This window comes from Glossina fuscipes, unplaced genomic scaffold (genome assembly GCF_014805625.2).
Source record: "Glossina fuscipes isolate IAEA_lab_2018 unplaced genomic scaffold, Yale_Gfus_2 1, whole genome shotgun sequence".
NCBI lineage: Eukaryota > Metazoa > Arthropoda > Insecta > Diptera > Glossinidae > Glossina > Glossina fuscipes.
In genome coordinates this window covers 37,537,461-37,609,549 of record NW_023998415.1, presented here as the reverse complement: position 1 = coordinate 37,609,549, position 72,089 = coordinate 37,537,461, and the positions used below count along the sequence as shown (strand labels likewise).

Sequence of the window (72,089 nt, the reverse complement as noted above, 5' to 3'; positions counted from 1 at the left end):
TAACAGCAAAAACTGAGTCAAGCATGGCAAACGTCATCCATAAAGAGATAGAAGGAGCCAAGTTGTAAAAGAAGCAACGACAGTAGCCGCTACCACAGCCTCATAGAATTGTTTTTTGGACGACCACTAGAAGCATATGAACAAAGTTAATATTTAACAAATAATGTAATAACAGCAACAGTCATGTTGTTGTTAAGAAATTTAAACAAGAGAATATTAAAACGCTAACCACTTCAGTGTGTAGACTTTGTATCTATAACGGTTAATGTGTGTTTAAGTAAAAGCTGAGCAAATGTGTCACTGATGCAGCGCTTATCTATTTCTTATTTATTCATACTCTCCGACTCTCATCGATCCTCTGGCGAAAACGTTCCCGATTTCTTTTTATGCGGCAAATGTACTACAATCGTTATAAAAGAAACGAAAACAAAAGGTGAATCGAATCTCATGTCTCGTCTTTTTAATAAAACAATCTAAACAGATTGAAGAATTTAACAAAATATTATTCATCGTATTTCGGGGACAAACTTAGTTGGACATAGGGATGGGATATGCAAAGCGCTCTTTACGTAGGAAAGTATTATACTTTAGCTGATTATAGTTGCTTGAGTATTATATGCGGCCATAGAATATATATGTATATATATACATAAACATATATATACATACGTAGATATATATATATATATATATATATATATATAGTTTGTACGGACTGCATCAGCGCTGCAAGCATCCACTTTCTATTCAAATTTGATCGCATACTAGAAACAGGAACAAGAAGAGTTTGTACCACGATCTTGACATTTTGCACACAGTACACGTATTTAATGCAAAGGTCATATAATATTCAAATTTAACATTTCAAATTAGGTTAATGAGTAAGCGTTAAGTTACGACACCTATTAATGCTAAACACAGTCATAAGTTTAAGAAAGTGGAAGCTTTCGTAAGACATAAATCAAAGTTTATTGGGGCAACAGGAAAAGTTTAGATAGGAAAGTCAGTAACGTTTGTAACTAAGGCACGGAGGCACATCCCTCAACTTTTTCTCCTGAAAAAAAAAAAAAAAAAAATACGCAGACGTTAACCAAACGAAAAAGCTAAGGACTCGAACGAAATAGTACGAATTGGCAAACACAAGCTTAGATACGAAATGTATCTTTTCTTCTTGAACTTTCTTTTAACTTCAAAGTCCCACGATAAAGATTGTGAGCGTAAAGTGATGTGATTGCCCACTTTGCCAAGAAAACAACTGAAACGGATCGGATTACTTCCGACAAACAACATCTTGGACTCCTGTCACCTTATGGCTGAACTTCACATCCGATCTATTCCTTCTTAGTGTAATCGATGTGATTGCGATTTTGGGCATAAAAACGTGGATTTGACTTTGTCGTGCTATTGTCATCTTTCATATCTCATTTAGGCGAATCCTTGAACTATCGCTGAATTTCGAAACCCGAAAGCCCCTTGCAGTAGGACTATCTATCTACATTATCGAACATAATATTCATTTAAGATTTCTGCTGGATTTTAAACCCAATATTAGAACATCCGTAAACACGCGATGTAAGGAAAAATAATTCACTTACACCATGTAATGTATGATGAGTTGATTGAGTTTCGCTTCGAGTAATATTTTTAGTTTGTCGTCTAAATTCAGACCAGATATCTTTTCAAATACATATATAAAATAAATAGTTTTTTTTATTATTGCAGGCGTGTGTATCCACGAATATGTTATAAACCGAATGAGAACACTGCTTACTATACACCCAGCCTTTAGTAGCAAGTATATAAAAAAATAAATGAAAAAAGCAAGTTTAGGGTTAAGTTTCCCGAGTAAGTGTAAGAAGAGCAGCAAGAGTACAAAAGATGATCTTTGTTGTTAACACACAACATTTCGCAACAATAATAGAAAGTCAGCAGAAAATCCACCACCTTTGCATCAGAAGATTACGCAAGAAAACTTATTTATCGGCTCAGAGTTACGTTGTTTCAAATTTTTTGCCACCAAAAGAGGGCAGAGTTTCAAAACAAGGACCAGTTTCTCTTTCGAATATTGTTCGAAAAATCTAAAATACCCGCATTACGAAATATTTTACTATTGTGAATTTGCTTTTTTTTTCGTGTGTGCCACTTGCCTAGTTTGAAATACCATAACAGTATTGTAGCACGTCCAAGATTTTCTTATTGTATTTATCGACATGGGCACAGCACAAACAAGTGAGATGCTCGGCGTATTACGCTCCGGGACAGACTTAGGTGCATTAGAAATCAGCAAGATATAGTTCAAGGCACTGGCTCGCTATACCCGGGCCCTTTCTATCCGCGTAAAGAAATGTATATATATGTAATATAGATTAAACCGGAACCTGCTGATCTACGTTTGCAATCTGCAACATGTATCGGAGCAAGAAGTTATTGAAAAGCGCAAAAAAAAAAAGGCTTAAATGGATAATCACTGTTTCTATGAAATCGATCGACCGAGTCCTGTTCTTACAACAGCGAAAAGATCTCAAGCAAATACATATATTCAGTAGTTGCGGCCATTATTCTATTGGAAATAATTTCCAAATAATTCCTGTTTTTTAGTATGAGACAAAAATAAGATGCCTCTAGTTTTCTAGAGAGTTTACGATTTTATTTAGATAAAATTTGGATTATCATCAGGTGGATTAAGCGGACATTTTGAGAAAGGGAAACAAACTGAGCTAAGAGAGCAATTTTTAGTTTGCCCTTTTTATTTTCCCTATAGGTTAGGGGAGCTCGAAATGAGCTCGAAGATTACTAAGCTTTAGTAAGACTTGTATAAGAGTATGTTGTACTCACCATTTTCGGCAGCAGTTATACATTTTATGACTGCCTCTTCAGTAACTTCTTCTGCTTGTGATATAATGCCGCCGCTTGAATTCCAATCGGTTTTTAAGTCATCCATGGAATTGCAGAAAATCTCGGTGTGATTTTCGATGGAGCCGTGAAAGGCATCCACGTTTGCCGATAAGTTCGCCCATTTTAGATCTAGGGATGACGTCAGAGAACCTGCTCCGCCACCTAAAGAACTCGAATATGATGGGCAAGAAGAATCAAAACTACGATTGCAATCTCGTCTTTTTTCGGGCGTAGCATAAATGGGTTCTTGCTTTTTAGGTGTGGATTGCTTAAAAATGGTCGTACTTTGTTCCGAATGCGGTTCAGATATTTCGCTACCATACGAATTATTCAACGTTCCATAGCAGGATGTCGTCATAATATCGGGCATAACATTCGTGGTATGGCATCCGTCGTTCGAATGCTGCGAATTCATGCTTTGCCACAACGTTTCGCTTTCATATGCATGCATGACGATGCCTTGCTCACTTTCCATCGCATTGTAAGCGCCACGCATTTCAGCTTTGCTCAATTCATTTAAATAATTCAAATCATATAAGCGTGATTCATCGATCAGGACCATGCTATCAACATCAACATTATCAACGTCATCGTCAACAGTTGCGTCGTCGACGTTATCGTTTGCTAATCTTTTAAATTTCTCATCAACATCTTTCATGACGTCGAAAGCAGGTCTCGGCATTGACGTGGAATGCAATGAATCCGAATCGTTTTCTTCTATGCACGAAAGATGGCGTGTGCGAAAGCCATAAATTATACCAGTTGTTGGATTATTATTCTGTTGATTTTGTATAGTAATGGCTGAACTATTCATTGCAAATTGTCGTAGCGGCAATTGTTGTTGCTGCTGCTGCTGCTGTTGTTGTTGTTGTTGTTGCACCGTATATTGTACTTCATTGTAAATATGAAGTGCGGGATCTGGTCCATACGAAGAGTCGCCACTGTCTTCGCCACTCAAGGATGTATTAAGGTCATTATAAACATGGGATGAGTAAGGCATGCTGTTGGAAAACATCTTTGTTCAAAGTCGAAATATTGAGAACTGAAACTGAAATTAATGAACATGTAACATTATATACATATGGATATGTATTTATAAATATCGTATAAGAGATGAGTGGAGAAAATATAAAGATTGTTTAAAATATTTTTATTTCCCCAGACAAAAAACAACGACGTATTTCGAAGTATAATGTGAAATTCTTCTTAAAGCGCATATATATGCATACGTTGTCGGTTACAGTAGTAGCAGCTGCTAACAAAAGCTTAAAGCGGACGGGCGTTTAATCATAACACATTAGATCGTAACATCGTAACGTTACACAAATTAACATATTTAAGTAATATAATAATAAAGCGTCTCTTCAAATGGTTCTTGTTGCTGCCCTAGCTACGTGTACAAGGCATGGGTAAAATGTAAAGATTAACTATATTATGGCAAATGGAAATTGAGCGTTGAATAGTAAAAGCGAGGGGATATCCTAACAATTATAGGGATGGACTACGAAGATCACAAACTATTTGACAGTAAAAAAGTTGCAAATATGACAAAGGCTTATAAAGAAATGCAGACAGACGCACGTACATGCAATTTATGAATCAAGAGTGGGCAGCAGATATTAAGTTAGATAATGAGAACTGCAAACAAATGTTATGTTTGTGTACAGGCATTGTGTGAATGGCCCACAATATCATATATGATAAGCATAGACGGTGCCAGATCGTATATATATATATATATATATATATATATATATATATTTATTTATATCAAGGAGAAAGAGAGACAGAAAAAGAAATAGAACGAAATAAATGATAACAAGAAGAGCGTAAATAACAAACATCACACACTTTTGAAACACGAAGCCAGACAACCACCTCCTCAACTGCAGACATATGTACGATGGAAGGAAAGCAAACAACCTATCAGAAGTTCAACAACAGAACAGAAAAACAGAAGTCAGTCGCTACTGTCAGTTTGCATACGTATCTAATGCGTTCAAACATTAAATGCATATACGTATTAAGGTATACTAACACACACACACACACAAGCAAGCATTCACCGTTGCCGTACGTCGGCGTACGATTGACTGTGCAACTCTGCCAGGAAGTTCCCCTATAAAATTTATCAACTTCCTTGAATACATTTGCCCCTCAAGAAATATGAAGAAAATGCATTTTAACCCCCTGCAACGACGTCTTGTGCACGCGCACTTAATCTGTTCAGACAAATGTTCTTCATTTACCCGTCCAAAGTACGCGGGCAGATCACTACCCTTTAAAAAAAAAAAAAAAAAAAAAAAGATGAAAACAACTGACTAATAACAAACCATTACAGTCACTGCTAGCATTATCGTTGTCATCGTCATGATCATGATCATTATTATCTTCATTTTACACATACAATGATTGGCTTTTGCATTCATTATAGTCCTTTAGTTTGGAGCGAGCGACCGACCGATCGACCGACCGACCGACCGTGTTGTTGGACGCATGCCACTATACAGTTATTACTTGTTTGAAAAGTGTTGATGAACTCAACTTGGAATGTTTCTGTTTCTCAAGATGATGATGTTTATCCTTCTTTATACATATATATAAGTGTATATACATCTATATGTGATATGATTGTTTTGCTATTTACTTCTTGATATGTGCACACATTTCCGACTCGCATACCCCTCTCACAATCTTTTCATAGTCATAGTGCACGTATGCATGGGTGGCGTAAAGTGTTAAGAATGCATGTTTTTTACTTTTGTTGTAATATTCAACGTCATCGCACTTCAAATGTCATGTATAAATATGTATTTTTCATTTTGATCGGGGCTTCGGAGCCTACATCGAAAATCTGAAAGCATCTCGTTTAAGGAATGCTTCGATGCTTCAGTTAATAATTTAAAATATTAAGAACTTTTCATCTGCACCGTGTTGCGTCAATTGCTCGATTGTATTTCGCGTACTTAACGAATCTAAGATTATCGTTGTAAACGTTGTATATTGCATTGCATTGTCTATTGGTATTAAAATGCTACCGATAAATGACATTTTTTGCGTCCAAGTCCGAATTGAATTTTGACATCAGCACTCGGATATGAGTACTTTGACCATCTTCTCCTTTACTACGATTCCGATTGCGCCGAAGTACACGCTGCTCGTTGTTCTCCCTGCTTTTCTTTTCTTTTTTTTTTTTTTTTTTTGGTTTCTATTGCCATATTTTCCTAACATATCTTTTCTCTTACACATGTGGCGTTTGCCACATGAGTGAGGTGTCGCTCACAATAATAAAAACTGATGTTGGCTGGGGGCTCATTCACTTTTAACATAATATTTCAATTTGATTTTATTTTCTTGCTCATCTTTTTATTTTTATTTTATTTATTTATATTTATTTATTTTTTTTTTTTTGTCTCTTATTGTAAATTGTTTCTAAATTCTAGTCGAAGTTTTTATTCTTGGGCGCAATATGCACTGCTGTTGAGATTGGTTTTCATATCGAAATAAAAGGGGAGAAATTTTAAAAATAAAATTTCTAACGTTGCATATGAAAACTTAGAAAACGTTTTGCCATCCGAATGTTTTTGCGAACAAGAAGTTATGTTAAAGTCAAATAAGATGCAAAAGTTCTGTTCTAGTCATAGGTCTTATATTTTCATTTATTTATTTATTTATTTATTTATTTATTTATTTTTTTTATTAAACGAAACAATTAATTAATAAATAAATGAATTTGGCAAAAAATTATTAGAATGTATTTCGTAGACACTAGCAGATGAACGTTTGGTCCAAACTTCGAATATCGATATGCCCTAAGTTTCTGCAGCTACTCGCTTTTTGGACATTTTTTTAACTAACTAACTAAGGGATGGATTGTCAATCTGTTTTCAAATTTACGCCGATAAGCCTAAGAACATAGGTGTTAAATGGGAAAATTCACACTGTCCTTTCGAAATAGTTCTAAACCAAATTATTAGACGATTGGAATGCTCAATAACTTCTCATTGTTGTGCCAAAGAAAGCACGACTAGTACAATAGTGTGTTAACCAAAACTTTGACTATCCGATAGGGAAATATACTCCTTAAGCCCGGCATGAGAAAGCTCGTCCGAGGTGCTTTAGCAGCACTCAACAAGACTGAGCTCTCCTTCTCTTCTTCTGTCTCTGCCTCCCTTGGCCTTCATCTCTGCATCTATTCATTGCGCGCACATTGAGTACACATTAAGTCCTTCTGAGTCGATACATAAAATGTGGAAGAGGCGGCTGCTAACGGTAAACGATATTCGTGCCGACAATTATGAGAGCGGTCATAAGTCATAGATTTCTTGTTTCGAAATACTTAATGAATTGGATTTGAATAAATCAAAAAATGTTCTTATTTTATGTAACATTTTCATTTAGAATTTTATTGGTCTTGATTAATGCATTCATACAAAAAATTGTTGTTTTTATACCCACCACTGTAAGACGGGGGTATTTTCATTTTAAGTTTTTTTCATAAAAGGAATCTTCAGATACCCTACAAAGTATATATATTCTTGATCAGCGCGAAGTTCTGATTTCATTTAGCTATGTCTGTCCGTCTGTGTTGTGTGTGTTGTTGGTGCTCTCCTGATCGCAAATGAAGATATTGACTTCAAATTTGATAAAAACATTGGAAATTTCTATACGCAGGTTGAGATTGAAAATAGGCCAAATCAGTCAGAGCAGAAGCGCACAGTGGAGGGTAAATTGAACGCAACTCCGTTCTTTTAAACAAATATTTTTGGATTTTTGCTCGTTACTCCGAAATTATGAAAGTTGGAAGGCTGAAACTTTCCACGTTTGCTTTACGAGGCACTTTATTCTCGAAGTCCAAAAATGGAACTAATCGGCGACGCCCACATAAAAGTAAAAGTGATTAAATATTCTTCTTTTCACTTTTTTACGGTTTTATGCTTATTTAGCATAAGGCAAACAAGACGGAATGTTTAAAATTATTTTGAAGACATATTATCTGCTTAAAAATGGGTTAATTCTTAAAGGAATAAAGTAGAAACCGCGACCTGGTGAATTAATTTTTCTTATTAATACCAGTGATATGGGTATCAAATGAAAGAACTTGGAGAGTGAAATGCGAAAGAGATAGTGATGGGGGCGCGAGAGTGTACCTTGTTTACTTTTTCTTTTTTTTTTTGGACGGAAATTCTATATTATTAGAGGCAGTTCAGTATCTAGTGTTCGAAGTAATAAGTTTGAATTGACTTCGTCCATTTTCAAAACTAACTGATTGTCCTCTAAATGACTTAAAGCAGCGAAAAAAGTATGCATTTTATTAGAAACAATAATTTTATTGAAATAATTTATGCAGATTTATTCATTATTTTTAAAAAATCACTTTTATCATTTTAGGGCTTTATCATTACGATTTATAATGATTCTTGAAATGTTCTTGAAAAACTGGAGGATGTATGGCAGCAAACATATAATATTTTTGTTATTCTTGCGGTAGTGATCTAGTGGTAGTGTACAATAGGAGAAGTTTAACATTTATACGTATACGCGTCAATGTGGACCTCGCACCATTTCAAAGTTATGTTCTTATAATTTCTTTAAATTTCTGACTTAGATCACTTTCATAATTACCACTAAATGAATTCCATATAATATTGAAATCACAACCGCTGTCTAATGGTATTATTTGGGATTAATTTAGTTTAATATAATAATGTATTTAAAATTTTGACTTAGACCACTTTCAAAATTATGGGCACATTTAAAAAAAAAGCAAGGTCATTGCCATTGTCACTGGCGGTTTTTTTTTTACAATTTTCACTAAAAATTATGCAGATAATTTTTCGTGTATGTACGTCGTAATGTGTTACACATATATATTTATTTCCGATAGTAGACTTACAAATTTGCATTGATTTCTTTTATAGTTAACGTGCTTCCGTTTAAAGATGACGTTTCTCAACTTATACTACGTCTGAGAACGTAAGAAAAATCCAACTCTAAGAGTAAATTTCAGTTCTTTTTTATACCTTATACCGCTTACGATGACGGTATATTAAGTTTGCCCAAATGTACGCAACATCCCGATAAATTTCAAGTAAGCTCTTCCTCCCTTATATCAATTGACTTGTAATCATCTCAATTGACTGTCCGTCCGCCTATTTGATGTGTGTGGTCTACTTATAGGTTACTATTTAATGACACCTTGTACTTTGTTATGTTTTGAACCAAAAAGGAACTCTGTTGAATATGAATTGTATTGGATCATTTTCACGACCGCTCACCACTTAAGAGATTTAAGAGAACATTTCAAAACAGTCGTTGTATGAAAAAGGTTTTTCAATTTTGATCTATCTTGAAGAAAGCCGCTTGAAAACAATACTTTGGCCTATTAGATGAATAGGAAAAAGCGGGCATTTTGAATTTCTCCCCTGTGAACCCTGTTGTAAAAAAGATGAGATTATTATATCAAATTTAGTTGAGCGTCATCTCGTCAAAATTTATGTTCACTATTAGGAGAAAAGACAAGCAACCAAACTGAAAATGAACGCGTAATAAAAAAATAAATAAATAAATAAATAAATAAGAAAATCTATTTACGCGCGCACGTATGTAATACATTAATAAACGAGGGTTTAACATAACCATAGATGTTAAATGAAAAACAAATGAAAAAAAAAAAAAAAGGAAAAAAGTAGAATAGACAGGGAACACTCCAAAGGACACAAATAAATATAAAGTCAGCGAATTGAAGAGATGCGAACAGTAAATACAATGTAAATATTGATCCGATGCACAGAAACGAAACCAAGATTCGTTTACCGATTTTATGATAATACTACGAGATTTTTTCTTTTTAATATCTTTTGATGTCTTGATGTACTTGAGTCAAGTTTCTATCGTTCGTAATTCGTTGTTACAGAACTTGAGTACTCAAGTCTATTATATCAATTTTTATATAAAATCACGATGAAAACTTACGATCGTTTTAATAATCCCAATAGAGGTATGATAAAAAGTTTTATATAAACATTCGAGTCAGCGTCCTTACGATAAGATGCAAAAATGTTCAGAAAGTGAAAGGAATGTGGAGGATGTCAACGCGACAGTGTTGCAATCGAACTTTAACGATTTCGAGCCGTGATCTATTTTTGAAGTAAACGTGAACAATTGAATATCTCCGCCAAGCGGTTCCGGCATATGTAAAGCGGCCAAAGAGTAAACTTATGGAAAGCAATTGTTTAGTGAGAGATGAGATAAGAAATAACAAATGTATCAATGAACTTAATTTGTGTTCCGGCTGAGTGATGTGAACGAATATGTAAAAAATTGATCGTGAGGGTTGGTTACACATCGCTTTAACATCATTATTGGAAATTTTTTTATTTATTTTATAACAGGGATTTTTTCATTCGATGACTCACAAGAAAAAGAAAATTTAAAAAAAAAAAAAAACAAAACAAAAGGAAAAAGTGAAAAAATGAAAGCATGAAAGACTGGAAAAAAAGGCTGTCTCTTGCTTCGGCACGTAATTCAATCAAATTAAATGTATTTATAAAAACGAAGTTTTAACGCGTTCGAAGTTAATTAAACAAAAAGTGAATAGAGAATATAAAAATAAAAAGAAGCAGAAGAAGAAGTGTTGGCCAAAAATACGAAATTTATATTTAGTATGGTCCTGATCGCCAGACAAATATTGATTCAACGAAATATAAAAAAAAAAAATATAAAAAAAAAACGCAACCAAAACGAAGCGAACAGACAATCGAAGCCACGACATGAATATTTGCATTTTCCCTTTCAATATCAATGCGAATGAACGAACGGAATCGAGAACGAGAAGAAGAACGTGAACGTGAACGTGGTACGAGAGGGGAGGGAAACGTTACGGAATGAACGCATAAGTTTAAGATTCATGTTGAGTGCATAAACGCAAACGCAAGCAGACCTTTATTTGGCTACGTTTACGCATACACATGAACACCTAAACTAAAGTGCATGCCAGTAAACAAAAATTTACATTTACACATAAACATAGTCACATAAACAAATCCTGCATATCCATATATATGTGTATATATATATATATATATATATATATAATATTTGAAATTGTAAAAGAAACGATGAAACACTCCAGCTCATGCACGCACATGAACATGCATGAATGCACATATTCTATAAACATCTTCGACACTATATAGCAACTGAAGAAAATGGCATAAAATTGGAAGTAAAAGGCATAGTAAACGAAAACTAGTTCAATGCAGTCTGCTGGGGATCCTTGTTCGGGCAGTGACGCGTTTGTTGCTCTCTCTCGTTGTTTCCATTTTCGCTGCCGCTGGCATTGTAAATAATACCAATCTAAGCGCATCTATACGTATATACACTATATATGGATGTGTAGATGTTTTTACTTTCGTTCTTATATGTTAATTGCTCGCTACATTCATTCGAATGCTTATTGCTTGAAGTTCTATTTTTAATGGAGTTCCCTCCCTCCCCCTTTCCCATACCCGATACAGTTTCTATGTGTTTTTTGTAAAGACATTAGAACATTTTTGCTAACTAGCCATCGTCAATGTCTGCGATGTGTCGCCTGTTCTCTCTCTCTCTCTCTCTGTCTCTTTCTCCTATAGGATTATTTTTACAGACGCATACCGGCGAATCAAACCCATTACACTTATAGTTTATCATTAATCTCCCGATTTGGATTTATTGATTAAATTCTTAATTAACATCTGATTGATTATTTTAGCAATAAAATGTATTTCGCCTAGTGCTAGAAATACATTGCAATTGATCCTCGCTTCACTTTCTGAAAACATATCCGAGATCGGAGATCAGACACTGCTTTATACTACATAACAAAAACAATTCCTTTGTTCAAATTGCAGTAGAGCAGCGAGAGAAGGAGGAGAAGTTCTAACGCGGGCACGGCTCAAGGGTGCGAATCGCTTACACTTGTTTTCGAATGGCTTTTATTTTTTTTTAATTACAGGCATATATGAATGTAAAATTGTTCGAGTTTAAGTCGCAATTTAACGATAATAGCATGCGCTAGAAAATTTGCGCAATATTGCTGCAAACAACATGGTTGTGGTTAAGAACGATTATGGGTGAAGGGAGAAGAAAAAATTCAGCACTATTTCCATATAAATGGACTTGTATGAAGTTCATAAATAACAATAAATATTGACCAATCGAAAATGTATTTTTCAACGCAACAGAACCTGACAACGTGAAGTTCGGCGGGATCCCTTGCAGATCAAACAAGAATCTCTCCCTTGGCTTCTACGTATGATACGAAATTTGGATCGTGTTTTACATTTTTTCTGTAGATTCTTTTTATGAATGGATTTATTTTCTTCGCCAAACGCAAGTTTAAGATCGCCCTATGAACGCCCTTTGACGAAACTGTTCTGATACAATTATTATTTTACAGAGGCTTATATGAAAAAATATATACATGCAAATATCATTTTTGTGTTAGCGACAAGGACAAGTTTCCGTCAATTTTTATAAAACGTATTAAACGATTCTTTTGAAGAAAGAGAAAACAATGCCAATAGTGGATAGTAATTCCTTCGGTCCATTTTTTTTTTTTTTTTTTTGTGCAAAATATGAATTCCGTGCGGAACGAAAACTAACGCTACCTAAATACAATGGGGACAAACGGGGGGCACATTCTTGTTCGATGCTTCTAGGACCGCACGTTATTATGCGGAAAAGTTATGATAGCAGTGCTTCGACTCAACTACATCAGCAGTGATGACGGTTCCATCTATTTATAGCCTTTTGTAGCACACGTTTAAGCCCTGCTCGTCGAAGCATGCAGGGCTTAAGACTCAGTCTTCAAAAAACTTTATTTTACATGCAGTTCAGTAGGTTTACAAAATGTTTTAAAAGAACAGTGAAAATCTACGCATCGCGTCAATGTTAAACATGAAAAAAAAAAAAAAAAAATGGGGGAACCGTTGCAAACATTTCATTCAGTTAAATAAAGTTTTGAAATGTGATTAAGAAAACGCCTCAGTATTATGGAGATATTCAGGTATGTATCCGGTCTATTGTTAAACTGGTAAACTAATAGTATCCGTCACCAAAAGACAGTGTAAAAAAGATTTTAATCCTTAAAAAATCCGCGAAATGTGTTTTTTTTCTTTTCTTAGTCTCTGTCCGAAGAGGAGGCATATTGTCAAAGGTTTCCTTGCAAGAGCATTTTCATGAGAACTATTATGCTAAGCTGCTACGCTGGCAAACTCTCATCTTTCGTTTTAAAATTCGCGATGTTCGCATTCGTTACACAAACGGTTCCTTTCCTTTACTGCATTAGCTATCGTTTGAGTGTCCAATTGTTGTTGCAGGACCTACTCCTTGGCTGTGGTCGATGAAAAAGTAATCCACAAATTGTTTTTCAATCGAATCCTTATCGATTCATAGAGGCGTACAAGCCAACTAAATGGACGCAATTGAAGTCGTACGTTTCCGCTCTCCAGGCGATTGATGGGCTATCGGTCACTTTCGATGTTCAATGGTATTACGTTTTTCTTATTTGCATTTAATTCAGCATTATTGCTCCTAAATTAGAACAACGAACGATAGTTTCGGTTTGTATAAGATTGGATTGACTGGGCTCTCGTTGAGATTTATAAGTCGATCCATTTTAGAATAAAACTTTTACTTACTTTATTGGGTAAAGATATTAGCATTGCACACAATTTCACTTGCCGTTACATTTGCATATAAATGGGTTTAGAAACAATAATACATACACTTACATGAAGGCTATTTGGATGCAGCTTGGATAGTAAAAACTTTTTGCTTAAAATTCTCGAACATAGAACATAGAATTTCCGATCAAAGTAAATAATAATTTGGTTGTATGTCGATGTAGTGCAGTTGGGAACACTTTTTCATTAAAATAAGTTTTTAAATTAAATCACTTTGTCTTTGGTTATCGGGTTAGGAATCATTCAATCGTGTAATTGCCCTCGAACGCTGATCTAGCTTTAATCGATCGATGGGTAGGAGCACGTGTTATTTAACTTGAAGATATTTTAATTTTTATTTTTATCTTTTTTGAATTTCAGTCAATTTTTTTTTTTATATTTTATTTTTTTATTTATTTATTTTTTTTCTTTTTTATTTGTATGTGTTGTAATTCTTAAAAATATTAACTTGTCACTTATTGAATTTATTATTCATTTCGAATGTGGTGAAGCGAGAAAGTACGTCGTACGGCGCGAACTCCCCAAATTGGAATGCAATTGAAAATTTGTTGCGATCACTTTAGAACCGAACTAACAACTTTGCAACTTTGAAATTCAAAAACCGTATTGAACGCACATTTGAAAAACTGAAATGCACGGATTCGTGCACGTACAGAAGCGCACACATAGACGCACATATAGGCAACTAACTACACAAACACAAATAAACAAATGAATAAAAAGATAGACAACCGAAGCAATGTAAGTTCAGCATCTTCGATAGTCTGACGACTAACGGACGCTGCTCGTTACTGTAAGGAAAACACAATCATTGACTTGTACTCTATAAACATTTCCTATTTTACTATTTCTCATATTCATACAGACACATACGCATAATTATTTCCATGTGTCTGTAAAGGATTTTATGATAAGTAATGTGCCACCTATGTGCAGAAGGGAGATAGACAAGCAGGCGACCGGATAGGCACGCATAGGTGTGCATAGGCGTATATTATTCGGCCGTTGGCAACCCTAGCGACGATAGTATCGTTTTTCTAATTTCATTGTCAGTGCATTTGCAGTGTCAATGTGTTTAAAAATAGAAATGAAATCTTCATATCCTAACCGTTAGATGCGAGCACAACTAACACAATTAATATAATGAAATAGCGGGCTGAGCATTTCTCTCCCTTTGCCTGTTTGTTTTCCGTTCCTTGCCTTTTCTCCCGCTCCCGCTCCCGTTACCGTTCGCTTGCGCCACTTTACAACTGCCCTCCCTAAGCGAAACGAAAACTATTTTCGTCTTCTAACCTCTTTTCGTTTATTTTCCGTACATTTTCTTCTTTTATTGTTATTATTATTATTATTATTATTATTATTATTATTATTTATTTTCGTGCATTCCACCCACTGAATTCACTACAGAAATTCTTTAAGATCCCCTTCCGCTACGCATAACAATTTTCTTGAAAAATAATTTTTTCAAGTATTTTTGTTCCGTTTCCATTCAATTGGGCGCACACTCATCGGCCGTCGTCTTACAAGCGAACGATATATTACTTTGCACTGCATTTTCGTTAATTTGTTGCAAAATTAATTGCAGTTGTTAGGCTACTTTTCATGTTTATAATATCAATTATGAGACTTTGAAGTGTTTTGAGGATTCCGTGAAAACTATTAACAAGCCAATGAAGTATTTATTGAATGGTGAATAACTTTGCCTTTTTTTTTTTTTTTTATCCAAATCTCTAAAAAATGAAAGCATCTTACATTTTTTATACCGTTGATAACTGTAGTACGAAAATTGTTCCAACGATTTGCGCGTCCTTTGCTGGCATTCCTACGATTACGAATAAGAAAATCGAAATCTGAACTTTGAAGTTTCAAAGATATGGTCTTAGTATCTTAGTATTAAAGACGAAATTTATTCCCATAAAACTTTATTTTGCTTTGATTCTTTCGTAAAACTAGAAACGAGGTAAAGATCGATCATTTTCTTTACTTCGAAAAGTTGGACTCTTGTCGGATTTAGTCCAAAAGCATTCGAAAGCAAAAAACTTACTTATCACTTGATAGGTGTAAAAGATTCGCCGCGAAAACAATGCAATTTTTTCACTTGTTCCATTGAAAATTTTTATTGCATGAATCACTTATACCATAAGTAAAAGTAAAAAAAAAAAAAAAAATCATTTTATTAGAAAATTAGATAAAAGGAAAACGTTGAAGCAGCGCCTATTCAGTCGGATACTGAATGATAAAGGGAAGTTTTCGCGCTAGAAAAGTGTGACTCTTCGTGTTTTTTTTTTCTTTATCCGCAATTTCGCAAGATTGTAATGGACACACCGTAGAGTTTTATGATAAATTTACTTGAAGTTTTTATCTTTCTGAAATCTTTTTCAATCGATAGAAAAATAATCTAAACAAAAAGTAATAAAGTTATAATCGCCTGAGGACGTACTTTTAATATCAATCATTTTAAAACTATGTCTAACATTGATTTTGTAATTTGTGTGTGTGTGTGTGAATATGAGGAGTTATGCCTTGGATTCATCGACACTCCTCAACTAAACTTTCTTAATTTTTGTAAGGTTATTAAGCTTATGTGTGGCATGATGAGGCGTTATTCCAACTGCTTGCCTTAATCGCATCAACTGTTAACAGCAGAGAGTAAAATCTATTGTGTATCTATCGGCTTTGCCGATTTGTATGCAGCTTTATGCAGTTTGAGCAATATCCGTCTATGTGACACAATTTTCACGACTCGTTATCCTTATTTTCAAATCTATTGAAAAACGACTCAAATTTCGCTTCGAGTCAGGGATGATGCACAGGCAGAAATTCAGTTCATTGATTTATCATCGAAGCTCAACTATGGAGCCTACTATGTGAAATGCATCAGTATACGTTAATTTTTTGACAAGTTTCGGTGAACGGAATATAAGATAATATAAGATAAAAAAAAGGAGACGGCCCATCTATACTGTGCGTTATAATTGACATTCGCGTCATCTAGTCATCATGATTTTCGCTTTCTTAGCTAACTATTATAATAGACAGTTTAGATTTCCACGCAATTAATTTTATCGATGGAATCATTCGTTCATAGTTAGCGCTTTTGCTTTCGTTGCATGAATCTTTAATAGAACTGATTGATTCTCACATAAGACATGTCACTTGTGAACATTTCCTTGTAGTGGATTTTGCTTCAGGCACCAAAACTAATATATTTGTTGACACTCTTTTTTAGGGCCTCTAAGCATCAAGCATCATTGTTCTGCAAAATACGAATCGTGCTTTTCACTCTTAATCCACTTAGCAGAAATACTTCAATGTACGCTCGCACGAATCGTTATGCTTTCATTATTTGCAACAAAAAACGTTAATCCCTTCGCTTTTATTCGGTGAGTTGCTTAATTTGAACAAAGTATTGAATTGAAAAATTATTTATTAAATTTTGGATAGCGTCAAAGTTCTAAATGCAAAAGCCATTAACTTTAACGTATCGATCTTTTGAAAACAAACAACCTACGACTTATTTGCATATGCAACTGTGGAATGTTAGCAAGGACTTTTCACAGGTTTTAACAGATTCTAAGATACACTGAAAATCTGGAGTGGTCCTTGACATTTTTTTATAGTGCTCATTCAATATCCATACACACCTACACACGGATAGTTAGTTTTTGTTTTTTTATTACAATATTTTATTATAATACTTGGTATTTTTTCGTACGTATGTTTTTTGTAAATTATATAATCTTTGCAATTGTTTGAGCGGTCGTACCTTACATTCGCAATTGAGCATAATTTAGAAAAAGCGCAAAGTTTTCATTTCTCTCTAGTATACAAGCCTACAAAAAATGTAGGTTTTGGTGTATTATCTTCACGTGTTCCTAACCTTACGAGGTGTGGATACAACTACAATAAGAATTATTCATTTATTTATTTATTTATTTATTTATTCTACTTATACAAGAAACTCAACTAAAACAAATTGACAGTCGAGTTCAATTGACTCTTAAAGTAAATCATAAATTAATTAATATTAAAACTTAGTATAAGTATAATAAAGCAAATAAGAAGGAAAAAAAAAGAATAAAAACATGTACACAACTAGCATAGAGGCACACCCACAACCGGTAAAGGACCCAATTGCAAATGAACCGCTAAGACATCGCAAACATGCATAAGCATGGCAACCGATAATAGTTAACCACAATTAATTTTCGACACATCGTGACTTTTTAAGGTTAAGAGCTAGTTAAGAGTAAGACATAGGTAAATTACGCGCATCAAGCAATGTTGCTTTAATGGACTTTAAAGAGTCCGATAATGAGAATAAGTGATAGACATCATTTAAGTTCTTGCAAACAACTCTGAGCGGGTTAAACAGCTCATAATTATATTTACATTGACTAAGCTTAACTAAGATAAAGTGCCTAGAGAAGCGGTTAGGGACATTAAAGCTTATTTCACCAAGTAATGCAGGCGAGTCAATAGCACCATTTATTACTTTGATTACGAAGGAAACGCCAAGAACAAATCTACGTTTCTCGAGAGATGGTAAGGACAACAGAAGCAACCTATTTTCATAGGGGGGAAGAGAGGCAATCGGATCCCAACCCAAATTCCTAAAGGCAAACAGGAAGAATTGCTCTTGAACAGATTCAATTGAATCTACATAGCAACTATATGATGGAGAGCACACAAAAGAGGCATACTCGAGTATAGTATAATATATATTATGTTCCATATGCTGAAAGCCAAGCACTCTTGAAAGCTCACAAGCCTTGAATGAGCTGGGCAAGTATAGCGACATGCATGTAGAATGTTTACCTGGCCTGGGTATTGGAAGGAATGAAAGAACTGACTGTCCATGTTATGTAGAGGAGCCCAAGAGACCATGGTAGGTCCTAGGAAACTAAGCTGATATCGTTAAAGTCACGGAAAAAATCAAATACTCATTTCAAGCAGAACACAGAATAACGTCCAACGAAGAAGATTTCAAAAATCTCCCGATGTAGCACTTAAACTAGCGGAATTACGGAGACGCTACCTACATTTCGTCATTGGCTTCTGCACGTGTTCTAACACGCGCAGGATATCACTAATACCGATCCGAGCAGTTTCTGTAAGGAGACAAGTCAAACAATGTGATGCATCTACCGAATTATACACCAGGTGGACGGCGATCAATCCCTAACGGTAGACACAGTATGATGCTCCGAACCAAAGAAGATGATTCGGAAAAATTCTAAAGCTGGAGGACTAGGATCATGATCGAGTATAAACAGCCTTTCAGTTCTACGGAACTTGTGGTAAGGTTTCGTTGGCATCAAATCGTTTCGGAAGCAAAGCGTATTTGAATGCGTGTAACACTGCACTGCATTATTAATACAGTGAGTATAACCGACTTGAGGAGCGATGTCCAAAAGGTTTCATTGTTTTCTACGTGCTCATAGAATCAATGTGTTGTTCATAACCATTCTTAACCACCTAAAATTTCAAATTTCCTTCCGTTAAATAGATATAATTCCCAAAAAAAAAAAAAAAATCGAATATTAATTTTCTCGCGCAATGCATAGAATACTGACTTATCAAATTCATTCAAAATGCTTATATAAATGAAATGTTGTTCGTATATTGTAATCGTTAGGTGCAAAAAGGAAAACAGCTTTTCTTGAGCTCGGCTGGGGTTCGAACGATAAGTCAGTTTTTTTTTTGATTAGATAGCAGATGGATACTTGATTATTTCCGTTTTTTCTTTCCCTAGTTGCTTAAATACTTTTGGTTCCTCATTGACTGAGAAATTTCGTAACATATTTGATATACTTTTCTTTTACAAGCCGAATGGAACAATCGTGTCTACGAGCTATCTTTTAGGAATCCTACGCGTATTACGTGTCGATTAGAAATATCGGTATTTTTGTATCCCGCAAAGCATGACTGGCAAAAAGTTGAGAAAGACATTTTGCATTTGAAAGTAAGGAAGAGAAGCCGAATAAATTATTTTTTATGGGTATCAAGCATTGCCTAAATAATGCAACAAATCTCGCCTAACAACTGATAAAGCACAACTATGATACTTTAAAATAACACAAGAAACTTAATTTATTATTTACTAATAAAAAAGTTAAAAATAGAATAAAACGGATTTGTTCGCTAATAAAAAGAAATCTATTTTCCATCTCGCGGCAACAATATGTCCTCAGCTATGTGTTTGGTTGCATATTTTGACTTAAAAATTGTTGGGGAATTTATTCCGTGTAATTGTATCAATTTTCTAAACGTGCGGACGGGCGCAGACGCGAAGCGAAGCATGTACCGCGAACGAAAGTAAACACAAACAATACCACTCTTGTAGCTCTTCTTGGTTGCAGTGTGTGTAACTGAAACCATGTGTTAAATCTGTAATAAAAGTCCCGCTTACGCGGCGGCACTAAATTAGATATTTTAAAAGTGTGTATGTATGTACATAGGCCTGTGAATGTATCATATACATACCCTGAGTACGTTCACATTGACAGGCAACACCTCTTTTAAAGAGGTGAAACGTGTTTTGTGTGTGTGGGTGTGTTTGTGTGTGTGGGTGTGTGTGTGTTTCATTGCAACCGAAGGTGAATAAACTTTGAAAATATTGAGATTATCCTGACTTGAACTACAGCGTGATGGAGGGAAAGCTAGAGAAAAAGAACAAGAATATTAGGTAAATTTTCTCGCCATTGGAAAATTTATAATCATTTCGTGGTTGAGTCGTGTTCTTCGAAAAAAATGTCATTGAGCGTATGAAATGAAAAAATTTTATCATAAGTTCGTTGAACTTAACAAAAACTTTCCTTCGGCTCCTTATATGATAAAGTTTATAAAAAGTAAACCGCCTTTCAAAAATTTCTGCTTTTGGATTCAAATTTAAAGCGTGACAGAGTTTACTTTGATCGCAGCTACAGTTGAGTGCTCACTGGATGAAGGCATAACACTTACCGATTGGTCATACACACACCAGACTGCAACCAACACCTCTCTATCTCCCTTCCTTTGATCATTTCTTTTCCCGCTAACGGCGAATCACAAATTTCTGGACTTCATCAAGAGAAAAAGCTTGAAATTTAACATTTGGGTTGATTCTGAATCTGATTTTTCCATTACGTGGAAAAAGTAAGTCGCATCTGAAACCACTTTCCCCGTCGAAATCAAGCATTAATTGTCTCGATGGTAGTTATATCTCTTACAAGAGAACAATAAATTAATTAACTAATAAGAATCAATGCTTTGCTGCTTTCCTATTCTGATAATAATATTTATTTTAACATAACGGGAAAAAACATTATTTCAATTGCAATTTTTTACCATATTTGTAACAATTTATGGATTCTGTTTCTATAGTCGCGATAATAAAGAACAGAGGCTAAAGGATGACTAAAAAATTCCTTACGTGATTTCAAGATTTTTTGGTCTTTTTCAAGCAATGTTTTGAATATATGACCTTGGGAAGCGCGTTGATTACTGCTGTTGCTATATTCATTAGCTTGTTGTTCAATCGATGTAAATCGATCGAGGTCACTTTGAACCGATCATTTTGATAGTCCTGATGAACATCTGCGTTCTAGGTTTTCCGAAAATGTATTTTTTCGGGATCGGAAGTATATAGACAAAAGTAAGAAGGAATTGAAATTGTTCGCCTCCTCTTCGAGACAAAAATTTTCAGTGTCGGTTTGAGGAACAATCATCGTCCCCAACCAGCAGACAGACACTTTGGAGCAGGCAGTGCGAAATAAATTTCACTCTCCAATATCGTAGAAGCAATTGTGGCGAAAGCTTGGGACAATACTTGGTTGGAAACTGTTCAGACACTTTACGCATCTACTCTGCGAAGAATTGCAGCTATTCTACGAACAAATGATGGCCCAGTAATCTATTAACAGATAAATATTGTATACATGTCACGTGTTCATATTATGTTGTCGATCTCTCCGCAGACACGCCAACAATTCGATTAATTTTGCTAAATATAGAGCGTGTAGTTTTAGGTCTTCTTCTATATAAAGCTTCCCAATAAAATAATGTGGAGTAGTTGATTGTAAAGCTTGCCCGATTATCGTGTTTTCACAATAAAGCTTGCAAATTTTTAAGAACGTTCTAGCTACTGTCCTACAGACAGGCCTGTAGATCAAATGATTCCTTTTATTTATTTTTTTTTTTTTTTTTTGGATTACACTACAAGCCGGACTTAAACTAAAGATGCCTAGATTGCTCCCATTTTTCAATGCTTTTCGTTCACTTTTTAGAAACTGTTTTTTTTTTTTTTTTTTTTTGATCGCTATTTAGATATACTTGTGTGAATATTAATCTTCAAATGCCTTTTCTTCTATCCAAAAATGCAAGAAAGAAAAAAGTATATTTAAACCATGGCTTTTCTAATCTGTTACAATGACTTTCGCGACTTTTCAATCTCGTTTCGCGCCTTTACAAGCTTTTATATAAGTTTGGCGCAAAAGCCATGATGACAACTTTATTATGCATTTTGCAGGCGATTCAGTTCCATATTTATTTCATTATAAAACAACAATTGAGTGAAGTAATTGAATATGAAATTGTTAAATATTTTATTGAAAAAACAATAATTTATTGATAATCGTTGCTATTGAAAGACTTTCGCAGTTTTATCAAACACCACAGATAGTAAAACAATTTTTGATATAATTGATCATATTTATGCACTTATAAGCCCTTTTTAGGCGGAGTTCGTTGTTAGATTTTATCATTTTATGATTTTAATGGCGTCGATAAAATTCATTTTCAATTACTTTCAGTCTTGAAATTTGTCTTCCTTTCTCATTGATAATTGATTTTCTTTTTTACTTTTTACATATTATAGTCGAACGTTTTTCTAAAACTATTATTGTTTAATATACATCTTTAAAAGTACTTAATATATATAAGATAGTTTTACACTAATCTACTTAAGTAAACTCAATATGAGTCAGTTACTTAAAATCGCATTCCGCTTTAAAAAACAAAAAAAAAAAAATAATAATAATAATAATTATCTTAAGCAATTTATTTAGAATTTTAGGATCAGGGCTATAGAAGCCGCACACATTTTCGTTGGCTTAAAAAATTAATGGCACAGTAAAATAAAATACCTTTTTTTTTTTTTCTAATACATAAATGCATATAGAAATTGCTATGTATTATATATAAGGTTAAAAGTAGCTTAAGCAAAACTATTTAAGAAAAGTTTCTCAAAATTTCTCGCAAAAAAAGAATGAATTTTCAAGCATTTCCGTGTTATATACCGCTTGTATTATATTTCACTGTCTCACACTGCTGTTACGACCAATTATGATATTGGGCATGACGAATGAAATATTGTTCTGCGTTTAATCGTATATCTGTATTCCAGTCGTATCTGTATTTCAGGCTTCGCACACTAAGCTCAAATGAGCTGCACTCGTGTATTGATTTTAGTCGTGATTTCTATTTTCTCAATCTGGCTAGACTTAAGAAGATTATAGACTTTTTCCTCTCTTTCTCTCTCTCTCTCTCTCTCTCTCTCTCTCTCTCTCTTAAAATGTTTAGCTTATATTCTTCGAAAACCTCTTATTGCTTGTTTAAGTATTTTGAACTGATTCTGGGTTTAAAAGCAGTTTTCAAGTACCTCAAAATATCCCGACTTGTTTATAAGCTTATAAGATCAATTGAATTTGTTCACCTTTGTTCACCTAACACTAAAATTTCTCGTCATCCAAATTTGAACGATAATTATTTAAAGCATGCGAATTCCGTTTCAGTGTTCCCGACTCGCAGTCGTTATATGTTTTAGCCAAAACTTTTGGTGTATGGTTATGGCTTATATTGTTGCGATTTAATGTGGTGGCATTAAAATTTTTCGATGTAGGTGAAGAGCACATATTAAAACTAGATTGTCGTTTCACTTTCGGCCGTACATCATAGATCTTTAACGGGAATAGAAAAATAAATTAAGATTAATAGGTTATGTTCAAATTTTTGAAAGTTTATAAAAATGTTTTTTACATCTTTTGTCGGCAGACTTGAATACTGATTTGAGTAACTGTCGTAGTTAACCGGGGAGGGCGTGTTATTTTTAAGCAATGCTACAGGCGGCATAAAGTGTCTCCGTGTCAACCAGAAGGTCATGAAAATTGTCAACGCATATAATAATATAACTACAGCGATTACTGATCCCAATGTAGCGGTCGAGGCCACTTGTGTACCTGTTCATATCATATAAATTAGATATAACTAACTTCAATCTTATTGCATAACGTGTACACACACCTTCACATAATCCTGGCACACAGGCTGTTTTCTCAAATTCCTCACCACGGCATTCGTTGACATTGGGATTATCAATCAAACATTTACGGTGACGGAAACGTATACCATCACTAGTACAATCCGACCATTCTGACCAAATACTCCAGCCTATAAAGTCTAAAATCAATTTCAAAAATATATTTTAAAATGCAAAGACTACATGCGTCAAGAAGAGACGCACCTTCACAAGGTTTCTTTTCACATTTCTCTTCCTCCAGTGAACGTCCATGACAAAGTTTGTCGTGGCCACCTAAGCATTTGCGCGTACGTCTGCGTAAACCTACCCCACAAGTGACGGAACATGACGACCAATCGCTCCAGCAGCTCCATTCATGTATCGAAATAACTTCATTGAAGCTGCTTAATTCCGGACAAGGATGCATATTGCAGGCTCGACTTTGCACATGACGTCCACGATGTTTATTTTCGCCAAAGTGACGATATTGTACACCACCGCCACATGAAACGTTGCATGCGCCCCATTCGGCATGTTCGATTTCCTCCAGAGCGTTTATATCATTATGTCGTTGACATACACCTTCCCGACATATTCGATTTTCGGTTTTAGCTAAGCTAATATGTATTGAGCTGGGATCTGGACTAATGGCACGGCAAACAAAACGAAAACGCTTTTCCGTGTAAATTGTATCAGTAGCTTCAAGATCTTGACTTTTGTTGTAATGAACTAACCAAGGTGTCCAACTGCTCAGCTTTCTAATTTCCGGGCAAGAATGCATATTGCAATCTTCGTAATCTATATTACATCCGGGACATTCCATGCCGCCGTTTTGTGGCCGGGGGTCGTTGCATTCACGTCTGCGTATACGAAAACCTCCGCCACACAAAGCACTGCATTCACTCCATTCACCCCACGGACCCCAGCCGCCATCAACAGCAACGGGTTTCGGGGCGGGGCACGGTGGCAAATGGCTGCAATACATTTCTGCCCTTTCGGGACCCACGCAAGTTCGTCCGCCAAACGCAGGTTTAGGGTTGCCACATGAACGTCTTCTAGTTTTTACTGCTATACCACAGGTGTGCGAGCAAGCCGACCAAGCTGACCATTCTGTCCAGCCACCATGCACAGTACAATTTGTAACCTCCGTAGTTATGCCTTCGCAATCGACGCCTCCGTTTTGTGGTTTGGGATTATTGCATTGCCTTGTACGACACCTGCATTCCCCGTCGTCCTCTCCATGTTTTTTGCATTCATACCAGTCAGACCAGGTAGACCAAGCTCCGTCAATAGGAGCTGTTAGCACTGGGCATTTTAAGAGATCTGGCTGAATCCAGTATTTAGTTAAATCTATCGACAACTCTTGCGGTGTGCAACGTTCCAATAACACATTCCAACCGCAGTATGGATCCATGGCATTCAAGCATGATATCTGTGATACATGTCTGCTGCAATGCTGTGCGGGTATCCTAATCAAGCTCTCTTCTGCTCCCACATATAAAGAGTCTGTGACTTTCAAATACTCCATATTTAATATCTTATGATTTTCCGTATTCCAAACCTCCACTAAGCAAGCTTGTGCCTCACTACCTCGTGCCGAATCAACTTTGATTGATAATTTCTTAATGACATTCGGATCGGTGACTAAATATAAGATATTGACTTTCTCGGTTTTTGTATGAACCGTATCTACTGCAATGTGTGAGAATCTTTCCATTTTCGAGTAATATAATGGTTTGTTGGTTATCGGCTGGACGGCGCGATCGACAAGTTGATATTTTGATGATTCTAATAAATGCTTTTGCGTCAGTCGGCCTTCGCAACGAAATTGAGTGTTATCGTGGCTGCGAACCGTTTTCCAGGGTGACTCAATATTTTCTTGATACTTGAAGAGGCCTGCAAAGGCATCATTGATGGCTGTTACATTGTATGCGCAAACGGCCGAGCCATGAATGCTATTACTGCAGGCAAAACTTCGTTCTAGTTACTAGGTTCGCTACAAAACAAAGAAGGAACTTACTCTGGTGTCGTAAACGTCGCGTACAAAATATTGTCGTCTTGCGAATAGATCATATCCTGAATCTCATTAAAGTAAAAAGGGTATTCACCCGGCAAGGAACAATTCAAGCGAGCCTTCAGAAACGATGTCCAGTTATCGCGCAAAATGTGTTCACCGCCAGCATCATTTTTACAAACCCGAGCAATTCGAGAATAAATCACCTAAGATTCGTGACAGGAAAAGATGAACAAAGTATTGGGTGGTGAATATGGCCTCTCTCACTCACCTTGCCGCAGTTCATATACTCGACAGCTGTCTCGCGAAAAAGAAAATAAACAAACTCTCCGGCCTCGAAGCTCCCAACAAATTGAGGATTATTCAGCCAATTGTTATTAGATTGTTTCGTTCGTATTATAGAATTCTATTTAAAAAAAAATGAAATAAAATTTTTTTAAAACGTCAGATTTTATGCGATTCCTTAAGCTAGAACTATACGTTGTATTGCTGCACTGCGGATCTGAGGATGGCAGCATCACTACCTGAGAAGTCGGTCGCTGTCCCCACAAATATTTTGCCATTTTGTGTCATTAAACTGGTTATGTTCGATTGCGGATTAAATGGACATTTTCCCACGCCGCTCTCGTAGCCAGTGATTTGCAAATTTTCCATCTAAATTAAAAAAGCAATCCAATTATTACACTATCTAGCTACAAAATGTGTGGATTGTAATGTTAAAAGGAATCTTTGCACACAGCTGTTCATTTCATTTTTATTTACCTGCAATAAAGTGCAATTGGGATTGAAAGCATTCGTCCCACACGCATACAATTTATTCTCACTGTATGTTTGTAAAACGCGAATATAATTACGACATAAATGCTCTGATTGGCCTTTTGCCTGGCACATAGATATTTGCGATGGCTCAGCCTCCCAAACAGCACGTTCGAGCACTTCTAAATCGAAGGACATGCGATACAAGGTATCTCTGTAACGATAAATACATAAAAATAATTTCATTCTTAGAAACCACAACAAAAAAATTTTAAGAAACGACATTATAGAGAATTGTACTATTACAGCAAGCTTTGCTTTGCTTTGCTTTCTTTATATCGTAAATATGAACACAGCCCGTAACGTTTCTGGCTTTCTCCTCCAATAATTTCTCGTCAAACCTTAGCGTTGTTACCGGCAACTTGTGGAAGATTTTGCTAAGAATATGCATGTAGTCTAAGGGAACTGGGTATCTTAAAGTAAAGTAACTGTCAGTAACCACTTCTCTAGTTAGTCTCGTCAATTTAAGTAGTCTATCCGTTTCTAGTGTGCTAACAAACCCTGCCATTTTCTCATTTTTTTCAGCTAAACGGACGATTGATTATTCTCGCAATTGCAAGCCTTCCTTGAGAAGCTTTTATAGTGACCTTAATGCATTGCTGACTTTTCCTTTTTAATTTATTTTGCGTTAATTATATCTTTTTTAAGCAGCTTGATCCACTTCTATCCACTGAAGGTCCTCGTTGAGAATTACAAGTCGAAGTCTATTTGAGATACCCTAAATTTAATTTTTTGTCAGCTATCTCCGACCCAATCCTTTAAAGGCAATCCAGCCCTGAACTATGATGAGGAGGACATAGTAGCAAATGGCTCGTCGTAAACTATAATTTAAATAAATAACGTTCAGCAGTATACTTGTGTTCTGTAAATGATATCAATAACTCAAAAAATACCTTTTGATAGACCATATAGCTTTAAAGGCTTATATCATAGACTATAAAAGAGAATCTAACAATTTGAGGGCGGTGATCTAAGAGGCTAATTGAATTTTACGGATCAGACTGAGAGAAAGTAGATTTATGGAGGAAAACACTACAAGTAACTTGATTATATTTGCGGCCCTTTAAAATTTGTATTCGATTTTTCTTTCTTGATCGATTTGAGAATGCAAGCCTTTAAGTAACGCTTTAATTGCTTCGATTCGCAAATGAATATAAAAAAATGACGCTCTATAAGCTTTCCCGTTCCAAATCAAAGCATTCTTAACCTCATATGCATTCATATCTTGGCATAGTGTAGGCATAGCTTCATACTACCTACAAAACCGAAACATAACGGCTACAATATTATTAAAAAGTTTAGTTTTGTTTATGTAAATATTGCACGTGGTTGTGTATAAGGTTGTTGTAATATCCACATATCTATGTAAACATTCATTGAACCACAAGGCAAACAGGTACATTAAACGCCCATCAGAGAAGCTAACAAACATAAACACACTTTTACGTATTTACAGATAATTTGTGCTTCGCAATAAGCGTTCACTCGAATACGAATGTATGTAAACTTTTATGCTTGCGGCAAATGCCACAAATAAGACAAAATAATCATAAGCCTACGTTTGGTATGATTATTACATGCGAAACATACGAGTGCAGTCGCATTTAGCCAACACCGACCCGCCATCACCGTCGTATAGCGACGTCTATTCTCGCTCAGTACCACTGATCGTGTCAAGATAAGCTTTTTTTTCCGTTTTATTCCTCTCTTAATAGATTTAAGTTTTCGTGAAAACACAATTTCGTTGTCTGTTATTTTACTAAAACTAAATACACAGATACGATATATGCTGGCAAACAAGAGTCGCCACTCTGACACTATGCGAAAAGTAGCGAACGCCCAATTGTCCACATTTTAACGCCCAATAGAAGCTGCTGAATATATTTTGATTTGTATTTATGATCATTTTTTGTTTTTGTTTTTTTTTTAATTTTTCCGAATTGAAAAATATGCAAACATTTTGAAATTTTTCAACCGAAAGATTGATTACTTTTTGCTGCCAAGTCGGCTAAATTTACTTGCGATCCTGCAACTTTGGTTTGTCGCTTATATTTTTTTGTCTTTTTATACCTTACACCAGTTATGGTACAGGGTATATTAAGTTTATGCGGACGTATGCAACACCCAGAGAGGCTGAAAACCCATATAGATCTGGCTTTTATTATATAGATCAATTCAAAATCATTTTTTCAATCAATCTAAGGCTGTCTGTCTACGATGTCTGACGTCTGCCCATGTAAATATTGTGTTCAAACTACAATTCGCAATTTTTCAATGAAATTCGGCACACTGATGTGCTGTGACCCCAATGCGAATGCTATTGAAAATGGTTCAGATCGGGCCAATTTTTCAACCACTCCTCAATAATATTACAATTTTTAAAATTTTGTTCGGCTTGGGCAATTTTTTGGACCCCGTTCCTATGAAAATTGAATTTTTATATGGTAAAAAGGTCTAATTTTTAACATCTCATGGTGAAAATTAGCTTATAATAATAAATTGACATAATAATCAACCTTATCGAATTTGGATCACGTTGGCCTATTTTTTCGCTACAAGCGCATATAAGGATGTTCAGAAAATTGAAACCTTCCAAGTCCAAAAAAGTTCTAAGTGTTAATGTTCTATGACGAAGACTTGTTCATTGTAGTAATTTGATATAAAAATTAAGTGGGCCAAATTTAAACCATTTGGTGTATTTCTTGGCCCTTGCTCCATACAAGATTTCTCATGAATAGTAACCGCTTCAGAAGAATTATTAATTTAATTTTTAATGCTTCATGATCAAAATAAGTTCATAGTAACGAGTTAGGATAAAATTAACAGCAAGGAATTTAGATGACATAGGTATTTTTTTTAGACCCTAATCTATACAGGGATTATTATGATATGCAAGCCTTTATATGGAGTGAAAGTCCATTTTCTGGTTTTTTACGGCGGGACCTGAAAAATAATCAAATTTTTGGTAAGCAAATTAAGTTTGCTAAGTTTGGATCACGCCACGCGATAATTTGGGAATATTCCAACATGTGGTCTTTGATGAAAAGTATGTCTTTGCATGAGAATTATTCGTAATTTTTGGCGTATTACTACCAAAACTAGCGAATAACTGCACTAGGCGAATTGATGTAGGGTATCTAAAGATGGGCTTTGCCCAACTATAATGTTTTTATTTTTTTATTTTTTTCTCATGCTCTGATTTTGGCTTATCTTTCAAGTGCTTCAGGTTGGGAATATTTATTGTTATCAAGGTCTATTTGATCTCCAAACCTACCAAAAAAATTTTAGTTGAAATTGAAGTTTCGGTCATGTTTTATTTGTTACGGTGCTTTTTCATTATTTCCTTATTTCTTGTTTTCTCTTGAGCTTGATTTGTTGTTGTTTTCCAAATATCTCCGTTGTACGTTTATTTATTGTTAATTGTTTACTATACCTAGCGCTGCTCTCGCTGTTGCAAGGGCTTAATAGGGCAAATTTTATATGCATTTTAAATAATATAATAAATTGTTTTTCCTTTTCTTTCTCTTCAGAAAATTCTACTCTGCCCGCCTTTCTTTAACATGGAGTGTTTATTTATACTATGTTGTGCTAAAGCTTCGCCTGAATATGATCACTTCATTAGGTTCTGGCTTTGTGAGCACCCCAAATGTGCTAGTATTAGTGGCCGAGTTGAGAGAGAGAAAGAGTGGCCGCAAGAGATTACGCTGGCCTTATCCTATTATTATACTATGTGGTGTTACCACAAGGATTTTCAAACACTTTCTTGAAACTGGTGTCTTCTCTTTATGGTGGAATAGCAGCTTTCTTATTTCACTTCACAAATATGAAGACAGACACCTTGCCAAAAAATTGCTAACCAACAATTAGTTTTCCATATGAGCATGGCTTTCCAAAAGAAAGAAGACCGATTTCGATAAACCTTTTTGTCTGATTACCCATAAATTATTCATCTTCAAATTTCAGGCCTCCGATTTACCTTTATACTTATTGAAAAGCTCTCATCCTCATAACAGACTATTCAGGCTTCTGTTTAAATCCATCATCTGCGATGAATTGGTCCTGACGTCAGATGTCCTTCAAGCCAGCCACTTAAGATCAATTTTATTCATCGTACATATCAATGACTTCCATCCCGCAATTAAATCCAAACTATGTCTTAATGTACGCTGAGGATGTTAAATTGTTTCCCTCCTTTTCCATGAAATCGCACTCGTATCGCTTTCTTCCTCAAGCAAGAATTCATTCACTCACTACTACACACACACTACATTTCATTGCAATAAATTGGAAAATGTGCATTCGTTCATGGATATAGGGATTTCATTTGATCAAAGAGTACGTTTTAAGCTGCGGGTTCAAAGAGTTTGCACTATGCACGTAATGTAAAGACACATTTGATGTACAGATAAATGAGTTTGGCCAAACTAATACTTAAGCAATTCGTGCTCTTTGCCCTTAGAAATTTCGGTTTAGGACTAGCGTTTGTTAGCCCTACGGTCATTTGAGAAACGTAGATTCATCCTTAGTGTTTCCTTACTGATTAAGTTAAGGAATGTTACTATCGGTTCGTCGGCATTACTTGATGATTTCGCTACGAAATATGTTTTCATAAAACTCAGCTAATGTGCACACTACGACGAGCTTTTCAACCCCTTTAGGATTCTTTGCAATAATCTAAATAATGTCTACACTTTAATCTCAACATCGCCTTCTTTATACTCTATGAATAGGAAGGCTTTGTGCCTATGCCGTAGAAGGCCTTTATGCCTTGTAATCTTAACCCCTGAGTATGATTCGAAAATTAGTTAAATTTGTTTACGATTGTTATCGGTTGGCAAGCTTTTGTATATATGCATTGGCTTAGGGGTTCGCTCACAACTCGGATCTGTACCAGCTGCGGGTGTGCCTCTGCGCCTGATGTACGCAGGCATTTTTTATAGTTCTTCCTCTTGTTTATTTATACGCGAATTTTATGTTTTTTATTTTTACGTCACCTTTTTTCTCTTTTCGTTTCTTCTATAATAAATTTTAATCAATTGAATTCGACTCTTAATTTATTTTTATTTATTTATTTTTTTTTTTGACTGAATAAAATAAATAAATAAATAAACCCTTATATGGGAGAAGGTCTAATAATACGAAATACGCGATTTGTTTCAATTCACAAAAGCACCGTTATCGTTAAAACTGATCTTATAATAATGTAATTTATTTACTCATTTTATTCGTTAAATAATGTCTTTTTTGGTATTAAACGAACAATACTGTTAGCGACAAAAGGTATGTGTCTAACTTAAAAAATGCTTTTTCTATTTGCTTGGTAAAATGTAAAGTAATAAGATAAAGCGATAAGCAGCCTCCGTTTTGAACGAAGCATTACACTTTAGTTGCGAAAGCGTTTAATTATATCTTATACAGCATACGGTACGAAGTGGATTAAGTTTTGCCGATGAAACTGTCTTTTTTATTTAATCGATTCAAATAGCATATTGTCTGATTTCCGTCCGGCTGTCTGTCTAGCGTCTATCCATTCTTTGATTGAGCTTTGATTTTTCGCACCAGGCTTCCACCGAAAAGTAAGCCTTACTATGGCAACAAGATAAACTTGCAACTAATTGCGTTAGGCGGAATAGGTGTAAATTACTTAATGGCCAAGCTTGCCCACTTATAGGGAAATGTGGGCATTGGTTCATCAGCCAAACATATTTTTACAAAAAACTTTTAAATACAACAGCCTCTTCTACCGTACATCCTTGTCATTGCAAATATCTCAAAATTTCCATTTAGTAATAATAAAGGTAACAATGAGGCGACAGACAAATGCGACAGTCGAACATGAGCAAATTAATTGAAAACTTCACGTTCATCAAGAAAATCGCCTTATTTTGACTTACATTTGTCAGTCGGCTGGCTGTTGGCCAATAGGAGGATAAACGCCACCAACTCATTCAGTTCATTCCTTTTATGATTGCATAGAAATCAAAAAAAAAAAGAAAATCGATCCCCTCGAGATGGACCCGTAAAGGCCATCATCTCAAGATAATGCACTAAAAACGCAAACTTATCAGAATATTTTCGCACTGATCGTACAGTCTTAAATCGCTCTAATAAATTCAGAATTTTTCAATGAAAGCGATATAAAACTTTCTTTTGAATTTGGGCCAAAAAAGGAAAATGCGACATGACTCGCCAGGACTCCCCTTGCTGAAACTAAATCTTACTTATGTTCATTAACAGTGCGTTCAATATTGGCTTTTAATAGATGAACATAGCCTGCGTTTCTGTGAACTAATAACTGAAAATAAGGAAAGTCCAGCGAGTTTCTTGAAATTATTGCATTTTCAAACTCATCACGTAATCTTAAATCTAACCTCGTCTTATTAAAACCAGGTCCGGTCGAGGTAGACCACAAAAAAACTTATTAACGTGTAGGCCTCTTCATTAACTCACTGCACCACTGAAATGCAAATCAGTCTCTGCAAAGAGGAAATAGTTACAAATACGAGAACTATTGTTTCGACAAAAAATTATGGACCTTACTAAACATGGGACAGAGAAAACTTTCGATGTTCAGCATATGTGAAAAATTGAATTGAATTTCAGACAAAATAATGTTTGAAAATTCTCTAAATTTTCCACCGGTTATACCGTAATTTTATATGTATATATATACATACATATATATAGCATATGTAGCATGCCCATTTTAAGGGTCCGTGGAGCATATTAAAGAAAAGTGTTATATCTTACCATCTTCTGTCCGAACAGATGCAAATCGATTCATAGTTTTACTCTCAGCAGAAATATTTATGCTTTTTTATAGGGCCTCGATTCGCTTTCGGCACTTAAATTTTTTTATTACGGCCTTACTGATTTATAATCTTCTTATCTATTGTTAAATGTTAAATGTAAATTTACTTTATTTAAAAAAAAAAATTTTGATAATTTATCAAAAAATGATTTAAAAAATCGAAAAAAAAAACGAGTCAATCACGAAAATCTTCATTTGCCTAAACCTAAAGAGAATTTTACTTCTGCGCCATATATTCTCGATTCATACGATAATCTAAATAAATATTGAGTCATCGTATGTTTATTTCATTTCTTCAATTAATCAATAATTATATGCACAAACATATACTATGTAATAACATTGTATTTAGATTTTATATATATTTTTTGAATTGCGTAATTTAGTAAAAATGTCCCCCTATAAAAAATTCGATAGAAAATGATAGATTTTCTGAGGGTAGGCATGTAGTTCTTCGCGCGACTTTAAAAATGAGTCCGAAGCGAATGTTACAGTAGAGAATCTCGTTTTCGTAATTTTAAATACGATCATGCGAAGCGTTTGCTATTTTCTATTGTATTGTTGGTAGTGGTGATAGTGGTTAAGTATTAACTTTTAATAAAGCGAGAAAAGAATTTTTTTAAAGAATAAAATTTTTTTTTTTTTTTTTTTCAAAAATTTCAATTATTTATAATGGAGTTACCCTGTTTGGTGTATTATGAATTTGACATACATGCATACATACATACATATATACATACATAAATATATAGATAAGTTGTTTTATGTTTATTTGCTTACAAGTTAGTTCAATGTTGTAGGCGTAGATTAAGCGCCTTAGTGGCGTCATTTTTAATGAATTGTATAAAACTGTTGAATATTTGAAAACTTGTAAGCAACAGTGCAATAGTGTGTTTTTAGAAGCAGTTTATATAGACGACAACCACAACAACACAACCATTATAACATAACATCGATAACAGCAACTTAAGCTTAATAAGCAACAACTGAGCTTAGAGTGTGTTAAGCATAAAAATTGATATGGAGACCAACCAACCAACCAACCAAACAACCAACAATTCGATGGCGTCATAACAAAACTGAAACGCGTGATTATTGCTGCTGTTGGTACGATTCCGGTAAAACAACGAAAGCATCAACAAAACTAAATAACAAAAGCCATAGATATTTTATTAGACGAACTATTAAAAGACAACATGCGAACGATTGTCTTCGCAATCGCGACAGATTATGTAATTATACTTAGAAACAAAAGCAAGTTAAAACAGCAATAGAGATAGTAAGCAATACGTTGAGGAGTTTTGAGCTAAAGCTTGTTATTCTAACGCTCGTAAGTATGATGTGATTATTATTGTTACGTTTTCTTATACATTAATTAATTTATTTGTTTTTGCTTTATTTTTATTGTTTTCCGCTTTTGCTGGGCACGTGTGTACGAATGTGTGTTTTAATCTTGCGTCTTTTTCGTTTTTTTTTTTGGTTTTTTTTGGTTTTTTTTAAACAAGCTTTGCGCCTGCACAAATATTTTCATAATTTATAGATCTTTTTTCATTTTCAATGTATGAAATATTTTTACTATAAACATATACATATACAATAATAATTTTTTCGCTTTCACTAAATCCACCTGCGCGTTCACGTCTTTAAATTATTTAAGGTTCGGTTGTTTTTTTTTCTTGACGCACTTTTTCTGTTTATGAAATGAATAAAATACACTCAGATTCTTCTTCTTCATTATTTTTTTTTTTTTTTTTTTTTTTTTTTTGAAAGCTCCTTATTATCACACATTAATACAATGCAATCCCGATGAGGAAATGTTTAACAAACAACTTTTTATTTTAATTTGCAGAACAAAGGTCTCATTACGATGTCTGTCTAATCATTCGAACAAAATATGTTTTGTGTGTACTATAGCAATACATTATGGAAAAACGCGGACTTTTCAAATATGAATCAATGCAAGCAATTCACTTTATTCTTGAGTATACATCATACACCATTTATTTACATTTTTACTGTTTTTTTTTTTTATTTTTTATTTTTTTTTTAACATTTTTAAAAGCGTATCGCTATCAATCGAATTGTATGCATTTTGTGTATAAGTCTGTATTTCATGTGTAAAGAAATGATTGGTCATGAACGATACGAATGTGTAAACTTTTTCACTCTTTTGCTTTTCCTTTCCTATACCGTCGCACTATAATCGAAATACAAAAGAAAATGAAATAATTATACAAATGTGTGAAAATGCTACGAAAAAGCAAGAGAGAATTTGCTGCCATACAGTCTGGCACAGTAGATGCGACCAAAGTCACGTTAAGAAAATAGAGAAAAACACATTAAAATAGTGAATCAAATACAACTTCACCTATATTGATCGCACAAACTATTCGCATAAATTCTGTATCCATTGGAAATTTTTTGGTTCTTTCTGATTCGTTTCATCGAATACTAAGAACACAATGGAACAATATGACGAGTTCTATAGTGGGACAAAATTAAAATTCAATTGACTTTTATCAACGACCACAGTTTAAACTTGAATATTAATTTCTCGTTGGTTTTGACAGACAATGCTTGATCAAAAATGATTGTAATTTATGATTTTTTATATGACAATACTCTTGGGGGGACTAATAACTGTTTTAAGTGTGATAGCAGCTCTGTTAACACATATATATTTGCATTGTAAAATTGTTGGCAGATCTGAAATTAATTAATAAATTTGTGCAGTAGAAATTTGTTCTTTTTACTAAAAATATAATTTCAGTCGATTACAATATATTTTTTATTATTGTGAGTGTTTGTTGCGTCACTATTTTGGTAGATAACACTTTAACGATATCACACGTCTTTAAAAAAGCCTATGATTTTATGGATCTTATAAAATGTATGCCTTAATGCTGGGTGAAAGCTTAATGCTGAGTTCTATATCTGAGAATTTCTAAAACTAGTCACTTTATCTATATTATTATACCCTACACTAATTGTGGTAGAGGTTATATTAAGATAGTGCGGTTTTATGTAACAGGCAAAAAGGCTTAAGATGGACCTACCTTTTATTATATCGAATAATTCCGACCTGAAACTGACGGAAATGTTGACAGACAAATGTAATAAAAAGTATTTAATGATTAATTAACAGTCGACAATTTAAAATTTGTATTATTTGTTCACGATTTCAATGTAGCTAACAGATATTTCCAACCAACATTTAAATTAATTTATACAGTATAATGGTATACCTATGTAGTGGGTAGCTTCATAAACGATTGATTAATATAAAGTCTAATAATTGAGATAACATTAGTTAGTTGTAGATTAAACATTTGGCAACTCCACAGTGATTGCTTACAGACTCTGATATACACAGGCTCATAAATACACTCTGACTGGTCTCTTTTATATATAAACATTTACGTATACCAATGTTAGGTCATTGTCTATGTAAACAATACAATAGTAAGATATGTTTTAATTGCATTCCGTATAAATTAATTTTTCAAACTTAGTTTTTCAATAATAAAACCGCTCCTTACATCATCGTTTTGTCACTGATATTTTTCGTTGCCGATTTTAATCGTACTAGGACCGTTACTGTTATCTTTCGTGCTGCTGCTGCCGCGGCGCTTACATAGCAATGATTTTATTTAAGTTGCCGCCGCAACAACAATAGAATTAAGAATTGCATAAATCGAGTTAATATTAGAATTTTCTTGCAGGCCCGATACTTTTTAGACAATAATAAATAATAAAAAAATAATGTTTGTTGTAATTAGTAGATAAGTAGAAGTTTTTGATAATCGAAAAAAATCGCTTAAAAATAATTAAGCTAATGGACTGATGCAAACTGTTTCAAACTGGATCATTTATAAACTTTACCTATATAGCGCCACATAGCATAATGTTAACAAATTCATGTATATATCTTTAAACACCTGTGCACAGTTATAACATATAATATAAACTTAACAAATTCAATTTTCTCTTTTAATTTTAATAAGTTATATATGTTTTAGAGCAATTATTAAATTTATATACATATATATCAATATAGATATATATATATATATACATATATAAATGACGTTTTCAACTCATACATCATCATTGCACTGAGTGTAGCTTATATTGTAAGGAAAGTGTGTAAGCACCATAAAGCGATAAAACTGTATGTTTTTAAATGCAAAATTATGTGAAATGATGATATATATAATGATTTTGTTGCGAACAACTTTAAAAGGGAATACTACGTACGGTAACATTTGCAATCAATTTTAAAATTAAATTTTTAACAACCAAATAATTATTTTTTAGAAAACAACATTTGTATTAATTTGTCATAAATTCTCCACGTATTTCACTTTAAAATATAATTTTAAAGATTTTAAAAAAATGAAACGTAACTTTGGTAGGAGTAATCTGAAAACTGGTACACCGATTGACACCGACTTTTTGCTAGAGATTGCACTTATTTGTCAGCGCAGGTTCTCGTTGATCGGCATCGCAGCCAATTAATGAAATTGGAAAGTCAGACGCACATTTAATTGTACCGATCGATTCAGAATCATAATCTTAACTGATCTAAGCCCGTCCGTCCGTCTGACCATGTAAATTTGTCTTCAAACTACAGGTCATTTGGTACGGTGAAGTGTTTTGGCCCAAAGACGAACGCTATTGAATGTGGTTTGGATCGGTCTACTATTTCGACCACACCCCATATAACGCCCTATTCTGAAAAGCCATTATTTGGAAAAAAATTTTAATTTTCAAAATTTCTCGGCAAAAAAGTGGCTAAGTAGTAGTATTTGGGCATTTTAAATTAGTATGGAGACTTTGGACCAGCTGGGGCAATTTTTGAACCGCCTCTTACATATAGCGAGAATTGTAGTTCATATAATCATATAATGTAGTTCATCATAATAGTAATTTAACATAAAAAAATTAACTGCGTCACATTTGGACCATCTCGGCGTATTTTTTAGGTCCTGCTCTAATAAGGATTTTCATGAAAATTGATCCTTTGTAGAGCAGAAAAACATAAGTTTTAGCATGTCGTAATCGAAATTGATCCGTAATATTACGCAATTTGTTGTAGGGTATTTAATGGTCCGCCTTGCCCGACTTTATTCTTTCTTGTAATGTAAAGTAACCTGAAAGGAAAACTTCAGTTGCATTTTTATCAATAATTTAAAATCTTATGGTAAATAAATTGAACTAAGACTTGACCAAGCCGGGTTACCTCAGCTCTTTAAAATTTATAATCAACCTTGATATATTTGTAAATAATAAGCAATTATTCGTGAGGGCGAAGTAGTAGTCAACCTTAAAACCAGATTGTACATTACTATTTTTCATGGATCCTATCGTGAGGATAGGTATGCTTATTATCCAACAAAATAAAAATTTTCTATGTATTTTAAGGGCAACGTCAAACAGTGTTAACTAGCGCTAGCGCTTGTAAGGGTAATTAGCGATGCATGTAATATATCGATTTTAACCAATATTTTTTATTTTTTTTTATGCTTTGCATGCACTTTAAAGCGGCATGAACGACTAATGGCGCATACAGGGCCTAAGGGCATGAAACGATTTTTTTATTCTTTAATTACGCTTTAAGACACAAAACTATAAGATAAGCGACAAAAAGGTTTTGACACTTGTTTATATGCCTTGTTACAATTTAAGCAAGTATGTGTATTGCTGTCGTTGAGAAAACGTCCACTGTTATCATATCATTAATAAATGTTTGTTTACTCTAAATAAATTATTATTATTATTATTATTATTATTATGATTTTTGTTATTATATGACGCAAAGGGTTTATTTTTGTTCCCCATCTGTTTACATATATTTAGATTTATTTTTAAACATTTTGTAACAAATATCAATGATAAGAAATGAGTGAGAAGGGCTTTGAAATATAATTCCAAAAATTTCCTTGAAATGTCGAATGCAAGTGTTTAATAATACTCCTAAGCTAAGAAACTTAAACTTATATTTGTTAACTTATTATATATATATGTATATATATATATATATATATATATAGATTGCAAAGAAACTTTTATCTCTACTCGAATTTTATTAAAAATTCGATTAAATCATTTGGGCAATGAAGATTTTCAATTGTACAAAAAACACAAGAGAGTGCGCTCTACAATTCGAACTGTATGCCCAATGCACATTTTATACGACAGAAAAGATCTTTCATATGATTAAAAATACTCGTTTTAGGAGTTCGGAAGCCGAAGAAGAACAGAAGCGTTGTAAGAAGCGATTTAATGCAAATTATAGCAACACCTTAAGCGTTTACCGCTAGGCGAATGCAGTTCAAGAAAAGTTTTGCTTCTCAGCAATTTCCCTTTTTCAAGTTTGCATTACATATTTCATCTTCTCACTCAAGCAGTTTCGATTTCAAAGCCTCTTTTTAGCTCGATTCGTCAGAAATTTTTCTACCAACGAGTATTACAAGCGAAACGTAAACGAAAAGTTTGTTTAAAAGTTGTTTACAATGATACCTAAACAAAGTAGAGAGACATAGAAAAGATACAAATAAGAAGCAGACAAATAAACAATTATGCAAACACTAATGCTTTTCTTATTTCAAGATAAGATAATGAATGCTTCCATCATTATTTTCAAATTATAAAAATATTTCAATTCTGCACACTGCTTGATCATAGAGCGGTGCATTAAAATATACGAAACTAAACTTTATTGGAAAATCACTTAACATACCTATGTATATGTATATACACTTCCTCTATTTAAGTTTTATTTATTTAAGCTTACAATTATTATACAACAGAGAGAGATTTTATTTACAATAATTATTCGTCATTTACTTACCTAGCACCAACTAGTAACTGATTTCTGGCTACATCGAATAACATTTCCGAATACGATGTGACGTCAGGTTCATTGAATCGTTTCGCAGTAACCATGAGATCTATAAAGAAACAAATTTTAGAAATTTAATTTTTTTTTTTTTTTTCTTTTCAAAACTTAAACAAGCTAAAATGTTAAATGTAACGAATTTTGTGAACATAAGGCTTTATGGGAGGAGCAATTGATATAAAATATATTAACGCATTGAGTTTCCCATTTGAAGATTCAATCTAACTTTCATCAAATTGTTAGGCAGAAATGATTTCAAAATTGTTTTTAAATCGTTTAGTCTAATTAAAATAAATCGATTTATCTCATATCATATTGTTTGCTGCACATATCTCTTTACATACTTAATAGGGTACAATTGTAAAACTTTTTGATAAATTTACTTGCAGCTTACAACTAGGAAAACTTAAAATGAACCCACATTCAAACTATAGTTAATGCTAATAACATATATACCACCAATGTTATAAATCATTTCGAATTCCATTTCTTATATATTGAACTTACATACATTTAAGTATTCCGGTTAACTGGGCCGTTTAAGGCAAGACATGTCTCTCCGACTGTATGTCTGTCTGTCCGTGTGTATGGTTTGACACTCTCTTTGCCGCAAACTGAAGATATCGATTTCAAATTTAGTAGAATCGTTGCAAGTTTCTGGACTTATGTTGGCATTGAAAATGGATCAAATTGATTACGGCACAAAATTGCAGTGAGGCGTAAACTTAACGCAGCTCTCTCTTTCTTTAAGCAAAAAGTTGCGAGTTTTTTTTTGCTGTTACTCACAAATTATGAAAGATAAGAGCCGGAGGTTTTCTACATTTAGTTTACGGGAAATGTGCAAAAATGGAAAAAATCGGCCATGCCCACGCAAAGTGATAAGTGATTTTGAATTTTTTTTTTCTTCCCTTATTCATTTTATTTTAAACTTATTGGATCGTATAAAGTAAGCAGAACAAGATAGAATGTTTAAAATTATTTTTGGCATTCGTCAACTGATGTCACGTCATCCTAAATATCTTTTTTTAAATAATACCTTTTAGCAAAGCAAAAGGTGAAAAATAAAGTTTAAATAAATGATTGCAAAGGCAGTGGGTGTGCGAGCTTTAGCCCCAGCCGAATATAATTTTCTTAATTGTTTTTTTATAAAAACTATTTGATGTAAACTTACAATAACGTTATAGTTATACATATATAGGCTTTTGCTTAATGCGTTAGTCCCTTGCACAGTGCATAAGTAAAAACACACCTTGAAGGCAACAAAATAAAAACAGTCGCCCAACAAATTTTATGGTAAAATCAAAGTAAATCGAATAAAATTTAATTTCTATTATAGAAAAAATTAAAAATTCTTTGTTGGAAAGTCCATTATATGAGTGTAATCTCGACGGCACCTAATATCTACGAGATGAACAAAAAAAAAAAAGAAGAAATCTTCTCCTAATATTTCTTTATCCGCAAAGCACTCTGCACGCGACAATGTCTTTTATACAAAAAAATATTGCCAACCTTTTCTATTTACAATTTCTAATTGGCTTACCGATGATATAAGATCTATTTTATATTTTGCTAAAATTTCGAATTAATACACCGCGAGTACACTGAAATAAAAATTTAGATTGAGGTGTGAGTACATTATACGAGGTTAGCTGACTAACCGAGTACCTAGCAAGCCTCTGAAAGCTAAAAGTAATAGTAAGTAACCGACCGAAATTATGTGTCGTCATACATTTGGAAATTGGAGCCGACATCGCAAACACAGAAAATATATGCACGTGCAACAATTAAACATATATCCGTATATATGGTATGTAAATAATTTTATGGGAAACAATGTGCATGTGCTAACGTCATCTCTATACTGAGACAAGAAATTACATAATCAGAAATCAATAATAACAAGACGCGCCAAGATTATTTTTAAAATAATGGATGTACCAATGCATTCCGAGTATTGTTTTAATAAAATTCAAATTTCTCTTATCGCGTAGCTTGCAGACATCATCGAAAGAGAAATAGCCGTCGATTCGTTTTCGCGTTAGGTATGGAGAATACGTTGCAACAGGCAGATGTTTCTAGACCGACTTGACGTCTTGACGTCATAATATGAAGAAAATCCAGTATTCGAGCTCCTTTTTCCCGTAAATCTCTCCTTTCCTTAAGCGCTGAATACTGTTCAGATGCGACAGTTTCAACAAGCTTCAAAAATGCGTAACAGTGGATTATTTCCTTCCAATCCTATCAAACGGAGCTCCAAAACGTTCGTCGTCCTCACTGGACTGGCATTTTTTTCATGAAATCTCACGAGCTACTGTTTCGCTTTTTCATAGCTACTATAAGCTGTCCATTCGAAGTCAACTCAATCATTTCTGTAGCTTCAGCGCCATTGCTTTCTAATTGAACTCAGTTAAAAACAGAAAAGCAAACAGTTCTGCAGATGACTTCCGTCTCTTTATGCTTCGATATACACGCAACGGCAGACTTAAAGGCCTATGCAAAATTTTCGATGAAATTTATTTCAGCATTTGACGAATGCAAAGCTTAGAAACCTTCCACGCGAGTTGATAGAAGTGATGGAACGAAAACATATTAATATATAGTGTAACGTCATAAATCGACTTATTACCTATAACAAGATAACAAGAACGAACCAAAGAAGAGCAAGCAATCAAATGGCTGTCCTCGATGATAGCGTTACATCTGTTACGTTAACAGTGAGATCATAAGTCCCGAAGCTACGCCCTGCTTAGCTTCTCTTGATATATATTCTCTTTGGTATAAACGAAAGACGTATAATATCGTAAAAGCAGACAAAACGAAAAGCCAAGCGAAAGTACATTTTCATCATCTTTAAGTGAACATTAACACGAGGACCGTATTAAACAATAAAATGAAAATAATGAAAAATGAAAAAAGAAAAACGAATTATTATTTTTGGTCCGTTCTTCACGCAAAAAACTTCATTTATTAAACACGTGTTTTTCGGAGCATTCAAAATACCGAAACATTGAGAATAAATTCAACGTTTATAAATTTTTGAACATTATTTCAATTTTTAATCTGTTCAGTATACACGTCGTCTTGTTGTACAACCGCGTGTGCGCTGTAAAGGGAATTGTCCATATAAATGTGCCTGCATATGCATGTTCATGTATGTATGTATGTATGTATGTATGTATGTATGTAAAAAAAGTAATCAAAGCAGAACTTTATAAAGTTCACGATCATGTTTTTATATACATACAATTAAATACATATGGCTTTTATAAAAGTGTGCGCGAAAACATAATAATTAATAAATGCATGCAAACCCATAAGATGTAATAGTTCTTGACTGAAGCGCTCTCAGCTTATTGTGCTACTTTTCTACCCACCAACGAAGAAATTATACGTATACTAATTACCGTCTATATCACTTGCAATATGAGTATATTAAATTTGTGCGGACGTATGCGACACCCAGAAAGACTCATAATATACCCACCTGCTATATTATGAATCCGCTTGTCACTCCCGATATATTTGTGCAAAGTGATATGCTTGCTATTGAGTATAGATTGCATTAGATCATTTCTATGATCGTTTCCCATATAACGACTTATTTCGAAAAAGCCACCGAGCGAGAAAAAATTTGCGACAAAAATCGTTAGCAAATATTATTTTGACTTATTAAATAAATGCGGAAGATTTGGATCGAATGGAATCATATTTTGAATTCGGTCTCATATACAGTTTCTTAAAAAAAAAAAAAAAACAAGCATTTTATTGGCAACAAAGACGAAGTTTTTATTTTTAATGGTGGAAATTGGTCTAAAATAAGCTTTGCTATATAAAATGAAAGTAGTAAGTTTAGAGCCCATATATCTATTTTCTTAGGACACTCCCTACATAAAAGTTTCTCATAGAAAGTAAGCATTTACACTGCAATAATATATAATTTTTCTCCTTTTATAGAAGTAGATAGATAAACATTTGTATTAGCCGAAGTGGGAAAATGTATTTAATGGTCAGCATTACTCGATGGCAACCTTTTACCTTACTTTCGAAAATTGATATTTCAAAGACCTCTTAACGTGCACACACATACATTCTTCAATTACCGAGTCAGTGCAACTAGCTTCTGATTTACTGAAAGTCCCGAAAAGTCAAAGTATAACAAAATTGAACCTTGGCGGAAATAACGTGGAATAAAGTCCACAGGGTAAATGAAATTTTATTGATACATGCTCGCAAAAACATTCAACCAAAAATTATCATCATCATTATCGACTCCCGGTCCCAACGCCACACACACACACACACACTTCAAAAGTAAAAGCCTAATTTTGAAAGTGTGCATCCAAGATTCACCTTAAGCCATGCCCAACTTATTTTTATTTGTTTGCTCGCTCCATTACATTCGCAACATACTCACAATAAAAAACAATCAAAGTATGTATATAATGAAATAATTGTGTAATGAAGTCATAATATTTAATATGCTTATGTATAACACGTATTTATTTGCGTTCGCATTGAAAGTTACAGCTAAATGAAAACTTACCCTGGTATGAAATGAAACGTGAATCGTTATCAATCAGTTCAAAATTTGCCGCATTATTTGTATGTAAGGCTAAAGTGGATTGCAACAATGCACTTAGCACCGTGTGCAATAGCGTTATAAGTTTGGGTATCATTTTTTTTTAAGGATTTTAGATCGTACGCTGTAAGTAGGAAAGAAACAAAAAAACATTTATAATTTTCAACATTAAACATCAAATATTTTATCCCTAATATTAAAAGTTACAAGTCTACTACTAATTATACTCCTTTTATTCTCTTGTAAATCAATATATTCTATTTATTTATTTATCGTCTATATATTTATATGTAAACAAATTTACAAAGTATGTACGTAAAGCTTGCCAGATAACTTAAGTCATGTGCTCGCCTGTATTGCAAACACTTGTGCCCTTGAGATTTGAACCCACGATCATTGAGCTGTTGACCGCGATCCTTTGCCTACTTGGGTACTCATGCGGTCACTCATGAAATCAGTATGTTATCTATTATCAAAATTGTTAGCCTACTTGCAATTCTAATTTCATTTAGCCTTGTCGTCCAACAACACTTTGCCGGTAAAATAAGTCGAATGCGATGCTTGCATATATTTTAGTCAATATAGTAATCAAAACTTGCTGCGGAACACGCCAATACTGTGTGAGAAAGAACGATATCGGTTTGATGGCGATCCAATTGTCGAATCATTTGCGTATTTCTTAAGCATTTCGAATGACAGCATGCCAGCCAAGCCATACTACATCGACCTGAACAAGTGGTAAACAGAAAGCATTTTGCCTGATGAATGCGATGGGAGTGGCAGAACTTGCCATGTGAACTGCAACAGTGTATTCTTAATAAGTCTTGCAACGTGTGTTCGAACGTTCGCATGCAAAAGGATGACCTTACGCCTGTTAAGCGCTATTGCCTATATTTTTTGCAACCACACATCATTTAATTTGTTAAATTAATGTCGATAGATATCTGCAATAATAGTTTCATTCGATCTTAGCAACTCATAATACGCTACACCTTGCTGATATCACCATATCCACAGACAAACTTTGCGGCCATGAATAATCCGCCTCGGTGTCGATGTGGATGGCTCACCTAGACTAATCCATGACTTGCCCTTGCCTTTCGAATTGTCGTAGTAGACTCATTCTACATCGCCAAGCACAATACGCCAAAGAAAAAGTCTTCTTATTTTCACTCGCAAGCAATGATATAGCGATGTTGAGCCTTAAATTTCTTTACATCAAATAACAAAAATAATAAAGTGGGTTGAACGATTAGCGTCTGCATACACTGAATAACTCAATAATACTAAATGGCAAACTTGTGTGTACATTGATACTTCGCATTAGTTTATTATTTTAGTCGATAGATGTCGCTGATCAAAATACATGCAAGCACCTATTACAAAGTCACGCAAAGTCGACAAAAACATTGTCTTAGTAAAATCATCCGGCATTCACAATGCTTATCATAACTTCAAATATTTTTCTTCTTATATACCGCTGTTCAAAGTAATAACGAAGTTAAAGCCTTTGCTGAAGCTATAGGTACTGAAAGCTTGCCTCTTCTGAACGTATCCACTATCCAAGATAATAAATAGTATGTAACGTTTTTAATTCCCTTTATAGCTTTTTTTTTTGAATTGATTCTATATCTGCATTCGTTAATCATTTATTATTACAGTCGTGGAATTTTTATCAAATATTTATCTCAGATAAAGATTGGAGCAATCATCCTCTAAAGTAGAAATATAAGGAAAAAAAAAAACTGCAACTTATGCTAAGAGACAAAGATTTCGCAAAGGCGATCTAAATGATCAGTGTAAAAGGAGTTGCGATCGTACAATTGTCACGCCCCCAATTAAAAATATAATTTATAATTTTTATGTATTAGTTCGATCTTATCGATATTAATTATTTGTCTTAAAGCATAAATAACGTTTTTAACCCTTTCTTATTGCATTGCTATTCTTCGTATCCGAAATCAAAGTCAAGTTAACCAGTGTTTGCATAAACACCTGCATTAAACCTTTCACTTATTTTTGCTCCTTTTGTTTAATTTCTTTCAAAAGCAAACCATATTCAACCAATTAGAGTCGCAACGTCGCCTTTTCTGTGTGTGTGTGTGTGTTAAAAATAAAGTAATTTGTCTAAATTTCTATAAAAAAATGAAAAGATTTAAAAACTATCAGCCTTAAGGGGGCAGACAAGCACCCATAAAATAATCAAAAAATTAATATTTTCAAAGAGCCCTACGTACTTCACTCGGCACAGGGATATGAATTAAATTTTTTTTTTTTTTTAATTCAAATTTGAACCATTTACAATACTTGCCGCAGAACACCTTGAACTAAAGATGTCTCCAGAGAATGCCTACGGTGTTGCTATACTTTAATAAGCCCTGAAAACTTTTCCTTTCCTAGTACCTAAAGTTATGCTTAATAACCCCTTCAAATATTATTATTGTGCTGATCTTTTTTCCATAATGTATATAACATTCAAAAGGAAGCTTCAGAGACCCTATAAAGTATATATATATATTCTTGATCAGCATGAAATTCTGAGTTGATTTAGCCATGTCTCTCCGTTTGTATATCTGGTGTGTGTTCCTGGCACTCTAACGTCTTCAAACTTGGTAGAAACATTGGAACTCTCTGAAAATGGACCAAATCGGTCGGAGCAGAAGCCCGCAGTGGAGAGTGAATTGAACGCAACTCCGTTTTTTCTAACAGCAATTTTCGAATTTTTGTTTGTTACTTGGAAATTATTAAAGTTGGAAGGCTGAACTGTTCCATATTTACTTTCTACTCTTTTGGTCCAAAAATGGAACCAATCGGCCATAACCACATAAAGATACAAGTGATTAAATTTTCTTTTTTTCACTTTTTTAATGTTTTATGCTTATTTATCATACAGCAAACAGGACCGAACGTTTAAAGCTATTTTGTAGACTCCTTAGATGAATATATATATTATCTGCCTAAAAATGGATTAATTTTAAAGCGAATATGATAGAGATCGCGATTAATTTTTTTTTAATAATACCAGCGATATGGGTATCAAATAAAAGAACTTGGAGAGTAGAATGCGAAAAACATAGTAGTGGGTATGCGAGATTCGGCCCCCACTAAATATAATTTTCTTATTTGTTTAATGTAATTTTTGTAATTATTTAAGCAATCATTTCAGGCAATAAAAGAAAAGACGAAAAAAAGATCACAATAATGTTATACGTTAAGTGATTTAGAAGCAAAGTGGAACACTTAAGTTTATCATTACAAAGTAAAAAAAGTAAGAGGCCTTGGACGAATTTTACCATTGTAACTTCATTTACCAAAACTTGTCTGAAGGCTGATGGAGGCTGTTTTCGTTCTAAAGTCTTAAATGACTTTCAGAAAGGATGTGCCTTATCGATAATCACATATTCAAGTTTCTGATTCGCATAGGTAGCCTGGTAGATAAAAATCGCGACTACAGAATTCGTGTTCACGAGTTAGAAGCTCTTGCGTGGTGGAGTTTACTTTAATCGTAGCTCTAGTGAGTGCTCAGCCGGTAAAAAGGGCATAACACTTATCGATTGGGCACATCCACTAGGCTACGGCCACACCCTCTCTATCCATTTCTCTTTCCTGCCTTCTTTCTGATCGTTTATTGGTTTTCGGCTTGCATAAACTTATGTTTCCTTAAATTAATATATGAACCAAATGGAGAGATGCTGGTATGATTAGATTAGTTATGATCATATAGACTCCGCATTATGTCGCGAATAACCGACCACGAATATTGGGGGAATTTTTGTGTGATAGTCCCTAGATATCACAAACTAAATGATAAAGTTTGCATATCTATCCTTTTTCGAGTAACACTATTCAATAATATCAAAAAATGATCGCGAAATTAATTTTTCTTCTTATCTATCCATATATAAGCTTAAAGAGGCTTAAGGAATATTTCCTCGATATTTGTTACCTTAAATTTAACTCACTGATGGCATAAACAACGTAAATTATACTTTTTGCTTTATTAGATGTGCAGATATATATGATAACTGATAAGTTTACGGTTACTTCTCAGCTCAAATTAAAATTTTTGCGATTAAAAAAAAAACAAAAACAAAAAAGTTTTCCTCATAGATGAAAGAACTTTTCAGAGAGACTTATAATAATGATAAGATCTATACGTGTTATCTTATAAATCAAGTTGCGCTTCGTCTATATAATATAATTCTTCACGTTAATGCAAAATAAAAACTTTGCGCACCATTTCTTCCTTTCTTTATCACGATTTCATCTTTAACATTGTTGCACAAGATTGAAATATTAAATGAAACGACCCGATAATTTAAACGGAGACATTTAATGCAATGTTAACACGACGAAGCATAAACACAAACTGAAAATGAAACTGAAACTGAAAAATCCACAAATCAAAACTCCAAACTTGAATCTAAAACGTCTAAAAAGCATAATGCAAAGAAAAACAGAAAAGTAGAGAAATGAGATAAAGAAAACATAATTGAAAAAAGAAACGATCGTACGATGAGTTTGACCAGAGAATAAGAACTCGGAAAAATGGGAAGAAAACAAAGAATTGAGAAAAAAATTATTATATGTACTGTATACGTACAAAACTTAGAGAATACAAAAAAAAAAAAAAAAAAAAAAATATGTGGATGGAAAAATAAACATTAAGTAAACATACAAATACTACAACTATACTCTATACGCGCAGCACTAACTACAATGATCGTTCGCTTGAGTACGTATTGTGTAAAAAAAAAAAAGGAAAGAAGAAAACCAGAAATTTAGAAAACCAGAAAACAACATCGGTACACTACAAACACTACAGTTGTAGTGGTAGTGTAATAATCGTAAGTAAAAACGGTTTATCAAGCACATTTTCAGCAGAGCTATAGATGGGTAGAGTTTGTTGATGGTCTTGAGATGTGCGGTGTTGTGTTTCTATTTGCGCATGTGTTGGTAAGGTCGTTTCATTATGCATATGAATACATAACAATAAATTTTATCATGTCGTTTGGTTTGCCTGTTGTCGCTAGAGTGTAGCCGGCTTACTTTTTGCTTCATTGTATGTTTTTGGCTGGCTTCGAGAGTAAGATCGATGTTTGTGTGAGTATTATAAGTATCTGTATTTGTGTACGGTATATATATATATATATATATATATATATATATATATGTACTCACAGATCATGATGTATGACAAATGAACAAATAAAGAGATATTTTGACAAACCGTCACACATATTCATATTTATATTCAACTATATGTATACAAATCCACGAATATATCATCATGCGGATGCATATATGGTGGTAAAGCAGAAAAAAAAAAAATAAAAGCAATAAAAACGCAACAAACGTATAAACGTTTTTGCAAAGGAGGAGTATGGCTGGGTAGCTGGATAGATATATATGTTTTGTGTGCCTGCTTTACATTGATTACTAGAAAAGATAGCTACTCTAAAACATCTGCATGCATACGATAATATTTAACACAAGTTTAAAACCGATTTGACACTAATAAAGCCATATGTGCGAACTTATATTAATTATAATATGCCATATATTGAAGGGAACGTAAATAAATTGAAATCTATTAACAAATGAGTAAGACGGGCAAGCGTACATACATTAAACTATTTTTAAATAGGGTCTGAAAACTCTCTCCGCCAGCAGCAGCACATTTAACATCGTTTAACACATACTTACTTTAAGCGAGTCAAATGCAAAGATGATAAGAAAAATAATTGAAAAACAATAACAAACTTTTCTCTATTTCAATGGCACGTGTTAAACGCCGAAGGAAAACTGAAAAGGTCATGAAAATTTTATTCAACATATTCTAAAGTATTATCTTCCGTATTTTATCAGTCAAAATGTACTTGCAACATTATAAAGGAAAAAAATAAAAAAAAGGCCAAACCCAAATTTAGGCAATGATGACACGTACGTATATATTAGCTTTTGTAATTCTCTCATAAACGAAAGAAATAAAAGTTTGAAAAACTTCCGAAATGATTGCTTTATGTCGTCTGTCATTTGATTTCTAATACAATTCACAAGAAATTGTATTCAGTTTAGGTCGAATCGTTCAATGCCTCTCTTTTGGCTCATCTCGTTGTTTGTTGACAAACAAAAAAAAACAATACATTTTAGTAAAAATCCATTGCAGATCTGTAATGCATAAAACTTATACAAGCATAAACATCCTTTAAATAAAAGCATAGTAATGTAAAGGTCCGTACTGCTCGCACACAATTAAAGTATTTACAGCTTAACGCAAATGGAAGTAAAGCATCTAATATATAATATATATAAACATATATAAATTTATATACTATATATACATATTTATATACTATATATATGTTCCCATATAAAAAACAATTAAGAACGTTATATACGGCGAGGGCCGAATCTCGCATACTCACTACTATATTTTTCGCATTCTACTCTCGAAGTTCTTTTATTTGACACCCATATCGCTGGTATTATTAAGAAAAACTTGATCGCAACCTCTATCATATTCGCTTTAAATTTAATCCATTTTTAGGCAGATAATATATCTTCATCTAAGGAGTCTACAAAATAATTTTAAACGTTCGATCCTGTTTGCTGTATGATAAATAAGCATAAAACATTAAAAAAGTGAAAAAAAAGAAAATTTAATCACTTGTATCTTTATGTGGTTATGGCCGATTGGTTCCATTTTTGGATCAAAGGAGTAGCAAGTAAATATGGAACATTTTAGCCTTCCAACTTTAATAATTTCCGAGTAGTGTTTTTTGTAACCAGACAACGATCAATTTGTGAAATTAACAGCGATCCCAACCGATCCCACCATATGCACTGCCAAACTTCCCGATCATGAATATTCCGCTTCGGTCTCGATGTGGATGGCTCCCCTAAACTAACCCACGATCTTTTGTGCTTGGGATTTGTCGGTTTTCATCGCCAGGCACAATACGCCACAGAAAACCCTTCTTCTACAACAATTAATGAAACGGTTACCAAAGAGATTGTCTGGGGTATGAACTACAATCGCTTCAAGTAAATGTCCTTAAAAAAATTCTATAAATCTGTTTTTGATTCTATTTTAATGAGGAGGTCAAGAGCATTTTTAAATCTTATCTCCTAAAATGATCGCAAACTGTAAGCACGAAATTTTAGTTTCGTATCTCTAGAGACTTTAACTTAAACAATATACGGACAGCCAGGCACAGCCAACAAAACTCAGAATTTCAGTTTAATGAAAGTTCGAAGTACTGAATAAATATTACAAATAGAATAATAGAATTAACATAATGTGGCACTGGTCGTCATGGAATTGATAAAACATCATCATGGGAATAGTTCTGCAACATGTAATGTAAGCTGAAGAAAATATGCTGTTTTCAGCAGAGCGAAATCAAAGGTTTTCGAGTAACGTTGCTTCAAGATTAAATTACGAACAAATGCAAACCAAATGCAACGAATATAAAAAAATAAATTGTAATATAATTTTATGATTATTCAAACCTTTAACCTTCCGGTATAATGTATGAAGTAAACAAATAAATAACAGACACATAAGCGGCTTGTGTCAGCTATTTAAAAGGGCGGTGGCTAACAAAAGGCGCCAATCTGTATAATGCAGATTAATCTCAACTACAGAGAGAGCAACTCATGACCTGCTTCACCAAACGCTCATCGATAAAAAGATGGACCTGTTACTTCGAAACGAACCGTATAGAAAACTAACACACTACTCATGCGTAACAGATGCGACCAAAAAGGCAGCAATCTTGGCATCTGTATCTACAACATTCTTGGATATAAGCTGCGGCATATGGGCTTCGTTAAAGGGCATAGGCTGTTACAACTGTTACGCTATTTCAAGCTGGACGCGCGTGTGAGAAGAACCAGTCGAAGATGACCGTAACAGACCATCAGGCGAAATTACAGGTAACCTTAATGTGTGGACCCAAGAGTGGGGTAGCAAGGCCTACAATTTGAGAGGACGCAGCCTGTTGGAGGCGTTTTCCGTGCTACAATGTCACAATCCTAAAAGATGGACGCAAGGAGACGTTCTTAACAGCAGTAAAAGGGTCGAAAATAGACACCACCTTTATCAGTGATGACGTAGAGATCCTAGTGGTCAATGAGAAAAGACTACACAAACTTCGTCCTCCTCGACCCTTAAGTCAGAGAAGGCAGAGGAAGTAATCGACCCTACTCTACCGGTCCAAAATGGAGCGGCAAAAGCGTTTTCAATATTTTCACGGACTTCTATTAGAAGCGAGAACGCACAGCTAGTCAACTCAAGCAGAAAATTTTGACTTATCATTGTGTACCAAGACAAATTGCAAAACATGCGGGCTGACGAGGCTAAACGGGAAAAAAAATTGCTTTTGGCGGAGAAATGACAAAGTCGGTGGAGTAGGGGGAACATAAACAGGTGCACGCATCGACTCATATCGAACCCGAAACCATGGCACAGTGAGATCGACTTCTACATAACGCAACTATTAACCGGATATTGGTTTTTCCGAATGTGTTTGCATAGGTGTAAATTTGAACAAAACCCATTATGTAGCTTTTATAATTGTAGCGAGGACGCTGAACATGTGTTCTTTGTCTGTCCGAAGTACAACGACGAACGATAAAGACTATAGACGGAAATTGGAATTTCTTCTCCCTGACAATCTCTTGGCAAATAAGCTACGCGACCAGAAAAAAGAGAAAGCAGCAGGAGTGCTTGCCGCAAATATACTGGAGGAGCAAAGAAACGAAGAGCGTCAACAAACCTGCAACCCTAGGCAGCCATACAATAAGGTAAGGATTGGAGTATAAGTGGTTTTTAGCGGGTTAAAGTCTCACACTGTCCTAAAGCGGCGGCTCGATACTTGCCCACCTCAAAAAAATAAATATATAAATAAAATTAAAATTTAATTTTTTCGTCTTTTTCGCGATTTTGGGGATGAAAACCATTCGGTCTCAGTAGAATATATTTCTGCTAATTGCTTTATTTTTTTTCTTTTATTTTTATATTTTTTTCATTTTGAATATGGGGTTGAGTTTTAACTAACGCCGATTTATAACCCTCAATGCAAGTGCTTTAAGGCTTTAGTCTTCGAATTTACTTACACTGACTAAATTAAGAATTATAATAATAATAATAATAATAATAATAATAATAATAATAAAAGGCACACGTTACGCTTAAGAAAAAATTTTTTGCTACTAACATGGGAAAGAAAAAAGGGACGATTGCAAAATTTAATAGGTTTTTACGTCCTACACTTTAAAAATATCTTAGTAGCGCTTACACAAATGACAACAAGCCAACCTTGGTTTTTGCTTTAGTCAATTATAAAACGGGTTCAACTTTCCTGATATATTTGATTAAATTTATTTAATTGAATTATTATTAGTGGCGAATTTCAATTTATTGAAACCAAAACTTTTATATATTTTTTCTTTCTTTCTTTCTTTTTTTTTTCGTTGATATTTCACAGAGTTCACCAAATTTAGTTAGATCTACAAATCAAAGCGTGAACAACATTTCAACACATAAATTGTATAAATATTACTTATTAAAACGAAAAATAGTAAAAATCATAAAAAACCAACTTTAATGAATTCATTGATGTGAAAACGAATTGCAAGATAAAAAAAAAAAAATGAATTGAAAAAGTCCAAAAAAATAGAAGAGTTGATTTGCTTTAATATTACCAAATATAGTTATGACTTAAATGAAAACTGAATGATTGACAGCTACAAGGAAAATTGTATTTAAAGAAAAATCGAGATTTTTATGCTCTCTCTCTGCCTAACGGAGTTTTACGCTACAACGATTACCTTACACATTAACCACTTGAGCATCTCAATACGTTTAGACAAATTCATCGATCCTTCCGTCACGACAAATTCAATCTAATGTTGAGTCTAACTTTCCGTAACCGTAATGGATTTTGATGACATGAATGCAGCAAAATTGAATGAAGAGTCGATTGTTTAATTGGTGCTCAGATTGGCGTAAAAATAAGTCATTTCTCTATTTAAATTTTAAATAAATATGCAGTAAACGTATGAAAAAGTTATGTTCACGTTTAGATAAATGTTAGCGGGACCACCGTCTGATGCAGGCATATTAGATCGTCTGTAACATAAGAGAATATCTCAAGTATTGGTAGTCTTTGCAAAGGCTATCCGTTTATCATCACAAATTAACGATCGGCTCCGATCCGATCGAGCAATTTACAAGAGCATCTTGATCGCCGCTTTAATAAGAAAGCAAAAAACTGCTAAAGTACAGCTTGACTTGTGCATTTTCTACGCACCAACATCTTCATGGATACGGATAGTAGATCTGTTCTTATCCAAGCAAGATCATAATATTTTTCTGATAATCTGTGCATTTGACATAAGCTCATCTTTGATGTAAAATTTCTATTTATTAAGAAGTGAAATGCTAGGCATGCAACAGTTCGGCCTAAGTAGTATTAAATGTTTTTCATTTCTTTTCGAATTAGCTTTTAAAATCTATTTTACGGTGCAAAGTAATTAAACCATAAATTTATTGAAAAAGTTTTTCGGTATTAAGCAAAAATATCCTAAAAAAAAAATAATTTATAGAACAATTACTTATATTTATAAATAATTATTATTATTAATATAGAAATATATATTTTGAGAAGAGTAAGGTTTTTTTTTTAAATTTTCTAAAAGCGAAAAAATCTTCAAACGAAAAAAAGGAAAGAAGAGAAACAAGCGATTTAATTGAAACCACTTGCCCTATATTTCGCTTTTTTGATAACTCTATTCATACGGATTCATTCGTTCTTCCCTACAATATTCCCCCTACAAGACTTACTATACGTAATAAAATTGTTATTCAAAACAGTTTTATGTTTTGAATGCTTCAATACTTACTTGTTGGTTCAATTTAAAAAATTTCTCAATTGGTTTGTATTTATGCGATTGAGTCAAACACAAATTCATTAGAAACGTTATCATGATGTGTTGCAAAGCTAATGGGCGATGATGCCTATTAGAGTTGAACATGCAAATTAAAAAGACCTTCTTCTTTGATAAAATTACATACGAAAGCCAACAATTATAACGACAATGAACAATTGTGAATGTATGACCCAAAATTGTGTCAGTTTATGTCTTTAACTAATGACTGATAATAATAGTGTCTTTTTTTTTATCCGTATCACTTTTCTTACTTATCAAAATCATAAATAATCGTCTTGTTGTTAAGAGAACACTTAAAAACATATCCATTCATTTTTTTTCTAAGGCGAAAAGTCGAGACCTTCTCTCATCATTAATATTAGAAAAGATTATTGCACACTTTTAGACAAAACAAAATTGCTTTTGCCAATCGGTTCCAATAAATTGTTTGTTGTTTATTATGCGCATTGCTTAGATATAATTTTTGCTTTAATTGAATCAGTATATGTAACGTATGTTCAGAGATACAATTTTCAAAACTTTTTTTTTTTTTTTTTTTTCTATCCTCACCACCTATTAAGCAAATTTTTTATTAAAAATTATTTTCTTTATAACTTAATGTTAAAGTAACTGGATTATCATATTACCGTATTAAAGTTTCTCTTTCGACTTCACCGCTTTCCAAAAAACGAAATCAGACCACACACTTGCGCGTGCTCACAAGTGTCAAATTAACTAACAATCATTTCATTAAAAGAAATTTAAAAAATTTTATTTATGAGCAAACACACCTTAGAATTTATTTAAAGGAAAATCAATGTTTTATTATTATTTAGTTCAGAGTTAGATATGGTTTCTATAAAACTAAGAAATCTTAGCCTGTAGTTTATTGGTAGGTCAATACGCGTCACATTAATATCGCAACAGACATAGCATCATTTTAATATTTGTTTGCTAAATAATTTTACCGTTACTGACTTCTAAGTAATGAAGAGTGCAAACGATCACTTATATGTGATGTTTTTGTAAAATTTTCTTCATTTTATTTTGCATCAATTCAAATTTAGGTGAAATAAATACAAACTCATCATTGGTCGTGAGTTTCAAATAAAATTTGTTTAATTTTTTTTTTGCCCCCAACCCAGAATTTCACAAATTAATTGCTTATTAATATGGACATATAAAAAATATATAAATTTTCGCTAATACGTGCTTTCACAGATCATTAATAATCATATTATAAAGAAGAAAAAGCAAATCTGATTATTCAAGCCTTTTTATAAGAAGATTAACATAATTAAAGGTTGTGTGTGCTAGACTAACGAAGTATTAATTATAAGCAAAATCAGTATCAAATATACTTGTAGTTCTTTCTTGGCATTTGGGTTTGTATCGCGAAAGAAAAAGTCACGAATATCTTTACGTAATTTCCACAAGTTCAACATTGCGAATGGAGATAAAATGTGTTAAACAGAAACTATTTAGAGAATTCTTCACAATAGCTTGAAAAACAAAAATTTCAATAAAAAGTATTGAAACATTTATTTGTTCTGAAAGGTCATAAATGCAATATTTGTCAAATGTTATTATCTCATGCAACATAATTTTTAAGATCGCGTGCAAGTTTACTGGGATTAAAATTTGAAAACTTCGCATATTATTTTTTAAAGGTAGGTTAACTGTCATCGCACACAAATAAAAAGTAGAACACCAACCCAAGATTACTACGGCATTTCATCTGTTAAACGCATGCAAGCATGCATTCATTCACAATACATAATAAATTTTAGATTTTTTACACATGTAAACAAAAACAAGCCTTATAAAGCTCATATTGCATAATGCACTGAATGGGTCAAAGATCACTCGATATTTATAAACAACTAATTTAATGTATGAAATATGTTTAGGCAGAGTAACCAAATGACAGGATGGTCCAACATTTTGTTGAAAATTCAAACTAGAAGATTGTTGCAGATTGTTTGTGTTTCCGCTATAAATAACAGTAACAGTAATTAACGCTGTTAATTAGCAGCCATTTGACAACTTGCTCTTCTGCTTTCGCATCATTTATTCTACTTTGTTATTCTGTTAATAGTTTCATGACATGTCGTCACACTCTTTCAAACCTTGACAAAGTAGAATCATACAGAATTCTGTGTTTTCAAGTGCATACGCGCTATGCTATGCATACACGTATGTATGCACGAACAGTAGAGTCGTGGAAAATATAATTTGCTTGCCTTGGATTGTTTATCTGGTATTAAAGAATTTTAAATTTTATACCGACCAATTGCTACGATAAATTTCAATTAAAATATTCATATCAAGAAACAGAAAGAAATTTTTGTATTATTAACAAAAAAATGTGGTTTTCTCGAAAGCTTTATCCAATTTACTTATTATTTATGTATTTAATAACTCTAGTTGACATATTTCTGCAATTTTGCAATCATATATGAGTTGGTGTATACGAAGCCTTTCCTATTTATTTCATAAGATTGGTTGCCTAAAATATATATTCGACAATCGTTTAGAATATTCTGAAATTTTTTCACGTTTCTTCATAGAACATTTTCAGTGAAACTTGTCCAAGCACTTGGCCAACATAAAATTTAGAATTCTTCAATGTGAAATGAGTGATGAAAAGAGAACCAGTTATATTTGCTAAATACATATCTACTGATCGAGTGTTTTCATACATACTTGCACTTGCATGTATACCATAGCGCATATTCACTTGAAAAGAGAAAATATCAAGAAGTTATTAACAGAATTTTTGCCAATACCTACAAATAATGAGAATGAAAGAACAAGCAGTCAAATTGTTGCTAACTAATAGCGCTACTACTGTTATTCATAACGTCCGGAATAATCTCCTAGCTTGAATTTTAAAATAAATGTTAGACCATCTTGTTACGTAGTTATCCCTGATTTTACATATAGATACGTACTAGAATATGAAAAATTAATGAAAGACAATGTAATAAAAACGTTCAAGATTGTAACGAATCTAATTAAAATAAGTTTTTTTCATCTTTTTATTAAAGACAGACTTATCGGCTGTGTCAAGAAACCTAACCGTACGTTTCTTATGAGATTAAAAATTTCGTTTGAAAAATACATATTAAGAAATAAGTTTCCGTTTGCTTTAACAAACAATTAACATTAACTATAAACATTTTAATCAGAGAGAAGAGTATAATAAAGTAGCTAAGAAATTTCTTATAATAAGACTCAAAGTCTTATTAAGCCATTTCGTGATTCCTGAATCTTTCCCGTGGCAAACGAACGCACATTGATATTATGCTATATTCTTCACTAACTCTGAGCACAGATATTAATTAGGTCTAGAGGTATATCTAAATTTAGCCCAAAGAATAAATCTCATTTAGACCTATGTTTCTCTTATAATACTGATAAGCCTGTTATATATTAACAAAAAAGAAAAAATTCAGATAAATTCTTTGATACAAAAAATGCTCCCCGTGCAAAATATGGCAGGAAAAGGAACCTGATTGGGGTAAGAAAATTGGCGGGTATGGACAGAAGATAGCGGATGAAGAAGTATTAGAGGACATGTCTCCATCTCATGGATGTTACGTACTGAAGCCATTGCCATATCATATAAAAACAAATTTGTTTTCTTTGATTTTTCAATGAGAATGCATTTTTCAACAATGAATTGTTAATTTCTTTTTTTCGTATAATATATTGTACGACCATCGCGACTACGAACTAAGTTTTCGCGTGCTCAAATCTTAACGTGGTAGAGTTTATTTTGGTCGTAGCTTTAATGAGTGCTCGGACCGGTAAAGGCATAAAACTTACCGATTGAATGCCCATACACTAGAATGCAGGCACTTCGTAACTCGTTGTATCTTCTGACTACTCTCAGATCGTCATCGTGTTACACGTCCAATTGTTGACAGTTTATATTGCTAAAAGGGATATTGGACCGTCTGATATAATAATGGAAAATGGCATATCCAGTAATGACAATCATTGCAGTTTTGGCCTCAGAAGAGTTGTAAGGCCTTGGTAGCAAACGATCTTGATAAATTTAGTGAGGGACATCCTTAAAGCAAATAACAAGAGATAGAACGCTATAACTAGGCCACGGAAAGGATGAAGTTTGAGCTTTGAGTTTGAAATTTTTAAATCAATCATAAGAAAGGTATTTTCCAGAGCAAACGATCCTCGCTTAGCCGTTATATTATCGAAATTCAATTTGAACCGAAAGCTCGCTCCATTCAATAGCAAAGACGATGAGTTCTATGATAAGCGGCTAATAAGTTAATGACTTCTTTCGCCTCTTTACTTTATGAATTGCGGAATTAAATTTTTTTTGTTACCATATTTCCTCTTAAATTTATTATTCGTTCAAAGGGATACTAACATATACATGTATAGTTTCTGGTAGCTAATGCAGACTTACAAAGAAATTATTACGTAGTATGCTTGGATTTAGTAAACGAGTGACACCCCTTCAAAAGCTGATACGCATTCCTTCGTCTATTTTTTATAATATGAAATTTTAAGTTTTCGATTCGCTTCAATGAAACGCTACATATGATATTAATTTTTTTTTGGTTAAATTGCATTTGTATAATACAAGTTTAAAATATTCCTTAGCATTTATAAAGCTTCCTAAGTAAACGGATCGCTTTATTTAACGAAACAACTGCGACAATTGTATTGGGTTGTCGCCGAGTCTTTTGTGCCCACCAACTTTATAATAAAATTGTTGCAGTTCATGAGTAATGAGCAAAATAGCAAATTTTTTTACTTTTAAAAAATGGAATTTTTTTCAGTGCGCACTGTATTGTGAGCGTGTGTATTGACCTGTTTGGCCCACTTTTAATACTAATCTGGACTCAAGAACTTCTAAGGTTTTTGCCAAATTCGAGACCACTATTAGACATTACACCGTAGACATTACAAAACAGACAGACAGACATACGAATAGATTCAGAACTTGACCCTGGCTAGGAATATACACACCTTTTGGATGCTTTGGAGCATGATGATGCGTCTCGACGTCACGAAACATTTCAACGAAATAAGTATGCCCACATCCTTTGGCGGTGGGTAGAAAAAGAAGTTATGCTATATTCGGCTGAAACGAAACCTATTGATATTTAACACTCGCTTCATTTTTTTTTTTCTTTTTTTCCCCTTTCATGAATATATACACAAACTGGAAGAAATGTATTTAGACACATACGATAACATTTCTGCGTAACACGTTTTGACGACGTGAACATCCTTGAACAAATGCGTCGACATACACATTATATAATAAACGAAGAAGTACAAGCTTAAATTTGCTTCAAAGTTTGTTTTTGATTTCAAACTAATGAATTATTTATGCGTCCTCGGAATATTGAGTTAATGCTATTACTCCTACTATATGCAAATTTTTTTAATGAGTAAAAGATATCAGAATACATAATCTTAATAATTATAGGGTACTTAATCGATAGAACTTAACCTATCAACAATAACAATCACTTTTAACATCCTAGACAAAACTTTGTAACCATACTTGAAACTTTACCAAGCAGGACAGGCTTGCAACATTTCAGAGTACATGTAGCATTCGGCGAGTTTGCAATGCATTCAAAATGTTCACCAAAATTAATAAACCGTCTGCCAAGAGAATAAAAACGTCAGCCAAGCATTTAACATTTTAATATTAGTCATTATCGTTGCAAACACAAAAATTATACGAGAGAGCTTAACCACATTAACTAACCAAACATTTAAATAATTAACAAGTAAGAGAATTACATTCAGTGGTGACCGAATCTTTTATACCGATTACTGTTAACCCCTAAAAACGACAAAAAAAGTAAAAGAACTAAATTTTCATGCCTTATAATAAGGAGTGGCAGCGGGTGATTTTTATACACACCACTGAAGGATGAAGGGTGCGTTCATTTTGTCAAAGCGTTTGCAATGTTTGCCCAGAAGGAAACATCAGAGACCCTAGCAAGTATATATATTCTTCTAAATCGATTTAAGCATGTCCGTCTGTGTAATGTGTGTTATAAATAATTCCCTGCCCGCAATAGTATAGCTATCGACTTCAAATTTGGCAGAAACCTTGGAAGTGCTTGCACTCGTGGGTCAAATCGGTCGAAGGACACACCTACTCATAAACAATATCATATAAATATACACCAATTTCATCGCATATTCTTTGGGCAATGTTGTAGCATCTGTGCTCAAAAATGGAAAAAATTGACAACGTCTATCCAATATTATAGCGTACGAAACTTTCATTATTTTGCTAATACCTTTAGAACGCGCAGCAACAAGCTTCAAAAATCCCATAAAGTATATAATTTCCTGGCCAGTTTCAAATTTAGGAATACACTTAAACATGTCCACCTATTCGTCTGGCCGTCTGCCTGTTTGCGCAACTTTGCAGTATTTGTGGTAAACATTCTCCCGTTAGCGAAAATGAAGATATCATCGACAAATTTGCAAAAAAAATTGGAATTGAGTTAAAATTTTCAAAAGGGCACGCCTACACCGCCCATATGCCTATTATACGGCAAAAACTGTTGTTTTGAAAATAAAAGAAATTAGCTGCACCCACTGGATGGATTAAATAGTGCTTTTGATGAGCAAATACACCGTTCAAGATTAGTAGTGCGTTGAAAGGTGATAGGGCAACTTGTCTCGATTTAACAAAGAATCTGTCGATAATTTGTCGATGTTAAGCGACATTGTCGTATGGCTAGGAGTAATACGGAGTGCAGTGTACTTCCAAACCTAATGGTTGATGATGGTAGAGTAACAAGAAAGCTTGAACATTATTCCCGATAATTGACTGGTGAAGTTGGAACAGATAGTGGAGATACCAAAGATGTCACACAGCGTTTTATTACCAGTTTCGCATTTAAATCTGGATCATGAAAAAGATTTTTTTCAAATGGATATCAGATTTGATCACATGGGCATGAAAAGTTGGAAAAATTTAATTTGTTCTTATCTGATTCTCAACGGCTATTACCGGGTCGGCAATGTCAAAAGCATGCTCTAGGAAAGAAGATTTGGATCAAATCATTGCGGAACCTGAGGTGTATTTTGTGAGTCTTAGAAAACCGTTCTATAGAAATGCTTTCGACAGCTTGCATCTCTCTTAGAGGTCGTTGTGTTGATGAATAAAGTGGACTTTGCAAAGGAAATGTTTTTTTTTTTTCTTAAGTAATCTGTGAAATTATTACCCAATGTATGAAATTAAAAAGTTGTGAATGTTTCAATAGCACAGAAGATCTTAGCAATGTAGTCAATGATCAAGTCATATTTACACCAGTCTCTACATACTTTTCTTCGCACTAAAGAGTAAATGATCTCTTAAATGTATTCAAGAAATATTTAAGAGTTATAACTAAACGATTTTATGAGAGGTTGAACTCTTTTGTTTCAAAAATTCGATTTCTCGAGTAAAATTGCAACATTTCATACTGCAGTTAATGATAAACGGCAGTTCCGTTTCAGTGCCACCGTTTCAGCAGCCTCATCCATCCTGTGTCATGACTTTGCCGTGCCCTATTGATGTATGTGGCCACTTTTAGTTGTTCGTTATCCACCTCTTTGCAAATCTCTTGATTTTATATCATTTTAGGACCATCTCACAGATGGAAACTGGGATGAATAAATTGCTCCCTATTAATTCAGGTGATACTCAGATATTAAGCAAATGAAACATGCCGATCGTCCTCGATTTATTAAAGAGTTTCATCGATCTTATCAACAATTGATGACCAGCACGCCTACCATTTTTAAGAGCGAAATTTTTAAAATAATATCGACCAAGACACTTGTGTGCTGCCACGGGTTCTTTCGCAAACTGTCGAGGTAGTAGACGCATTATTTTAAAATATTGCGATCTTTTCTTCAATCGTTTACCCGCTGTCACGTTCCAAACGTACTACAATACTGCTTCGTGGTTTTAATGTGATTAAAGTTAAGCGACTGTAAACCTATCTATTGGGTAACATGTCCAAGTTCATTTTCTCGCTGCCTTCCTATACTCAACTTACTTAGGCAGTCCTAGTATTTAGATGAATTCAATGCCATCATGCCATGTGTACATAAACCAAGCTGAACTGTTAGGTGTGTAAAAAAAAAAAAAACAAGCAGTTCAATCTCCGAATTATAATAGGAACGAACACCCACGCACGCTTGAATTTCATTTTAAAACGCATCCAAACAAAAAAAACACAAACTGAATAGAAACTAATAACACGTAAGGAAGCTAAGAACGCCTTAAAACGAATTCTGGATACTCAACGCCCTGGAAAAATATGCAAAAAGCGTAAATTTCTCTTTTAATTGCATGTTTCATTCATTTGTTGCTGTTATGTGACCAAACATACCCATGCGGATAATTGAGGCTCGCTTTCTATTTCAGTTGAAAGCTTTGTCGAAAGAAAACAAGCACATAGTCTGAAATATCTCGTTAAGTCAACTCTAAATTTCAAATTGATCGAGCGTGGCTGGGCATTTCTTTTATTACCTGTGAATATGAGAAAATGGTTAGAGTCCTGATGCCGTAATATTGAATACAATGAAGAAAACGAGTGCATGTTTCGCACATAAAATGACATTATTTGCCGTTATATAGAAATTCGAGCGTTTTGCATAAGCTATAAGCGAACAAAGTAACATATTGTTGATAATTTGTAACACCAACACTTTGTTATTTTATGAGCTACGGCGTGCGACTTGAAGCACTATGAACTGTAGTTATATTATGATTGTTGTCGTTGTTGTTGTTGTTGTTGTTGTTGTTTCCCATATGGTGCACTTTCTATCAATTTTTTATGTTCAGTTCGAGTTTATGGGTTAAAGACATGGCATTGTCGCATTCGTATTATGTACAAACAATTTACTAAGATGGCCAAGATGTGAGAGCCAAATCAACTGCAAGTTTTCTGGCTTTACTCTATTGTAAATTGTAAAAAATTACGAATAGCAACAATACTCGATGATATGATATGAAATTTTAACATGTTTAAGGCTATTAATAAAAACAACTTTGAAAACCAGTAAGAACGACGTAGATAGATAGATAAAGATATATAGGCAGAGAGAAAGAGAGACAGAGAGAGAGAGAGAGAAAGAAAAAAAGAGAGCGCAGAGAGTTTAAGAAAGTGTATGCCAGCCATGGCCAGAATGCCAGAATGCGTTGGTGGCTCTAATCGTTTGGTTAGTTTGGTTGCATGATTGCTGTACTTATTTTTGCATGCTTTTGGGTTCATTGGTTGACTAGTTAGTTGGTTGGTTTGTTAGTTGATTGCTAGCTTTGTTTGATGATGGCAGTCGTTTTGTTGTATTATTACTGACTAACAGATAAATATGTTAACGAAATACAATAATAGCAAGAAAAATGAAAAAAAAAAAACCCAACGTAATAACTTACAAAAACACACTCAGTCAGTTAGTCAGTCAGTCAGTCAGATAGTCAATCGCCTTCTCTCTCTCTCTCTCTCTCTCTCTCTCTATCTATCTATCTTTCTTACTTAATATATATGTGTTTTTTTTTTTTTTCTTTGCTTTTGTTTACATTTTAACGGTAATAAAATAATGATCATAAACTAGTCTTTGCTATGAAACATTTTTATATAAAAAGGGAGCAAGCGAATGCATACAAAAAAGAAAACCGAAACTTGTTTGTTTGCAAATTAGCGTGATTCCCTAGCTCTCTGCTGAGGATTTCTACTGCAGCCCAAATTCATGGGAGATCAGTATTTTGTGGCACATGCAATTATTGCAACAAACTTTTGCTTGTTTTCCTTTTTACCTTTATTGACCGCGAGACTGCATTATCTATCCATCCATTATGTTTTCATTACTCAAGGTTTAAATAACTGAAGCAGCTAAATATTTTGCACGCAAGCTCCTTTCATATGCACCGTTGGTTTGCTTTTCTTCTTTTTTTTTTTTTTTTTTTTTTTTTTTTTTTTTTTTTTTTTTGCAATTTCTCAGTTCAAGTTCGAATGAATATTTTATTAACACAATGCATTGCCTGCTTACTCAACCTACTATGTATCGATTTCTCTCTTCGTGAGTAAGGCTGTAGGCCTTAGATAAATTATTTTCTTTGTTTTTTAATAACAATTCGCTAGTTTTTGTTCCTTTTCTTTTTTTTTTTTTTGCGTTTATTTGTTTGTTGCTCTTCTACAACGAGAAAGTTGCGTAAATCAGCGTAAACCGTTTTTACAAAACACTTTTTTCTCATTTAGTCTGTAGGTTGTGCCTGCCTGGCGTGTATACCTTACTCGCAAATGACTGATCCTGCACTTCACAGCCTCTTCACCGTATTTCCTTTTCTATAATTCATGCAAGTTTCATTGAACGAACATATTTTAAAAAAAAAAACCAAATTTTATCCAAATATGCTGTTGTTTATGTAGAAAGTTTGCACGGAGCAAAAATAACAGCAACCATTACATTAAACATGTCAGTTAATGTGTGTTTAGATGCAATTGATTTGAGATGTTACGCAGATATATACATGTACATGTGTTTCGAACAACAGTATCAATTAACGTTAATAAAAATGCATGTCTTTCACTATTGGTTCTGTAAAGGTAAAGCATAGCATAGTATTGCCGTACAATACCGCACAGTAGAGAAGCAACAAATTCCTCATCATTTTCACTAATGTTTGATATGAAATGCTCGCTTGCTTTTTGTACTTGCTTAAGATATATGCAATATAAGCAATATGCAGGACCGTTAAAATGTATTATATAACGGAATTTTTTTTTTCAGCGAAATTATTGAAAAAACGAAAAAAAATGAAATAATGAACGGTATTGCAGATCAGCAGGAAAAGAATTATTTTTTTTTACGTAGACTCAGGCGAAGACAAACATGTAACATGTAAGAAAATTATATTCAGTCGTGAACGAATCTTTTATACCCATCCCATACAAGACAAAAAAAAAGTAAAAGAACTACATTTTCATATTCTATAATATGACGTTGGTGATAATGATTTTTCCTTATTTTCAAAATAAAAGTTTTTATCGTATCGAGGCGTGGGCGTTGTAGACGTATCCTTTGAAAAGTTTGCGTCACTTTTAAATTCCTTGGCAAATTTGTTGGCAATGTCTTGATTTGTGCGCACGGGAGAATGATTACAACAGACATTACACATACAAACAGACGAACAGACAGACATGCTTAACTTGATTTAAAATTTGATACTAATCAAGAACCTATATATATTTTTTTGGGGTGTCTGACGCTTCGTTCTGCACGTTCCAAACGTTTCGACAAAATGCTTGTACCCCTCATCCTCAATCCGTAATTGGCAAAAAAATTAAACGAATCAAGCATTGAGATGATAGTTTTGAAAAGACGAATGAACAATATAGCTAAAGTTTAAAAATATCAAATGATTTGAATATTGTAGGAAAACTCGAATCGAAAACATCTCACTCTCACGTTCTTCGAATTCAATTAACAATTGACATGTTTCAGGTCGTTGACAATAGAACTGACAGTGAAACTGATAATAAAAAGATTTTATTTCATCCAGCAAAGTACAGTCATTTCTTGAAATGTTCTTAAATACATTCACTACATGCTTGGAGAAATTTCACATATTCCGTTAACGTAACTCCTAAAATAACTTTCCTTACGTGAATTAAGAAGAAAATAAAAGTCAGGAAAATCAAAATCAGAACGTTATAGACGGGTCATTAGATCTCATCTAACACCGCTTACCGCGCCTAGCGCCGCAATTCTTCGTCCACTTTCATTACAAAATATCAGAAATCTATATTCTTTCCTGTATAAAGTTTTATTCTTTGTAAAATTGTTTACATAGAAGCGAACTCACGAATTGGTCTAATAAGTCCTCATTGTTTAGCTGAAGCTTTTCCAATTTCTTTAACTGAATGGCATCAATGCATTTATAAAGAAACAAATTTTTTTTAATATACCGTAATATATGAAATGAAAATATTTACTTATATAATTTGTAAATTCAAATAATTTTCAAAACACTGTCATACATTCCCCAACTCTTCCTCCTAATATTTGATATTGCTCCACTTTGTTGTCACAGAAGGTTTACGCTAACCGTAAAAGAACGGAAACGGATGCGCCCAGGGAAGAAAGGCTTCATTTTTAAATAACTAAAGTAATTTCAAATTAATTTTAACCTAAAACCGCTGAAAATAATATCTTTCCCGGAACCGGCCTGGAATTAATTTTGCATTTATTCTAAAATACATTTTCGTAGAAATTGTAAATCAAGTAATAAGCACCTAAATGCTCCGCAAGCTAAGCTTAAGTACAAAAACGTCTTTGCGAACAAGCATCTAAACGTCTATCAAGCTCCCCAACAATGTTAGTAAGAACATTTGAAACCGTCTATTGCTCATATATCATATCACATATCACTTTTTCAGTTTGTTATTGATACCGTAGCCCAAATCAAACCAGAAACTAAAATTTCAGAACAGAATTAGAAAGGTGAAACTTGATATCGACCAATGGTCCATCATCAGGGCAAAGAAATAAATATGAAACTGAACTTGGGAAATGTTTTTCTCAGTCTTACTTCCGCAATAACGCTCGCAGCCGCAACGAGGTATCTCTTTATCGTCGCCGAAGTTTCTTCAGTAGTCAATATTAACAGTTCTACATGCGTAGAAATCAATTCGCAAGAGCTAAACATACAATGCAAGGCACGCATACGCAAAGTTGTACTCTACACAAATCAACCAAAAAGAGCTACAAGAGCTATTAATTATTCGCCTCGCAGCATGTGACGCTTAAAGTCGCAGAGAGCAGCAAAAATATATTATTTTCAACCTTCAGATGTATACCTGATTTGTCTTTGTTTTTCCGAAAGATAAAACAACTAGGATCTAGGTTACGAAACAAACAGAGGCAGGAGGAGTTATATTCATCTAGTTTAACTAGCTACCCGTTTGTTTTGCGGATTGAACATTGATGAATTTCTGTAAAACTTAAGAAATCATTTTACATTCTACATAAATAATAATATTCCTATTTGTCACGTTTCAGGTTTCGGACGTTCGTATCGTGACGTATTCGAATATGTAAAATGTTCTTCCAAAGGCTTTTTTTTAAACATTTTTACCAAACGATACGAAAATATCCCCTATATGCGTAAGCTGTTTATCTGCCTATATATATATATATATATATATACATATATATGCCAAAAATGAAGAGCACATATTGGTGATTATTTCTTGCCGTACTTTCCGTCCACGTAAATGTTGCCGGCCTAATGCAGTCTTATGCTAAATGTAGAGATGTCTTCGATTAAAAAATTGCTGGTATGTTAAGGTACGGTGGGCTTAAAAAAGTACAATTATGTATTACCTTATTATATATTGAAATATAACAAACTATAATTTAATATATATATTGTGAGGATCGAAAGTTTTACTCTATCATGTATATAGAAAAATGTATATATATATATATATATGTATATATAAATGTAAAAGAACCGCGAGTGACGTGGGTAGAAAGTCTCCAAAGCCTCCTCGTTTAGTTGTCTTATTCTATTTCTACTTGTTAACGACTTCTTATGGATATCGTAACTTTTATCGGTTATCGCTTTTACCCCGCTCTCTGTATTTACTTTTTTTTGTAAATATTTCTAGCTTTTTATATAAGTTAATAGGTACAGTTTTTATGATTTGCACCACGCCACCGGTTCTAATACAAACAAACAAAGACAAGACATTGATATTTGATGAAGGCTGCATGTTGCTTGTCTACTTGTTGCCGCTGCAAATCACGAAACTTTATATTGACATATGAAACTAAAACTGGTGGCGGCAGGCTATAAACAATTCGCGCACATATTTTATATATATATATATATATTTATATATATATGTATGAGTGCATCCGCTTCAATACACATCAACACAACAAACCACATTGAAACTAGGATTTTTATATACAAGCTTCTTTATAAACGCTGTGTGCTATCATAAAAAAGAAATAAACATGGAAGAGCATGCAAATAAAATCCACGGATTGTGTGGTTGCCTAAGAAACCCAAAAACCAAAAACCGCCATCAATCTCTACCAACGATTTAATATTATATGTTTTTACTGTTGCTGTGGTGAAAAATGGCGAAGGTCGTTCAAGTGTCATTATTTTATTAGCGAGATCTCTTTATAAATCTATCTATAACATCGGATACTTTGTCGAAAAAGAAAAAGAAAAAAAGAAGAAGAAGAATTATTACAAATTGCCAAATAACCGTGCTTTCTGAATTTGTCTTCTCATCTTTAACTGTTGGTAATAAAACAAGATAAAAAGATAACATGTCTACCAAATCATGAAAACATAAAATTAAGTTAAGGAAGAAATTCAACTCACTACTGTTTATATATAACTGTCTTCTTCTTTCGATCGTAATTTGCAATTTTTTGCAACAACACATAGGTTACATATATATTACGTATATTAATCATTTATTTTCAAATGCAAAATACTTAGATCCATAGATTCTCCTAAAGATACTTAAAGCTGTTTGCTGAATGTATCAAAAGTTGCTATCCATTTTACAACTCTCTCTCCTATCGGCCCAAAAAACCTAGCGATTTGAAAAGGGAATTTATTCGTTCGTCACGTCACGTCACGTCACGTCACGTCAAGTATATTGGATTTATTTACTTAAGTCATCTAAAGCATATATATATTTAATATTCATCAAGATAAATAACAGAATGGATTTTGAATCTCTGTCCGGATGTTCATGTTCGGATGTGACGATTAAAACTTTCAAATTTTAATTCGCTCAAATTTTTTTTTTTTTATCTACTCAGATATATTGAATACGAAAATTAGCAAAAGGGTTTTATCCAGTCTACCCCACAATTAGCGAAATTTTTTTTTTTTATAATTTTAAAAATTTTTTTTTTTTTTTTTTTTTTTTTTTTTTTTTTTAGTTAACAACCTCAAAACTCTATTTAGAAACGTAAGTTTTCGTTTAATAACCTATCTGAATCAATTTGGAGAGGTAGCCAAATAGCCAGTTTATAAGGTATGCAAAGTGTAATATTATATACATTATATAAATACGGTACAATTAGCAATGAGGAACTATATGTGAAACGATATGTCGCGGTATATGTTGTACGTTGCTATGATACGATCGGCAGTAATTATTGGGAGGTAGGATTTTGTCTTTGTATATATTCAGAGTTTTTTATATACACTCATTAGGTAAAAATGTTGACTAAAATATTCGGATCAAGGGAAATGGAAGTGAATTCTTTTAATATCCATCACAGAATGCTGGCGATATATTCATTTTTTCAAAACATTGGCAACATTCAGTGGGAAGGATCAGAGGTCCTGCAAAATGTATGTATTCGTGCTTATTATCAAACGCTAAATCGAACTAGGCAGGTCTTTCCATTCGCTAATGTGTCCGCGACAAACATTCTCACGAACGCAAACTTCAACAAACATCAGTTTGCAAGCAAATTGATATTGAAAACGGACCAAATTCGATTAAAGCCGAGTCGATTTTTACCATCTTTTTATGGTTTCTCTTTTTCGGAATTCCGATAGAGTACAAGACTCGAAATAAATTCACAAATCGAGTGAAAAATTGAATATGATTGATTATCTGCTCACAAGCACGACGACTACGCCTGAAGCCAAGCCAGCCTGAAAGCACAAAAAACATTTGCAATAACTTAGAAAAGCAAAGGAACGTACAAATATTGTAAATATTTATTTATTAAATTGAATCGATTTAAAAATGAACCTCAAAAATGATTCCGATTCGTCCACTGCAAATCCCTGCAATCAATAAGTAATTTACTGTAATGGATATCCAAAATTCGTTGGGAACCAAACTAATTGAATTATTCATTCTTCATTTTGGTATGCAGGTCAATTTTTTATTGCCTTCCTTTCAGTCTATTTGTGCTGCTTTTTATATTACTTTACTTTTTTTTTATTCGAGACATTAAGCAGCGACTTCTCAAAATTAGTGTCAATAACTTTTCTCGAGCGAATTTCTTGTATTCTTTTATAAGTTTTAATCATACTGTTAAGTACGCTTTCTTCATTGTACGTATGTGTACGTAA

At 33.6% G+C, this 72,089-nt stretch overlaps 1 protein-coding gene and 1 long non-coding RNA gene across 6 annotated transcripts in view; one reads left to right on the top strand and one right to left on the bottom strand.

The window, feature by feature from the left end:
- The window catches only part of LOC119632248, a 1,068-nt gene extending 1,054 nt beyond the window's left edge, over positions 1 to 14 (top strand). The window contains exon 3 of the long non-coding RNA XR_005246761.1: positions 1 to 14. This exon is cut by the window's left edge and continues 171 nt beyond it. This is a non-coding gene — a long non-coding RNA (uncharacterized LOC119632248).
- Positions 15 to 21,990: 21,976 nt separating this feature from the next.
- LOC119645187 (semaphorin-5A) lies at positions 21,991 to 65,905 on the bottom strand. Of its 5 annotated transcripts, none has more exons than XM_038045177.1 (11): positions 49,257 to 49,389; positions 44,984 to 45,143; positions 40,393 to 40,492; positions 26,675 to 26,882; positions 26,393 to 26,566; positions 26,184 to 26,318; positions 25,919 to 26,118; positions 24,124 to 25,859; positions 23,904 to 24,050; positions 23,640 to 23,839; positions 21,991 to 23,560 (listed from the first exon to the last, which is right to left on the bottom strand). In XM_038045177.1, exons 2-11 carry the CDS (start codon positions 45,114 to 45,116, stop codon positions 23,333 to 23,335), a joined length of 3,261 nt encoding a protein of 1,086 aa, XP_037901105.1. In that variant the 5' UTR covers positions 45,117 to 45,143; positions 49,257 to 49,389; the 3' UTR covers positions 21,991 to 23,332. The 5 variants fall into 5 exon arrangements, with proteins under 5 accessions (XP_037901105.1, XP_037901104.1, XP_037901103.1 ...); XM_038045176.1 differs by lacking the exon at positions 49,257 to 49,389 and adding an exon at positions 65,778 to 65,905 and having other exon boundaries at positions 21,993 to 23,560; positions 23,904 to 24,059; XM_038045175.1 differs by having other exon boundaries at positions 21,993 to 23,560; positions 23,904 to 24,059; positions 48,966 to 49,389.
- Between the last annotated feature and the right edge of the window lie 6,184 nt (positions 65,906 to 72,089).

Bases quoted from the DNA above. Each gene is read 5' to 3' on its own strand.
- LOC119645187 (XM_038045176.1), bottom strand. From the start codon at position 45,116: ATGATACCCAAACTTATAACGCTATTGCACACGGTGCTAAGTGCATTG. The intron at 26,119-26,183 runs GTGAGTGAGAGA...CACGAATCTTAG, and splicing joins AGTATATGAACTGCGGCAAG to GTGATTTATTCTCGAATTGC. The intron at 23,561-23,639 runs GTAAAAAACATT...TTCCCGTTAAAG, and splicing joins CAAGTCTGCCGACAAAAGAT to ATCTATGATGTACGGCCGAA.